The following is a 72,089-nucleotide window of genomic DNA, read 5'->3' as shown; positions in this document are numbered from 1 at the left end:
AAATTAGGGTTTTGGGGAGGTTATGGAGGCTTCTTCACCTACTTTTTCTAGGGTTTTTTCTTTGATACGAAAATAGGGTGTGGAGGCTCCTATTTATAAAGTTTTTAGAAGCATTAGGGTTTGATTAGGGTTACTTTTAGGGTTTCAATTAGGGTTTTGACTTAGTCTTTAGGGTTTTAGGGTTTTGACTTAGTCTTATGAGATTGACTTGATTAGTTTTAGATTAGGGTTTGGATTTAGGGTTTTGACCTTAGTCTTATGAGATTGACTTGATTAGTTTTAGATTAGGGTTTTGATTTAGGGTTTTGACCTTAGTCTTATGAGATTGACTCGATTAGTACCTTGACTTCAGTCTTGCTTGATTGACTTTAATTTTGACTTCAGTCTCACTTGATTGACTTTAATACCTTGACTTCAGTCTTGCTTGATTTACTTTTAATTTTGACTTCAGTCTCACTTGATTGACTTTAATACCTTGACTTCAGTCTTGCTTGATTACTTTTATTTTTGGAGACCCCCTTCTATTATATCTTTAATTCTTTGAACCCCCAAATGGAGGGGTCCTTAAAAAAATATCCCACGAACCCTCAACAATTTTGCCTGAGAGTCCAATTAATCGATTTTTTAGGTTCAACTTTTTAAATTAATTTCATTAATGTTTCACTTTAATTATTTAATGATTTATTATTAATTTCGAATTTTTTAATTATGAAAATTATGAAATTACCGTTTTGCCCTCGGAGAGGATTTTTTACGTTTTAAGTCATTTTTCAATGTTCCAGGATGTTTTGGAATCAGTTTTTCGTAAGGAATTCAATGGGAATGTTGGTTTTTGTAATTTATGAAGTTTTTTATATGAAATGATCGTGAACTTTATGAGGGGTATTTTCGTAATTTTGTCAAATTTTGTGAAAATTGGCGAAGTGGTTTACTTGGTTTCGATTTATTATTTTATGTGTTTGAGTGGGTTTTCCTAAGCGTAATGCAGGCTCTAGAGTTGTTTTGATGTTAGGGGTATTTTGGTAATTTAGTGATTTTTATCGTGAAGCTTCTTTTTTATTTGCAAGATGATGATTTCTATGTTTCTGGGGTCGTATTTTCCTAGCGTAGCGTGGTTTCTAAGTTTTGTTAGTTCGAGATACCTCATCTGGATTTCTGAAACATATCTGGTAACAAAATAAAGTATTGGAATAGACATCCATCATTGGGAACCTTTGCGATCGGGTCGACGACTTGATTAATCAGGCGGATACAAAAATGGGGTGTCTACAGGACTTTTGTTAGAGTGAGGAGTTTTGTATAATCTTGTATATTAATTACTTCTTTTGTACTCTGATCTATCGTACGTTATTAAATGTATATAGGCTTCCGTTAGTTATTATATTTTATATGTATATACAGGATAATGTATGTCGTTTATCAGGTGTCGGTGGAACGCCTTGGAATGCTAACATAAACAGAGGAGACCATGTTGAAATTTCGAGGCACCACCTAATGTCTCAAGATCTGACTTGGGATTTTGTGTTAGCCTTTGGTGGGGCACCACAGTGATGTTGTTGTTTGATGTTTCTATTTGGTCATAGTTGTCGCTAATAGAAATATTGTTAAAATGGTTTTTGATATTTTTAATTTATTTATGGAACTTTGGATTTGTGGACGACATCTTCAAAGTTTTCACAAAATTATATTGATTTTTCGATGAAAATTATGTCAAATTCAAATTTGAAAGAAAACTTAGCAGTTGTAACTTGTATGTTCTTTCAATGAAGTTGTTTTGTTTGAAGAAATGGTTATTGAGTATTCTAATCGAATGTTATTGGGTATTTAATTATCTAATTTAGAAATTTATATATATATATATATATATATATATTATATATATATATATATATTATATATATATTATATATATATATAAATCGAATTGAATGTTATCGTTCAGATATCTTCTCGACATTTAGAATATTTTTTTTATATAAATTGAATTGAATGTAATTGGGTATTTGATTATCTAATTTATAAAAAAAATAAAATTACACACACACACATTAATTATTGTACTCTATACAGTAAAAAATTGAGATCACAGGACTTCCTTACCGTGGAACTGAGAACTATACTTTTTTCCAACTATCTATAAGATAACTTGACATTGCCTCCTAGTTTCTCTCTTTGATTATACACTGTGCAAAAGTCAAAATATATATGTGCTTTTCTTTAACTTACACACGCACACACACATACACATTAATTATTGTACTTTGTATAGTCAAAGATTGAGAACATAGGGCTCCCTCACCATGAGACTGAGAACTGTGCTATTTCTGATTATCTATAGGATAACTTGACATCGCCTTCTGATTTCTCTTTGTGATTATACACTGTGCAAAATTCAAAATATATATATGTGCTTTTCTATATTGTGTATTATAAATTAGGTATATATACCACTAATATGGATTCATAAACAGGTCATATGGATTCTGATGTTGATACCATAAATACTATCGATTCAGATGATGATACGACTAATACCATCGATTCAAATGGTGATACCATTAATACTGTTGAGTCAAGTGTTTAAAATATAATCACAAGAAAAGTCGACCTACATTCTTTATTTTATTTCGATAATTTCTTAGATAGGGAGGAACATAGTAATTGTCAGTATAAGGGGATTGAATTTGTGCGGAAAACATTGAATGATAATACAACGTGTCACACATTGTTTAGAATAGAAAGTCACGTATTTCTGAATCTGTATTCCATTTTGGAGGAGCGAGGTTTACTAAAAATGTAATGATATCTTACTATTCAAGAACAAGTAGTGATGTTTCTTTGGGGATTTGAAACGTGATCGAACGAACCTTTGTGATTTTGAAAGTAAAATGGTCAATCTTAAAGTTGATGCGTTCATATAATTTGGATAAAGAACGAAACATTATTGTTGCCTGTATGGCATTACCCAATTTTATTAGAAAATATGTGATTGTCGATAAAGAATTTGCTCTATTTGAGGAAAAAAAAAGTAATGAAAGAGGAAGAAAATGGCATTACTGATCAAGAGTATCCAATTCCTCCATTAGTAAGTCGTTTGAATCAACAAATAATGAAAATACATAGGAATTAAATAGTTGATGTCATTTTTACTAGCAATCATTGATACAGTTTCATATTATGTCTTTTACTTTGTATTGTACATGTAAATACTATTATTCGATATTGGGATAAAGATTATACTATTTTTAAGTATATTTCCAAGATTTCATGCTTATTTATTTATGTTTTTGTGTATGATGAATAACATTGATGACAAACTATACATATCCACCATGTTGTTCATGTGGTTGAGTGATGACATTATCACAGCTAAAACAAAAGAAAATTATGGGAGGATGTTTTATAGGTATCCATCTTGACATGTAATATCTCATTGATATTAATGCTGGGTGCGTATCTATATAATTAAATTGATATTAATTCAAGTGTTATTTTACTTTATAGAGACATGTATGGTCTTTTGTATGGGCAGATGAAGTTGACATTATCAATGATAATGTTACTCAAGATAAAATACCGGAGTCTAATAAGAAGAATGAAAAATATATCTTGTATGTATTTGTTAGATGTATATTTTTTATGTTTTTATTTATTTCAGTTTTACTTATTATATTAGCTATGATTATTATGTTTAAATGATATCATAGTATAAATGAAATGTTATGTGAATGTGTTATGTATATACGACGTTAGATTGCGTACTATGCATGTATTTTGTTTATTAAGAAAATTTCACATGTCCATTTTTAAAATGAGATGCTACCGAAATTTCTATAGAATTATAAATTTTTTATATTTATATATATTTAATGTAATTATATATATTTATAAGGGTATTCTAGTAATTTTTGTGCATTCTGAGTGCATTATGTTGGATTGCGTGTTATGCAGGCATTTTGTTTATCAAAAAAATTTCATATGTCCATTTTTAAGAGGAGATGTTGCCAAAATTTCCATAGAATTATAATTTTTTAAAGAATTATAAAAAATTTTAAATTAAAATAATTGTTTTTATAAAATTTTAATATAAATTTATTATATTAATGTAATTATGTATTTAAAAGAATATTCTGATAATTTTTGAAGCATTTTGGGTGCACTATCAACCTTAAAGGTATTATGACCATTTTACCCTAATACAGTATATTCTAGAAATTGTATCAAATAATAATTACCAGATTCTGGTAACAAAGTTCTACCAAACAAGTTTTTCAGTATTTCAACTTCTGACAGTAGATTCAGATAGTTGTATCAAACGGGGCCTAACAAATTTCTAGATTTTAACTTAAATGAATAATGTGAAACTTCTTTTATAACTTACATATAAAATTGAAGAGTTTCAAATAAAAAATGGTGAAGTTGATAAGGTGTGGAGTTTCAAACAAAAAATGATAAAGTTGACGAAGCTTTGAGAAGCTTCAATAAGTCTTCAAGAGGTTGTGCTATTAGCTTAATCAATCGAAGGAAGTGAAATCATTTTCAATAAATCGATTTTAATCGAGATAAAAGATCACTTTTTTCAATCGGTGGCTTTGAAGCAATATTAAAAAATAATTGGGTGGGTGAAAGTAGCAGATAATTGTTTGTTGCATACACCCACAAATACAATGGGTGTATGCAATAAGTGGTTGTAGATAACCCCACTTTTGGAAATAGGAATTTGAGAGTACTTTTGTTAGGATTTTTGGAGGCCATTTCTAGTAGAAAAGGTTTTTTTTTTTTTTTTTTCCTAAGGTGTATTTAATATATCTTGACGTGTGCCCTTAGGGCACATATTAACAAAACCCTATGGAGAAATAGCCAAGTAGGGTGAAGGAATTCTCAGTCTCGGTTCGTGAGCATCAGAACTGCAAATGGCATCAACTCGGATTCTGATGCTTGGGTCTTCCTATTACTCTTCTATTCTTGACAATCAAAGGGCGAGGACAATGGACCCCACCACCCAAAACCAAACCCTCCCAATCAGCTTTTCTACGAAGGAGAAGATGAGGACAACTAGGCTTCTCCTCGCTCGAGCCTCCAACCCCAAATCAGAAGGGCAAGAAGGAGACAAGAATAATAGCGAATTCTCTTCTTCTGTAAGTTATAATTTTTTTATTATTATTTAATAATTAGATTTCTGAGTTGATCTATCTCGTTTTGGTTTATTTATGACAAATACTGTGGTTAATTTGATATCTGAAAACCCTAGAAAATCTTCATCTGATATTTCTTGAATCTTTTAGAGTAATTTGTTTTGAATTGCTTTGTAACCCTCACCTCTTATACTGAGATGATTATGGAGCAAAAAGGGCATGGTTTTAAATCTCGTCGGAGACCAATATAACTCGCCCGAGTCATCTTCCATGAACTGGACGGATAGACAAAGCATATCACATGTTCAAAATCTCGCCTGACAAACGAAATGACTCGGACGATATTTCCAAAATCTTGGACGAGTCATTAAAACTCGTCTGAGTCAACTGGGATTTTGTATAATTTTAATTAAAATAATTAATTTTTTAAAATTTAAATATTTATTATCAAAATAAAATATGATTTAATGATTTAACATGTTCTAATCTACCTAATTTTATATAATAAAGAATTATGATTATTTTGATATAAGAGTCGTGATTTTCTAGTTCCACCTCTGACTTTCCTGATGCTGCATGTGCATAGAACCATATATTTTGCCTCGGGATACACAACTGCACATGCCACATCAGGAGAGTAGAGGGGGAATTAGTTTATCATTATTCGTTGTATAAATATAATTGAATAAATAAGTGTCAAACAAGTTAAATGGTTTATCTCGTTCAAGACAAGTTGATTCGTCTGACACAATTTGGTCTCATCCATGGACAAGACAAGACATCAAAACCAGTTTTGAAACCATGATCAAGAAACTTTGCTTACAAATATAGAAGCCAGGGGTGTCCTTCCATTTGACCACTCATCCCATGAACACCCCATTGTTGCAGTTAGAGGATTAAAATCCATACTGATTCTGCTCCTAGTATTTTATTTTTCCTAGTTTTACTTGTTTTTTTTTTTTTTTTTTTTTTTTTTTTTTTTTTAATTTGGAATTTTTTGTTTTTGTAATTACGCTTTTGATTTTTTGGATTTATGATGTATCATTGACTATAATGTAAGAAAGGAAGTATGGATTTTTATTTTGACCCAAATCAGATTTGGTTTTTTAGGTGTTGGCTTTTTGTACATAAGTCTTTGTGTCATATGGATTTGGAGATCGACATTAGTGTATTCTTACTTGGCAAGAAAACTAACCAATAGAGGAAAGGAAAATGAAGGATAGATAACCAGAGCAATGTTAACTCCTCAAATTAGCAGAGCAATGTTACAAATCATTTTATGGTTTTGTTCCAATGGACGCACACACACACACATGTAAACAACTGTGTCCAAGGACTCCTCCATGCACGATTAAATCACTATGTCGTACTTGAAAAAAAAATCAAATCCAATTGCCCCCAATAATGACTCTTCAAATTTATTTGTTACAGTCCCTTAATTATCAAGCCTAGCGGCATATCTATAGATGTTTGACGCCCACTCTATTGAGTTTTAAACAAATCTTTAAAGATCTGCCCTCTTTGTCTTCCGTTCGTCATTGAGATTTTATTTTATTTTATTTTTTTGCTTTTAAATTTTAGCTTTAAGGGTCGCTTTATAGATCATATCGATTAAGCGGACCCCGAGGTGTGGAAGAGGAGAGGAAGCAATAAGTAAAAACAACAAAAGAGAGGTCATTATTTTGTTTTCAAATAGGATCTCTAAAGAGATGCTGAGTATTCAAATGTTAGTTAGATTGGATAGAAGATGGGGGATAAGACTTTTGAAATCCTCGATCTTATTCAATATATTTTATTTAAAACCTTAAATATATGTTTTGAGAATGTTTATTTTGCACCTAAATAGGGAAGAAGAATAATGGAATCGTACATGACAAAGAGCATATATTTTTGGATATGCATTGTATGTGTAGAAATCTAGGTTAATGGAGAAGAGGAGAGAAGAAGAAAAATAGTGGAGAAGAGATTATGGAGAGAGGCCTCCTCTCTCCCTATTTATATTAAATTTGGTCAAAAGACCAATATGTCCATTTTACAATAATATAAATTCTAACACTCCCCTTCAAACTGGAGCGTACAAATCAAACATACCCATCTTATTACAAAATTTAGAAAATAACCCCTTAGATAAAGCCTTTGTGAAGATATCACCAATCTGACTATCCGACATTAAGTACGGAGTAGAAATTTGATTACTCATAACCAAGTCTCCAATGAAATGACAATTCACTTCAATATGCTTAGTACTCTCATGAAACATTGGATTACTAGAGATGAAGATAGTAATTTGGTTATCACATAACACATGCATAATTATAATGACAAAAACCTCATCTCAGTTGTAGTATGAGCCATAGCTCTATACTTGGTTTCAACACTAGAAAGAGCTACTACAGTCTGCTCCTTACTCCTCCAAGTAACCAAATTACCTCCTATAAAGGTACAGTACCCCGAGTTAGATCTCTTGTCAGTGTGACTACCAGCTCAATCTGCATCTAAAAAACCTGTAACTATCAATGCTTTAGATTGTTTGTATAACACCCCAGTACCTAGTGCATTCTTGAGATACTTAGAATCTTGATCACATCGTCCTAGTGTGGCTAGCATGTATCATGCATATTTTTTAGACTGGTCATTATAAGTTGTCTCTTCGTGCTGTGTCTTCTTGGGTTGTTCTTGGACTCAAAAGGGCTATTGTTGTTATGATCGCGTAAGGCATCAGTATTTTACTAGTGATGATGTCACCTTTTTTTAGTTGAAATCTTTTTTCTTCACTTTGGGTCGTCAATTCGATTTTGATCTAGTTCATTTTCGTTAAGGGGGAGTTAAAGGTTTGGATATAGGATCTCGTCTCTCTTCAAGAGAAAAACAATAAGTATGGCTAATCACGTCCTTAGTATATTGAGATTTACATGATGTATTCTTTCAAACAATAAATCCCATTTTACCTTAGAAATCGTATGCTTCTTGGGATTCAGACATCATTCCAACTCGTGGACAAAGCTCATTGATGTCATCTATAACTTTCATTCGTGTATCATCAATAGCATTATCATTTCACTTATCTTCTTTCTCGAAATCCCCGCTTGAATCTTTTTTTCATCCCTTTAAACAATATCATTGTTTCATTTACTTACTTCACCATGATCATGAAGGTAAAGTTGTCCATTGTCATCATTTTGTGTATATATATGTTTCTTTACCCACATCGTTTTTACATCTCATTTGGAAATTTACATGACTAAACATCAAAATATTTCAAATAAAATTATAAAATAGTAGATGTAAATGGGTCAGTCAAAGTTTTAACAAGTTTATAAAAATAAAATATTAAAATAACAATTTGAAATAAAAGTAGAAAACTTAATAACAAATCTTGTTTGTTACCAAATGTTAGAAACTTCTGTATATGATGTATAAGTTTTTCGTAGTATAATTGTATTGATTGGAAAAATCTAGCTTTAAACAATAATGTATCATCTTAGAAAATATTCTACACTTAAGTTTTGGGTACTACTTCATAACTTATGTGACTGTGGACTATTGGTTTACAAGCATTTATTATATCCTATCACAAGATAGTTATTAGAAGGCAAAGGCATGGCCTTGTATGACTTAGATAACCATGTAAATGCTCAAACTCCCTAGAAATGACCCCAATACCTGGATCCGCCTCAAACCAATTCTCAAGAGGCCCCCAAAATCACCTTTGAATGCCATTCCAATGGTTTAAATACCATGACAAACATCTCCAATAGTTGAATCTCTCTAATATTCCTTTATCTCATCCTTCACTTCTTATTTATAATGAAAGACTCAAACCCAAATGTACTACAAAATCTTTTCTAAAGGAAACTAAGCCAAAACTTGGTGTGATAAGTTGTCAAACACCAGGAGGCTATTAGACAACCAATCACCTAAAAGGGCATCTTCCTCTTTATTGAGATTTGAGACAAAATCTAACAAATTCATTTTTAAAACTCCATTTTACGTAGCGATTAAGTAGTAACTAAGCACCGCTCAATATAGTTGCAATCCAACAAATTGGTCCATAATCTAGTCATTAATAAACAAATAAAAAAACCTAAAAGATGGAAAAAGAAAAAAATTAAGTTCACTAAAACTTTTGAACTGCTAGAACTAATTGAAGACCACACAAAAATACAAGCTAAGGAATATAAACTAATGTGAATGACCATGCAATTGAACATGAGAAGAGCAATTTTTTGCATGTGGGTGAGGAGTACTTGTGACTTGCCACCACATAAGATCCCTTTGTAGAGCTATTTTATATTTTTCTTTATCACAATTTCTAGTTGAATGCATAGAAACATGACATATTATAAGTTATTTACTGATCATTCCACTATGTCTATATGGATTGCATTGCAACCAACATATGTTGCTAATATGTGGAATGAAGTTTTAAACAAACGACTTGGGACCGAGGTATATGAATTATTGGAAATAATCTAGTTGTTTTCTAGTAATAGCTTTTTTATTTATTTTTTACATGTAAGGGCAGTTTTGTCTTTTTACTCTTTCTATTATTATAAATTCCTGTCAAGATCTCAGATTGGGACTTGACCTCATTCTTCTCAAATTCTTCTTGGTATTCCCCCCCCCCTCCCTTCCTTGGTTCCTCTCCTTTTTCTTTTCTTTATTCATTAAACCCTAACCTAGAGCAGCCTCATTCGATCTTCTCCCTTTCGGAGGTCTTTTAATCTACTTTTTCTTTGATCACATGCTGCAATAACCTTTCTGTGCTGTGTTTCTACCCTATTTTAGGGTTTGTTCATTCGACTTTAATTTTTTTTTTCTGGGATAATAACAGCAGTTGTTGTTTTTTGGGGTGTGCGACAGCCACTAGGCCACAGCAGTGGCTGTTTTTTGGTGCTGCGACAACAACCTCTTCTTTGTTAATTGCCTTGTGACAGCACTGGGAGTGCTGTTGGGAAGATTTGTTACCTACTACAGCCCCTACTAGGAACTTTACAGCCCTGCGGCAGCACTGGGAGTGCTATTGGGAATGTCAGTGGCCTTGCAACAGACCTATTGGGAGCTTTATAGTCCTGCGACAGCAACCCCTAGCAGTTTTCTGCCTTGCAGCAGCACTTGGAGTGCTGTTAGGAGGATCAACAGCCCTGCGACAGCCCCTATTAGGAGTTTTTTTCAGCCTGCTACAGTTATGTGAAGTGTTGGGAAGACCTGTGGCAACATCTTCAGTCTTGGGAGGCTTGCTATAGCACGTAGGGTGCCTGTAAAGTTTTTTTCCTTCTTTGGCCCTCCAAATTTCTTTTTCAAACCTCCGTTCAAACCAAAATAATGTCTTCGGAACAAGGAATCACGACTTCCGCTACGGTCCTTAAGTCTAACTCTTCTACTCAACATATCACCTCTTCTCGATGGCCGGAACTTTTAGTTATGGTCCCGATCTGTGCGACTCTATCTAGGTAGTAGAGGGAAATCTGGATGGCTCTCTAGGACTGTTACTAAACCACTACTTACTGATCCTAAATTCGAATCATAGGAGATCGACAACTGCACTATCCTTGAGTAACTATTTAACTCCGTCGAGCAGTGCATCTATATCATGTTCATGTTCCATAAGATTGTCCCATCTTTATGGTCAGCACTTACTCAAACATATGCATATGCCAAGAATGACTTGAAGATTTATGAGCTTTATCGAGACATTGCCCAGGCTACCCAAGGGACTCAGAGTGTAGCGGATTAGTTTGGATTACTTCAGTCACGTTGGGAGGAACTTTTTCATTTTGAGTCTGTGGTTGAGTTGTCTTCAGAGACATTCGGTTTTGTGGTTAAGAGGATTGCTCGTCATCAAACCTATCAATTTCTTATGGGGCAACGTCCTGAGTTTGAGGCACCTCAGACACAAATCCTCAACACCACTCCTTTACCTTCTTTATTTGAGATATTTGCAACCATTGACAGTGATGAGCACCGTCGCTGTATTGCTCCTTCTCAGACTCAGGTCCCTGACATTTTTTCTGCCCTAGTTATAGATTAGATGGACGTAGCTGCCAATTCGAGTTTCTCCGACTCTCGTACCCCTGCATTAGGGAATCATGGCCGTGGTCGTGATAAAGGGAGTGGCCTTACTTGCAATTATTGTGGGTAGACTGGCCATGAGAAGGCCCGTGATTTTCATTTCTATCCTCATCTGATAACACGATCTCCCTTCACTTTGTCTTTGGGACAGACTGTTCCTTGTGCCGTTATAATGGAGTCATCATCTATTATTCACTAATCCTCCTTTTTCACTTGGCACGATTCATTTGCAACAGCTCAGGCTCAGATTGCTACTATTTTCCAGGATTAGATTCATGCTCACACTCGCTCCTCTTCGAATGTGGCCTTTGTTACTACGCTTTCAGGTACATTCTCTACTTTTCACCTCCTTTTTCACTTGGCACGATTCATTTGCAACAGCTCAGGCTTAGATTGCTACTATTTTCCAGGATTAGATTCATGCTCACACTTACTCCTCTTCGAATGTGGCCTCTGTTACTACGCTTTCAGGTACATTCTCTACTTTTCACGTCACTCAGTTTGACTCTTCTCTTTTGACATGGGTTATTGATTCTAGTGCCCCTTATCACATGACCAGTAAGTCTAGCCATTTTACTTTTATTTTTCCTACCACTCATAAAGAGGTTCATCTTGCTGACCGATCCCTTACACCTATCCACAACAAGGGTATCATCCCCTTATCCTTTGAGATTTCACTATACTTTGTGCTTCATGTCTTTTACCTATCTTTCAATCTTTTGTCTGTGAGTAGTATTACTAAATCTTCAAATTGCTCAGTTACCTTTTTTCTTGCTCACTGTATTTTTAGGACCTGACTTTGAGGATAATTTTTGGCAAGGGGTATGAGAGGGATGAGCTATACTTGTTTAGATCTCAGTTTAATGATGCTTCGGCTTCTGTGCTTCCTTCCTCTGGGAGTCACACTTTTCATCTCAGACTCTAGACTTATGGCATACTCACTTGGGACATTCCAATTTTCAACACTTACTACATTTTTTAGGACCTAACTTTGAAAAGAATTTTTGGTAAGGGGTATGAGAGGGATGGGCTATACTTGTTTGGATCTTAGCCTACTGCTGCTCTGACTTCTGTGCTTCATTTTTCTGGGAGTCATACTTTTTTATCTTAGACTCTAGACTTATGGTATGCTCGTTTAGGACATGCCAATTTTCAACACTTATGTTCTTTGTTTTCTATTTTAAAAACTGCTAGTGGCCATAAATTTCAGTACTCTGTGTGTGAACTTTCTAAACATACACATACTTATATTTCTCGTATGCATCGATTAATGCAATGTTTGATTTAGTTCATTTTGATGTTTGGGGGCCTTCCCCCGTTACTGTTTTTAATGGTCATAGATATTATGTTATGTTTATTGATGGCAATTCTTGCTGTACTTGAGTTTATTTGATGCATTCTGACTCTGAGGTGCTCCTTATCTTTGTCAATTTTCTTAAAATGATTCAGACTCAATACAATATTACCGTTAAATCTCTTAGGTATAATAATTTGGGGGGGGGGTATATATGTTTGATGGGGTTCGCTCCCATCTTCATGAGCATGGAATGCTTCATCAGTTGACTTTTCTTTATACTCCTGAGTAGAACGAGGTGGCAGAACGTAAGGATCACCATCTCATGAATATTGTTCGACGTCTTCTTCAAAAGATGCATGTTCCTAAGACATATTGGAATATGGCAGTCTTCACTATGACTTTTCTTATTAACCGCTTTCCAAGACACATCTTAAAGGGATAAGTGCCCCTCCATGTCCTTCAACCTGATAGTATATTTTTTCCCATTACACCTCGAGTCTTTAGGTGCACATGCTTTGTTCATGACAAAAACCCTAATCGTACAAAATCGGATGACAAAGTTATTCAGTGCGTTTTCTTGGGTTACTCTTCTATGCCAAAAGGGTATCGGTGTTATGATCCAGTTTCTCATCGTGTTATACTCTCTTAAGGTTACTTTCTTTGAAAATGTTTCATACTTTCGTGCCACATTTACTTTGCAAGACCCGTCTCTTATAGTGTTGTCCTCTCTAGTCTTTTTATCTATCATTGTCAAAACTCAAGGTCTACCCTCGTCGCACTCGCATTCGCACTCACCCTCGCCCTCTTCCACCCTTGCCAACCTCCTCATTGGATTCAAATATATCCCCTCCTACTTCTACACATATATTTGTCCTTACCCCTTCTATTTTTGAGTCTCACTTGCCTATTGCCATTCAACAAAGGTAAGTGGAGGTATGTGACTGATCACCCTATTGCACAGTTTGTTTCCTATGAAGGTTTTTCTTTCTCTTATCAGGCCTACATTACAAGTACTGATTCTATCTGCATTCCTTGGTCCATATCAGAGGCTTTGTGAAACCCTCAGTGGACTAGAGCTATGACTGTTGAGATGGATACTTTGTAGAAAAATAATACCTGGGAGCTTGTCACCCTTTCATTTAGGCAGTCGATTGTTGGTTGTAAATGGATCTTCATTGTGAAATATCTTGCCGATGGGCCTGTCGATCGATATAAGGTACGTCTCACTGCTAAAGAGTTTACACAGACTCCTGGAAAAAATTTAGTGCCACATTTACTCAGGTTGTCAAACTTTCCACTGTTCGACTTATCTTTTTAGTTGCATGTTACTCTTGGTGATGTGAAGAACGGCTTTCTGAATGGTGATTTGACTGGGGTTATTTATATGGACCCCCTTCTTGGGTTTCGTCTTCAGGGAGAGTATTGTAAAAAGGTATGCCGCCTTTTTAAATCTCTATATGGCCTGAAGCAGTCCACGCGAGTCTGATTTCAGTATTTTTCTGAAGTTATTTTATCTATGGAGTTTTCTGGATGTCATTCACATCATACTTGCTTTATTCATCAAGGAGTGGATGGTCGTTGTACCATTGTCTTGGTTTATGTGGATAATATTATTGTGACTGGTGATGATGCACAGTGGATTGACAAAGTTAACACTGTGTTTGGATAGAGCTTCTTGACGACTTCTACTCCTGGGGGAGCTAGCAAACATTTGGATAAATTTTTCCTTTAACGCGGAGATGTTTTTGCTCTTGAGGGGAGAGGTTTTTGCTTTTTGTGGAGAAGCTCCAAGGACCTGCTCTTGCGTGGAGAGGTTTTTTGCTTTTGCGGAGAGTGATTGAGCTTTCGCTCTTGCGCGGAGAGGTGTATCCACACAGCCCTAAGATGCTGTTGGGTCGTATTTTTGAAGTTAAAGTACTTGGGTCCACTAAAGTACTTCTTGGGGATGGAAGTGGCCCGCTCTCGCCATGGTATTTCGCAATCTCAGCGTAAATACACATTGGATCTTATTCACCATGATGCTTGATTATCGTCCTGCTTCGTCCCCTATGGATCAGAATCATCGCCTTCAAACTAACTCTGGTGATCTTTTATCGGATTCTTCTTCTATCATAGACTTGTAGGTCATCTGATTTATTTGACTAACACTAGACCGGACTTGTCCTTCGCGGTTAGTGTGGTCAGTCAATTCATGCATACTCCGTGTACTTGTCTTGATATCGTTTATCGTATTCTTCGCTACTTGAAGTCGTGTCCTTATCTTGGGTTTTTATACTCTTGCACTACTCAGCCGTATTTGTCGTAGGCCTCAAACAGTGGTCCAGTGGCTGTCACGTGCCCCAGAACTTCCCAAACAGCAACTTCTTGTTGTTGTGCCCTACTAACAATGGACTGACAGCCAGAAAAAAAAAAAAAAAAAAATAGCAACTTTTGTTGCTACAGCCTCCTAAACAGCACTTGCTGTTGCCTGGCAGCCAAAAAAGAAAAAAAAAAAGCACTATTGTTGCTACAGAACTTCCCAAACAACACTTGCTGTTGCCTGACAGTCAGAAAAAAATAGCAACTGTTGTTGCTACAGCCTCCTAAACAGCACCTGCTGTTGCCTGGCAGCCAGAAAAAAGTAGCACTGTTGTTGCTACAGCCTCCTAAACAGCATCTACTGTTGTCACAACCCAATAACCAATCAATAGCTTTTGCTACAGCCCACCAGACATTCACCTACTGTTGCTGCAGCCCACTAAACAGCACCTGCTGTTGCTGTAGCTCAATAATCAGCCAATTGTTGTTGCTGCAAGGAGGAAAGGATGGGAGAGAGGGAGCAGATGATGGAACCTAGCTCTGATACCAAGTGAAAAAAAACGATGGAGAGAAAAAAAAATTTATTTCATTAACCCTAATTAGGCTTTAAAGTGAAATTACAAAGACTAATAAATGGAAAAAACAAAAAAGGACAAAAGATTAAAAGATTAAAAAATCTAATAAAACAGAATTATTCAACAACTTCCAATAATGTTATTGTCAAGAAATTTGTGTTTTCATTCCAAACTTTGTATCCAAAGCAGATGAGAGAGAGGTTGAGAGAGAGAGAGCACTTCTATTTTTGCTAGCAGGAGCTTCACTGTCCAGGTTGATTTCCGTTCATCGGAGTTTGATTGCTGGTCATCCCATTGGAGAGGATTAGGGCTGCTGCATGGTTTTGGGAGAGGCAAACACAAAATCAATTTGTTTTTGTTTGAAGTGATATGCGAAGGAAGTCTGTTGTGGAAATAAATCTCAAGATACGTGTTGAAATCAAATGGCTAAAAGGGTTGTTCATATACTTATCTATGATGAACGAGTGTGGGAGAGCCAGACTCATTTTTAGATTAGAGCGGTAATAATATAACTCTCCCACATGGCATACTCAATCGACTCCCTAATGTGGGGTGTGCCAGAACTATAGACTTTATGCCTCGGGATACATAACCACACATCCCCATACACACTTCACAAATTTATGGGGATGTGCGGTTGTGTATCCCGAGGCATAAAGGCTATGGTTCTAGCACACCCCACGTCAGGGAGTCGATTGAGTATGCCACGTGGGGGAGTGTCATATTATCACAACTCTTTAAATTAATATCATTTTTTGGGTACCTTCCAATTGCGCCAAAACAACAAATTTCTTGGATCTAAGATTATCAATTGTAGGTTTTATTTAGAGATGATGTAATTTTGGTGGACCTCCAGAAAAAAGGTTGTTTGAAATTCACTCTGATGATCTCTCCTCAATGATTCATAAAAGGTTCATACATTGAATTCACCTAATCTAGAATTTCTTTTCTGACCTCGAAGAATTATGAAAGATACTAGATAGATATGTAAAAAGCACATAAACATAATTCAAATTCCCAAACATATAGGCCTATCCTAAATCCAAACTCCCAAGAGGAATCCTTGCCATTCCAAATTGTGAAATCCCGAATTAAGGCTTCTTTCTTGCATGACGGGGTATAGAGAGAAGGGTTAACATCTTTTAGTGGTCTTTAACTACACCATCTTCGCAGAATTTTATCTTATCCCCCTTCCCCACTCAAAGTCTAATCCCCTTTGAATTCCTGTTGCTCATGCCTTTCCATAACATATCCCAGGGAAACCACTGAGTTTTATTTATTATTGATGGTGATTAGCTTGTCTAGGTACTTTTTGATTTTGTAAGAGATTTGTTACTCTCACCAGTCATATTTTTGGGAAGATTCGGTATTTCGAGGATGTTGGGATCTGTTTTTTCTCATCTGCTCATGGATTTTGTGCTGTTTTTTTTCTTTGTGTTTTGGTTGAGAGGGGTGGGAGGAGTGTTTCAGGTTTTAGGTATGGGTGTCAATGATATGTTGAACTCATATCCAATGTGACAGCAAATCTCTCATATCCAACGGTCCACACCTTGACTACAATTCAGTATCTGCATCCCAACTACCTGTTGTGGTGCCTCAGTTTCAAGGTTTGTCAACATGAGGGGGGTAAGTTTTTCTGTTCCAGTCTAGAATGAATTAGTTTTCTTGTGACATACTCACAACAATCCTCATTTTTAGAAAAATAAACATTTTCATTCAACATTGTTGCAGCAATGTGTCAAATGGGGAGTTACTTGAGATCAAATATTGATCTAATGTGTAAGGGAAAAGTTTCTCCCTTGAATTATAGTGATCTTCATAAATGTGGTAAATGCTCGGACCAGTCAAGAACATAGTTACATTGGTTTGGTGTTGGCTGCACTTAGGACAAGTCTTCAATTGGCTAGCTACACTCTGCCACATTTCTAACACCCATTTGGAAGTTTGAAACCACTTCTGAAACTCGAATTCCTACTTGTAGAATAAAGTACAGGCTTCCCAGCAGAATTTTGTTTGATATTAATCACTTTAGAGTATTAGTACAAATTATTGTTTTTAGAGGTGTGTGAGGTTTACACCTCGAGACACGTCTTGGAGTAAGGCTCATTAAAAACTCCTTGAGGCATAAGATTGAAACTCAAAAGGGGTTTGAGGTTGAAACTCAAAAGGAGTTAAGGCTTACGCCTCAATGTGAGGCGTACTCCTTTTGGCTGAAGCTTACGCCTCACGTTATTTTTTTTTAAATATTTGGTTTTTTCATCTCTTCTTGTTTTTCTTTTATTTCTTCTTGACTTCTTTGTTTTACTAACTAAGCAAGATTTTATAACTTTATTCTTTACTTCCATTTCTTTGTTATTAAAAGCATGCAACCTAGTGTGATACTTAAAATTAAATTTGAATACAAAATAGCTATATATGTTGTTTGATTTAGATTTATAAAAAAATTTGGCAGTATTTAGTATTATATATAGAGGAAGGTATTGAAAAATAATATTTAGTTATATTTTTGCAATAAAAATGAAATCGTTATTCATTGTAAGAAATTTCATCTTTTGTTAAATATAAAATAATATTATCAATATTTTTCATTGTTATTTAGTGTAAAGGATTAAAACTTAGAATTTGATTATGTGGATTCGAAATTTGGAATATGTTGAGGTTAATCCAAAATTTTCAATTGTTTAATATTAGTTATTTTATATATTGTATTATTTATTTAAAATATCATGCATATGAGGCTTATGCTTTATGCCTTGAGGCACTGGTCAGCTGATGCCTTGCCTCGTGGCTCAGCATATGAAAACTTTGTATAAGAATTCCTTTTCTCCATTAATTTGACTACTTGTAGTTCTGTGGCTAAAGCAGGAGGATTTGAACTACTTGTGGAAGCTTGGGGTTGGGTCTTTTGGGGGTGCTGCTGTGATAAAGTATGGGAGCATTCTGTTTCCCCAGATTACGAAACCCAACATAACCGAGGCTTTGATTATGATATTGATACCAGTTCTCGTGGCTGTCTTTCTTTTGATCAAGCAAAGTCGTGCTGAGGGACAAAGCTAGGATCCCTTCTAACCTCTATTCTCTGCAATTGTACCATTGGTAAGACTATTACTATGACTGCAATAACAAATGTAGCTAGTTCTGAGTGAAATATCTATTCAACAAAGTGCCTTCCACACAAAGTTAAGAAAAAAACATCTACTATTTAGTTGGCAACAAGGTTTAGAGCCAGTTTGGATAGAAAGTAACTTTTAGAAAGTAGAAATTAGTTTCCTTATGCATTTAAAAAGTAAGGATTTTTACTTTTTAAAAGTTGTTTTCTAAAATGAATCCAAACAGACTTTATAACTTTTTAACTTTCAAAAGTCCAAAAGTTACTTTTTTGTGTGTAACCAAATGGGCTCTTAGGGCCTCTCTTAGGAGTGGCATTTTTTGACCTATAAAACATAAGTTCTTTCTTGCAATCAAATAATTAATATATATTTTTTTTCAGTCTTTCTTTTCCAACAATGGTTGTTCCAAGAGGCACCTATTTCTCTTTTTGGTAACAAATATGAAGCAATGTTTTAAGAACCAAACTGAAGATTTGACTGAAAATTTGTCAAATTGGTTGGACTGCCATTGGACCCTAGTTCGATTTGGTTTGAGCAATTTGCATTTTATCAAATAATTTTAAAAAATATACCATTATTTTTCTTAAATTATATTCTTATTTTCATAGAAGGAGTATTATATAATTTGATTACTAAATAACTTATCCATAATAGAATTTATATATTCTTTCCCCAGAAATTTTACAATAATCAAGGTTATAGTTGAATCAAACTAACTTTATTATGAAATTTACTCAGAGACCCAAGTTGGACACTGATAATTAAGATTTTATTCATGGGTAGGCTGTAATGGTAGTGTGTACAGAGGCATTTGAGGAACATCAGGACATGGTTGGACAAGCTACATCCTTCAAGTGTTAACTAAATGTGGCTTCCTAGAGAATTGGTACTTATAGAGACCAATTAAATACTGGCTTGATCACATTTGAATCATCCATTTATTTCAGCATAGACCCAATGTGGATGGGCCATAATTAGTAAATTCTCGAATAAATTATAAATATATCCTATTCACTCATTCAAGTTAACAGTTTTTGAAAATTCATGAACTCTTAAACCTCTACAAATGATGCACTATCAATTGTCATGCAACTTTCTATCATTAATCACTTCATCTATCATCATTCTCCAGTCATCCATTGTTCTCTATCATCTTTCCATTATCAACAAGTTTGTCACTTTTTGTCCTCCTCTTGATCATCAATGGAGAATGTTAATTGTGTAGGAAATGTGAACATGTAAGGATCTTCAGATAAAATACCTACAGATTGTCAACAAAATGTTCGAGTAACAGGAGGTTTCATTAGCCTGGTTGTAAAAACAAGATTGTCATCATTTTTTAGTCAAGGACTCCGTTGCAAAGGAGTGAACATCCATTTCCATGTAATATCAGAAATGGGATATTTTTCACTAGGAAGACCCATTTTGTTGTATTGCATTTTAGTAGTGTGGGACTTTCTCTATAAAATTTCTTTTAGTCGGTTAGCTCGACTGCTTTAGTGAAATGATATTTTACCTAACAAAAAAAGAATGGGACCTAAAGGTAGAAGATTTGAAATCTTGTGTGCACTCATAATCGATGGAGAGGTTCACACCAATGTTGATCATCATCACTGAGAATCCAAGAAAGAAAATGAATAATTAGTTACGTAAAGGATGTGGATGGGTAACAATGATCATTTTCCAATAGGCACCTATAACATGACTAAATTCAAGAAGATAGGTCCACTACTTATGGAGTTTCTTTATCTGTGCCGAACTCGGAGACAACTTCTTTTCAAGAATGGGGGCCTGATGTAGGACATCTACAGTTCTAGTTAGAATCTTAAGTAGTTTTCTAATTCTAATAGGATTTGTTTTTATTTTCTAGTTTTAGTAGAATTTATATTTTCTAGTTCTAGTAAGATTTCTTTTTCATAGTTATTTCAGGATTACAATTCATTGTTAGTTTATAATTTGTTTTAAATTTTGTTTTTATACCGTAGTCTATTATTAGAAGTGCCCAAATTGAATTATAATAGGTTTAAAAAGTTAGTATTATATTATAGATAGATTAGAAAGTTACTTTTTTAGTGTTTTAGAATGTTTCCAAGTTTATTGATATAAGGAGCTTCAAAAATGACATTCAATACATCAATTCAATTCAAACATAATAATTTATTTCTCTTTTATCCCTTAGTTACTTTCTAGTTCTTACTTTTCTTCTTCAAGCTATTGTTTGTTTATCAATTGAATCTATTGATTCAATTTGATTTTGTGTATTCCATTGAACACAATATCTTAATTCCTTTCAAATCTATTGATTCACACGCTTATGCTATCGAGGTAAAGCCAACACCTACCGAGGTAAAGTCAACACCTATTCTTTCATGCATAATGGTGTCAAAGTGATTTTACATTCTTCCTATGACAAGTCCAAGGTTGTCCAAGGTTGTCCAACCAATCAAGGAGAAGGGAACATGTTTTATTTCTACCAACACCGAGGACTTAAAAAAAACAAACCAAGAGTTAGTGGTGGTAGTGCAACCTTCCAACCGAGACCCTCCTATTCAAGTTCCTACTCAAGTGCAACCCCTCTTTAAGGAATTTTCATGTAATCTTCCTTCAGAATTATCAGATTCATTATCTCTCATAAAAAATATATTCAACACCAGATCGATTTTGTACCTAGTGCAAGTTTCCCAAGTCTGCCCCATTATAGGATGAGTCTGAAAGAGCATGACACATTAAAGGAACAAATGAAGAACCTTAAAGCTTCTATTGACAACTACAAAGTTGATGTCGATAAACGTTGAAGATTCAAGAACTATGAAGAAAGAAACTTGGTCATGATTTATCTTAGTAAAGATCGTTTCCCCGCTAGGACTTACAACACGACCAAGTTGAAGAAAATTATATCTCTTTGTATCTTGAAGAAGATAAGCAATAATGCTTATGTGATGGATTTACCTGATGATATGCTATGGTTAATTAAATTCTCTAAACAAAATCTGAAGAATGGATATCACTGGAAATGAATGAAAAACAAGAAGAAGAAAAAAAAAGGCCTTTGAAGAAACTTGATGATGAGTTTTTTCAAAGGGGGCTTGATGTAGGATATCTACAATTCTAAGTAGTTTCCTAATTTTATTAGGACTTATTTTTATTTTTTAATTTTATTTGGATTTTTATTTTTAGTTAATTTGGTAGTACTATTCCTTATTAATTTCTAATTTGTTTTAAATTCATTTTTATTATTTAGAGCATAACTAGTGCGGCTTAGAAGTGTCCAATTTGAGTTCTTATAAGATTAGAAAGTTAGTATTATATTATACATAGGTTAGGAATGTTAATTTTTAATATTTTAGTAGGATTATAAATTGTTATGATGGAGTTATCTATATAAAGAGCTCCAAATCCGAAAATCAATTAAAAAAATAAAATAAAATAATCATCAATTCAAAAATAAATAAATGATCATCAATTCAATTATCTTTTCTCTTAATTACTTTTTTAGTTGTTTTATTTTCTTTCAAGTTATTGTCAGTTTATCAATTGAATCTATTGTTTCAAATTGATTTTGAGTGTTTTATTGGACACAACCTATTGAATCTATTGATTCATACACTTCTGCTACATCAAGTAGAACAATAAATTTGATAGTGGAAGCGTTTGAATCAATAGATTTGATAGGTTCTGTTCAATGGAACATTCAAAATCAATTTGAATCAATAGATTCAATTGATAAACAAGAAATAGCTTAGAAGAAAATAAAGCAAGAAGTTAAAAAAAAGTAATTAACAAAGAAAAGATAATTGATTGATGATTGATAATTATTAATTTTCGGATTTGGAGCTCCTTATATAGATAATTCCATCATAACAACTTAGAAACATTATAAAATATTAAAAAGTAACTTTCTTAACCTATCTATAATATAATATTAACTTTTTAATCCTATCAGAACTCAAATTAAATACTTCTAATTATAGACTAAATAATAAAAACAGAAATAGAAACTAACAAGGAATAGTACTACTAAAGTAACTAAAAAATGGAAATCCTAATAGAACTAGAAAATATAAATCCTACTAAAACTAGAAACAAATCTTAATAGAATTAGAAAACTACTTAGAATTATAGATGTCTTACATCACATGTGAGGGAGTCTCATTCCGGATTTAAAGCAACCCCATCTGGGTTACGCGTGAGATTTGGTCTGTTTTGGGTTTGTATCCTGAGGCACCTAGTTTCATTGTCTAAGAACCCTAAGTAACTTTGTTTCATGGATTAGGGTTAGTTTGAATCTCCATAGACTAATAATTCTGGACTTTGTGGAATTTTACATTTTCAGACCGCCTAAATTTTTTTGAATAAATCAGAAAATACATAATGTTTGCTGATTTGACTCAACTTGCTGAATTTGCTAAACTTGTTGGACTGTCAACATATTATTGTGTTCTTAGAAAAATTATTATTAGCCATATAACAATGGAGACCACATTTTCTCCAATATGCTTCTTGAAGCTGTGCTTTTGAAAGCAATGCTTCAAAGAACAATTTTTCTTGCCAAATATTTTTCGAGATTCGTGCCAACATGAAGATCAATTTGAAGGGTAATGGGGAGCAAAAGAACTGATGAAATCTCTGTAAGATGAGGAATTCAAGAAAAATCTCAACATTCCTTCTAAGAAGCTGAAGTTTATGATCTGCCTGGAATTTCACATTTTTGGATAATCTGAAAATTCCCAGCCTGTTTGAAAATTGAAACAGTTCCTTCAAATAGCCAAAAAAAACTGTTTTTTTTTTTTGTTTTTTTAAACTTTTGCCAACCAAACTTGATTTTGGACTGGTAGGGGTGCAACTTGGTCCGGTTCAAACCGAGAACCAAACCAAATCGGTAACTTTGTCGTGGTTTGGAATAAGTTGCGGTTCAATTCCGGGTTACAAAAATGGAGAACCGATCAATTTGGTTCAGTTCTCGGATCAAGTTTGTATATAATCGAACCAAACTCTTATGCAATAAATATATATATATATATAATAATTATTATGAATTATTTTAGTAGTTAAGAAATAGATTGACTATCTTTTATGGTTAAACTAACGATATTTTATGGATAGATTAGTGATTATTTGTATGAATTTTATGTTCATTACATATTTGTTTTTTCAATAAAAAATGGTACTTACAATTTATAGAATATTGGCAACCCATAGAACCGAACCGAACTAAATTGACTTTAGTTCGGTTTGATTCTCGTTCTTATTTAATGGAACCAACTTATGTTGGCTCAGTTCCAATTTGACCTCAAACCGAATCAAGTTGTACCCCCTGTTAGTGGGTACTCTTTGTCAAACTCCATTACCTCCAAATCATTTGCAAAAGCTATTGGACCCCATGCTACACTAACACTACTAATCATTTGCATTTGTAAATTATTTGCGCTGCAGATGCTTTGTGATGACGAAAAATTTACTATTACTTGGTAGCTACTAGGAAATTGATTATGAAACCATATTTTGTGTTTGGTTAATATTTGCAATATAAAGACTATGCAGCAATTTCGTTAGCCGTAACTCTTGGTTGCATTTGTGACCCTTTAGTCGCATTGGTGACCATGTGGTCCTCAATGGTGAAACACCTAAAAATATCAAATGAAATATTTTAATCCAGTAATTTATTTTGTTAAGTTGTATGAATATGCAATAAAGAAAAAAAGTCGAGAAAAACTGACGCTCTTGATGTTGCAGAGCACAAAACTATAGATCTTTTTATTGGGGATACACAAGGAAAAAATGCACTCTCACATCAAGTGTGTCAGTTTTTGCAACTCAGTTTATCATTAGTCTAAAACAATCTATTTATATGTTAAAAGTATCAACGATATCTTTTTTTTTTTTAATAAAATTGGGATCTGTATATTGAAAGTTACACCAATTTTATAAAAATAGTGTGGAAAAGTATGAAGGATGTAATTGGTATCAAATTATATATATATATATATAAGCGGATCCCCTTGATCTTAATCTTTTGTTATAGATTATTTAATTTAAGATGACTTAAATGCTCTTATAATTTATTTTTGCACCATCTACAATGGATAAGAAGAGAGAGGATTTGATTGATTTTGGTGGAGAGATCTAGCAATGAAGACACATAAGAAATTGTTCTCAACTGAGTAGAAGATGATGAAACCGAAATGAAGAATCTTATTTCGTCGTCTTCATAGTTAGAAAGCGTGAACTAGCAGAGATGGGTGAGAAAAATTTAGAGGAAGTGAAGATCAAGTGTGGGACAAAGAAAATAGAAAGGGTTACAGAGAAGTGCATTTGGATTGTGGTGATTGACCAATGGAAGGGATGGGAATATAAATCAGATCTGTATTTTTTTTTATTTTGTTTAAAGTTCCTGAATCAAGAAACATTATAACAGGATATCAAATTTTTGGAAAGTGAACATGGAGATGATTTGTTTTTATAAAATGCTCTATAAGATTGGAGGATCTGGCAAGAGACAAATGAATGAGTAAACATTTTTTTTTTTTTTTAAATGTTCGGACGATGACGACCAAACTGAAGCTGGACAGAAGCATTGGCTAGATCAAAGTTATTCTCATAAGGGGTTTGCTAGGTGTAGTAGGATCATGGTTGGCCAGATCGCAAGATTGAAACTAGCCACGACCCTGTTATCATGATAGACTTTCAAAACTACTGAACAAGTTAGAGATTTTGAAATAATGATCTCTGGTGAGCATTCTATTCTATTAATAGTCAATAATTACATAATTCGATTAACATAACTGAATAACTACTGCAACTACAACACTAATATGATTCAGTGTATCTCACTCAACACACCTTAGTAAATTATTACATACTATTACTCTAATATTCTCTAATAGTGTTAAAAGTACAATCTCTATTATAGAGACTCCAAATGGAAAATAATTGAAACACAATTTTATTAGGCAAGTCTATTTTGAGGATTTTGGCAAAATTGGGCTATGTTGTATCATGAAGATAAATTCACCAATAACCCATATGTATCTTCGATTTCAACAGGAGTGGGGGCACCCATTGTCCATAAGACAACGTACATTATTACGTTCTTCGCGGCAATTTTTGTTCTTCTATTTTCTCTCCCCTTTTCCTCCACTTAATTTCAACGGTAACTTGATTCTTGAACTAGATCTTTGACTCAAATTAACCTGAATCCATATTCAAGGTCATCTCATGATTCTTAAACGTAAACTATGTGATAACTCCTCCCCTAAAAAAAGGACTCGATTCGAAACCCCTGCAAGGAAAAATTGATGAAGAGGGCACCTCCCATTTTATTAATTTTGAATGAGGGCTACAAAAACACACATATTAAACCCTTCGCAAGCAATACATTTAATTCATGAATTAAATTCGTTTGGTCTGAAATAATCTCCAACACCGTTGTGGATACCACACTCTGCCAAGAAGTCTGCGAACTCGATTTGTTTCCCTCCAAGTAAAATCGATTCTCACCGAAGTGAATGTTACTTTGAAGAAATACATGGTTCCATGAAGCCTTGGTTGTCTTGTTTAAGCTATATTAACAACATAAAACGAGTCTTGAGGAAATACTTTCAACAACCCTCTTTGGAAGGCACAAGATAATGCCTCAAAAAGTGCTTCCAAATCGATAGTAGCAACATCTTTCTCCTTTGAAGGATGCAAATTGACATTTTTTTACTTCTTTCTGCACTCAACTAAATGGGTATTTGAAAAAAAAAATATAGTCCAATTAATAATGGAAAGAAAAGCAATACAAGGGGCAGGCCGAGATGGCCAACCAAGGAAAAATAACAAGAAGGAAAAGAAAGAAAAAAAAAATGAGTCACGAGTTTGAAAGGTTACAAACATCCTAGCAAACTAGAAAATCTTCAAAAAATATCCCTTTAAACATTTTGAAGATCTTATATATAAAAAGAACAATAATCCCATAATTTTCAAAAAAAAATATCTTCAATAGATCTCGAATTTTCTTCAAAAGTTCTTGTGTTCCTTTCCCTTCCAAATGCCCCAAGAGATCGTGAAAGGAGTAAGAGTCCACATCAATCTCTTCGAAGGCTAATCCTTAATTGGGACCATTCAACCAACATGCCTTGCAGCGAACCTTGAGAGCAATACTCCATGCCAAAATGAATGAGAAAATTAGCCCACGCCTCCTTAGCCACTTCGCAGTGAACTAACAAATAGTTCAATGTCTCCTCGTCACTCATGCACATGCAACAAGCATTCGGGCCACAAAAACACCTCTTCCTCAGTTTTGATTTAATGTAAGAATCTTATCTTAGATAGATGTCCACACAAAATAGGCCACCTTCGAAGGCACCCTTGGTCCCCACACTACGATGTGAGAGAAGGTAGTATCCCCACTCTTATTTAGACCATTGTAAAAGTCTTTAACAGAGAAAATGCTCTAATACCTCAAGTCCTCCCTGTTAGAAGCTCTTGGAATCTTGTCTAGGCACCCCAATGGTTTTGTCATCTCCAGCACCTCCCAATTATTCAACAGTCTTCTAAAGCCCAACTCCCAACTTGTGCTACCTTCGCCAACAGCCGTGAAGCTAGCAATTGAGGAACTCTTTTTAGTCGACAAGGAAAACACCATCTGGAATCTTTCATTTAAAGTGTCCTCTCCACACCACGAGTCCTCCCAAAACCTTACCTTATCTCCCCTTCCCATTTTAAATTTTACTCTTTTAGAATTGGGGTAGAATTTTGAGAATGCCTTTCCAAACACTACACCCATACGAGTTCTTCACCTCCCTGTTTTCCCAACCAAAGAATTTTTCCCCATATTTGGCCGCAATTACCTTTCTCCATAGACTTTCCCATTCCACCCTAAACCTCCATAGCCATTTTCCTAATAAAACCCCATTCAAAGATGCTAAATTCTTAAAACCTAAACCCCCCAAGCTCTTAATCGTGCATACGTTTTTCCAATTTACTAAATGTAGTTGCTTCTACCACCTTTGCCATGCCACAAGAAATCTTTGGATAACTTATCAAGTTTCAACTCCACGCTTTTAGGGACCAAGAAAAGAGAGAAGAAATAGATTGGTATATACTATAAAGCACGCTCTTGATCAAAGTAAGCTCCCTTCCCTTAAACAAATCATTTGCTTGCCAAGTACCTAATCTTCTAGAAACCTTCTCGATCACCGGCTCCCATATGCTCGTACTCTTATATGAAGCCCCTAAAGGAAGATCCAAGTATGAAGAAAGAAGAGAATCTACTTGACAACCCAAGTAGGCCGCTAAAATGTCCACATCTAAAACTTGCCCCACAAGAAAAACTCTACTCTTCAAAACAACATAACAAACCTTTGAAGAATCTTACTTGATTAAGATCCGCATCCAAGAAACCAAGGTATCGTTTGCAAACTGTAACTGAGTAACTAACGGACCCCAATGCTTGGACAAAAACACCCAAATCCCCATTTTCCATTGCTCTTCCAATCATCATTCCCAAGTTCCACCACTACTATGAACAAGAAGGGGGAAAGAGAATCCTTTTGGCGAAGTCCTCTAGAACTTTTGAAGAAGCCCTAAGAAGAACCATTAATAAGAATAGGAAAAAAAGTTAACAAGACACAACATAACCCAATAGATCCACTTGAACCCAAACCCCATACGTTTTAAAATGTACTTCAAACAACTCTAACCAACGTGATTATAGGCTTTCTCCAAATCTACTTTGCAAACCACACCCGGATCTCGACGTCTAGTCCTCAAGTCAATACATTCGTTAGCAACTACAATTCAATCCAAGATTTGTGCAAAGGCACCTTGACTAAAGCCTATGATTACCCCCATCACCTCTTTCATTCTCAAAGCGAACATTTTTTAAATGATTTGGTACGTGGCCCCCACCAAGCTAATTGATCTAAGATAGGCTATGTCTTTCACCCTTGCTTTCTTTGGAATCAAGGCAATGAATGTGCATTTCAAACCTCGATCCATAATTCCATGATCATAGAAATCTTTCACCACGACCATCAAGTCTAATTTTATCATATCCCAACAAACCTTAAAGTAGCCCATGGTGAAACCGTCCACCCCAGGTGCCTTGTCCGAGCATAAGCTAGACAAAGAAGCCAGAACTTCTTCCTCTTCAAACGGTTTTTCCAATCTAATCCTTTGCGAGTCGGAAAAGCAATCAAAGTGTAGCCCATCTAGCTTTGGCCTAACTTGGTGCCTCTCCAAATACAAATCCGTGTAAAAGTCTACCACCTTCGTTCGAACTACCTATTCCCCTTCTACCCATATTCTGCCAATTTTTATCTTGGAAATAAAATTGGATCTCCTATGAGCACTGGCCATATGATGAAATAATTTGTGTTTCCATAGCTTTGGCCTAACTTGGTGTCTCTCCAAATACAAATCCGTGTAAAAGCCTACCACCTTCATTCGAACTACCTATTCCCCTTCTACCCATCTTCTGCCAATTTTTATCTTGGAAATAAAATTGGATCTCCTATGAGCACTGGCCATATGATGAAATAATTTGTGTTTCCATCTTTTAACCACTTGATTCTAGATTTTTGTGGTTCAGGGGGATCTACATGTATAATCTATTGTAAATTTGACATAACTTTATCATACGGACTCAGAATTCGATGATTCCAAAGGCGTTGGAAATAGAACTTAGAGAGCTATACAACAGAATCATAGTCAAAGTTGAACTTTCTATTTATAGAATCTTTGACTGCGAATAACTCTAATTCGATCATAATTTTGAAGTTATGGCAAAAGAGAGTTCTAACATACTTAGGAATCTTAATCCAATTAGGAATTAATTAGAATTTTACTATTTTTAGACTTACTATAAATAGTATTTACTATTTATAGTAATTACTCAATTAAAATAGAACTAGGTTTTATTTGTTCTTTCTTCTTTTATAAATATCATTGTATCTCCATTTTGGAGAGAGAGAAAGAGAAAAGTGCTTACTTTCTTCTTCTTCTTCAATTATTTTGATCATGTTTTTCATTACCGAGGATTGTTTGGATTATTGTCTCCAACAAACCTCTTCTACATTAACCTTTTGATTAAACTCATCCTAAATAGAACCCCTTTCCTCCTTTGTATCCAACTCATCAATCTCCAATAGTAGCTCTTTCTTTTTTACTTCCACTCTTCCAAAGATCTCCTTATTCCACACCAACAATTTTTCCTTGATGAATCTTAACTTCAATCTAAAGACTATACCCGATCTACCTTTTGAAAACTATCTTGGCCACCAACTATCAATAAGCTCTTTGAAGTTGCTATGCAAAAGCCACATATTCTCGAATCTGAAAGGGGAGAGGCAATAAACAAATAGACCAACTTGCAAGAATATAGGGCAATGATTTGAAGTCGGATTAGGCATCGACTCTTGTCTAATGTTAGAAAAGTGTTCCTCCCAGGTCGTCAAAATCAAGAATCTGTCTATCTAAGTCAAAACTGAGAAATTCTGATTATTAGACCAAGTAAACTGCCTCCCACACAATGATAAATCCACTAGTTCGCAAGCTTGAACAAACTCCCTAAATCTCCTCGTCTTGTTAGAAACTCTAGTACCCCCAAACTTTTCAAAGGAAAATCTAATGACATTAAAGTTCCCTCCTAGACACCACAATTTTGGCCAGAAAGCATGTACATCCCTTAGCTCCTTTCAAAACTGAGATCTTTCCCAATCTTTATTAGGACCGTAGATTTCCAAAAATACCCACTTAAAATCGTTATCCACTAATCCACATAGGATGGAAGCTGAGAAGGCATCAATCAAAGAATCTTTGACCATGATACTAGCTTTGTTCCACAATATGATAATTCCCCCTGAAGTGCTGATTGCTGATTGCTGGAACAAAACACCAGCCCAACTCTTTACACCCCAAAGTTCACGCACTACCTTATCATCGACCAGCTCCAGTATAGATTCTTGCAAAGAGACTATATATCAGGCTTCGAACTTTGAATCATAGCCTTAATAATCACTCTTTTCCTCCTATCATTCAGACCACGAACGGTCCAAGACAAGATCTTAAGCATCATTAAAAAACCAATTTTCTTTTCCCTGTTCCCTTATCAAGGGATGACTTCATCTGAACCTTCAGGTGATTCCTATCCAATTCAATCACCTCTCGTGAGATTCTCAACTTCCTCTTCCTGACAACTACTAGATCTAACACCAATTCCTCCAAGCATTATGGGTCCTCTGCAAAATCTTCCCAGAGAACTAATGCTGCCTGTTTGTGGGCCTCTAATAGTTTATCTACTAAAGCATCCCTTGATTCTGCGACTGACCTCAATACTTCCACTTCCTGAGCTGAACCAAGCTTAGTGATTCCTACTGAACATCCCACTTCCAAAACATTTTCTGAATTCCAAACATACTTGACAAGAGAGATTGTATGTTGCTCCTCCCTTAATGGTACTACTGCACAACGATCCAAGTATAGAGATTGCAAGTCCACCTCTGCCAACCTATAAGAGAAGTCCCCACCCTTTCCAACATAGGACGACAAACAGATGGAAGAACCTACTGAAAGGATTCCTGCGCCAAGCGAAGGGGAAAGAATAGATCTGAGAGGTCGTAATGACCAGAGAATACCAAAACCAGGGTAGCCATTAGGAAAATCGAAAGAAAAGAGGCAATCTCCATTCACCCAGCAACAGTACAAGGAAGTGAGCTCCCTAACGGTTTGCACGGTAAAGTTTCCGCTGGAAACCCATGCCCAAAAATCAGATGGTTACCCTCCTTGGAACCTCCACCTTTGACTGATGGTGAAAAACAATCCTCCTTCAGCCCCCTCTCTCCATCAACAAGAAGTTTGAAGCCATCAGTGGGTATCTGCTTTTTACAAAAGCCAACGTGGATCCTTGCTGATCTTAAATCACGAAATTTCAGCGACATGGAATCAATTTCAAAAAGGCCTCCCGAAACACTTGAGGAGGATCTGATTCACACCTTTAGATTCTGCATCCCTGACCTTGGTATCAAGATTAGAGGTAGAAAAGTGTACTGCTATCTTTCTTAGATCCACTTCCTTGAATGGAGCCTGAAAAATCCAGCAGGTCTCGAAAGTCGGAGGCCAACTGCAACCAACCTACCTAACAAATCTGCCAGCATCATTCTTGTCAACCAATGCTAAGAGTACCCGACCATCCACTTCGGATTTCGACCAAAGGGGAACCTTACAAAATCATAACGCCTCCTCCTTCCCTAAAAGCATGGAAGAGATGCCACATTTTCCTCTTTCAATAATCTCAAAGCCCTTCCTACCCTTCAGCCATTGCGATTTCATTTCAAAAAGCTTAGATTCAATCTGGATCAACTTCATAGTTACAATCAACTCACAAAAGCACCATTTGCTTCTGTCTTTATAACACAAAACACATCTTTACACAATAAAAATCCCCTTTTTTGAAGATTCTCTATAGCATCCAAGCTAGCTATAAATAAAAGAGTGTCTAGAAACTTGGGGCCTGTTTGGATACCAGGAGCAGAACTACTCTTCCAAAGAATAGGAGTTGAAGTACTCTATGGAGGAGCTGGAAAAGTAATTCTGTGTGGAAAGAGCGTTTGGCGATCAACTCTGTGAAGTACTGGCAAAAGTACTTTTGTGCTGGAAATCTGTTTGGGAACCATACTGACTTCTCATGACTTCTAGAAAAAAGACCAGAATACCCTTATATTATACCAGTTACTGTTTTTTATCTTTTAGTATCATAATATGCCTTCAAACTATACTGTTTTTGACATTTTAACTATAAATATTAATATAATATAATATAATAAATATTAATATAATATAATATAATATTTTAAATATTAAATATTAATATAATATGTTTAAATCCATTATACTCAAAATTTTAAAAAAAATTGACAGACTGTTTTTAACATAATATGACATAATATTAAAAAAAATTTGACAGACTGTCTTTTAGTGTCATAATATGCCTTCAAACTATACTGTTTTTGACATTTTAACTATAAATATTAATATAATATAATATAATATTTTAAATATTAAATATTAATATAATGTGTTTAAATCCATTATACTCAAAATAAAAAATAAATAAAATTGACAGACTATCTTTTAATGTCATGATATGCCTTCAAACTATATTGTTTTTGACATTTTAACTATAAAATTAATATAATATAATATAATATAATAAATATTAATATAATATAATATAATATTTTAAATATTAAATATTAATATAATGTGTTTAACTATAAATATTAATATAATATAATATAATAAATACTAATATAATATAATATTTGAAATATTAAATATTAATATAATGTATTTAAATCCATTATACTCAAAATTTTAAAAAAAAAAATTGACAGACTGTCTTTTAGTGTCATAATATGCCTTCAAACTATATTGTTTTTGACATTTTAACTATAAATATTAATATAATATAATATAATAAATATTAATATAATATTTTAAATATTAAATATTAATACAATGTGTTTAACTATAAATATTAATATAATATAATATAATAAATACTAATATAATATAATATAATATTTTAAATATTAAATATTAATATAATGTGTTTAAATTCATTATACTCAAAATTAAAATTTTTTTTTTAATATTAATAAATATTTCTTTCATTTGATTTAAGGGCAAATGAATTAGGAATATTTCATAGAAAATTAATAAAGTTAAGGGTATTTTGGTAAAACGAACCGTTAGATTTTGACTCCCCGCAAGATGAGTTTTGAGAAATAGGTTTTCTCGACTTCTTCACAAAGAGTAATTTCTTGCTCTTGCGCGGAGTAACTCTTCGAAGGAGTTGTTCATCAAAACGCATCCAAACGACTTCTAACTTCCCGCAAGAGTCAGAAGTAGCCAAAGAGTCCTATCCAAACGCCTACTTGCTTTTTATTCCAAATTACTTTTTGCCAACTGATTTTCAGATCCACTCTAATAGCATTCCCATGCACTTTTGAAACAAAATTTACCGGTCCAAGTAAGAGTCCATATCAATATGTCTTTTTCATTTAGCCAAGGGGGAAATATCCATTCTCTTCCATTTGGTTGACTCCCCTCTTGAAATATAAATCTCCTTCCATAGCTTTTAAATCCATTCTCTTCCATTTGGTTGACTCCCCTCTTGAAATATAAATCTCCTTCCATAGCTTTTAATAATAGATCGATCCTTCATCCAAGGATCCTTCCAAAAAGTAATTGATGTGCGATCAACAACTATAAATCTTATATGTAAAGCAGCCAACTCTTTTACTCGCACAATCCCCTCCAAGCCCAAGACGCATCTTCGGGGGCATTGGCAAGATGAAACATCACCATTCCCAATATAGTATGCTTGGGTCCATATACTCCATACTGAGTCATTTTTTTCACAATTCTCCAAAAAAAACTTCATTAGCCCAATCAAATTCCAATCCCCCATTCTCCTAATAATTCCACACTTTTCAGAATCACAAAGCAAGAAGACAATTAGATCTAGAAACTACTCAGGAACAGGTTTTATTAAATATTCTTGATCTGAATGCAAAAGATATTCCACGCTTTTCAGAATTTTATCAATAAGAGGATGGCATAAACTAACAGTTATAACTTTGAGATAAAAAGAGGAAGGCCAATATAATAAATAAGAAGAGAACCCTCCAGGAAAGAAAGAAGCATGAATAATCCATTTTTTATTGGAACAAGCAGCAGTAAAGAAAAATGGCAATCTTAGCATCGTTTGCTCCAAGCTTAGAAAAGAGAAATATCTAGGATTTTCTTAGACATTTGAAGCTGACTCCTTTGAATTTTTAAAAAGATTAGAAAATTATCAACAAACTTCAATTGAGAAATTGGAGGCACACCCCTTCTGGAAGGAATAGAAATAAACCCTCTACTAATAAATATGAAGAGACTTTAATAACATGGGTGAACAAAATTAGAGATAAGAAATCCCCCTGCCTTTTAACTCACAATGATTTCAAAAAGTAGCCATGGGAGGCTCCATTAATCACTGCAGAAAATTTGAGTACCAATCATATACTTGTACAAAGTCACAGTCATGCATGCATCACATGCATGGAGATGATGCGCCCATCCACTCGGCATAAAGACATGGTGGAAACTTGATGGATGGATCACCACCAAGTTCAGTTGGGGTTCAACGTCGTGTACAAATGAGGAATACACCGTCCAGAGAAAAACTTCATGATATGATCATCCAATAGTACACGGACTGAATCATATATCATGCACAGAACACCCACCCACACACACAAACTAGCATTACATGGAGAACTAAATCACAAGAAATCCATGTGAATTTTGTCTGTGGTACTTTGAGTTGTACATGTAATTTTTATGCCACGTGAGCAACAAAACAAAAAAATGAACTCTTGTCCCCAGTAAACACGAATCCAACAGCTATTATTAAGCATAATGTTGAGCTACCCTCCAGTTTTGGTGAAAATTAGATAAGTAGAAAAGGAGAGATCTCTAATTTTTGCTGTATCTCAAAATAACCCTTAAATTTAAGCTTACTCTTCTCACACTAGGGTGAATTAACCCCTATAATACCATGTTATACCTTCATAAGTGAAATAGGAGTCCGGGTATTTTGTTCGCACAGCATAGACAACCAGCTTTACAAAGACAAGAAGAAAAAATGAAATCAACTGAAGTGAGGGAATGAGTGAGTAACTTTCCCATTATCAAAGCTGCTAATTTGTAGAAATCTCATCCTTCCTTTAATCAGAAGATATCAGGATGGAAACGCCCTGGGATCGAACTACATTGCTGAGCCTGCCGCAGATGCATACTCAGTGCATAATTGTTCACCTGCCAGTGCCACACCACAACAGCATAAATAAACAGAAACCCATTAGTTTTTTTTTTTCCTTTTAGTCTCACATCAGATGTTACGACTTCTTTCCTCGGCCCGTTTGGCCGGTCCACCAAACACTAAAAGAGAAATTGCATACCTCAAGTGTTCTCAACTGCTCTTGATACTGAGACACCAGCTGCTTCAAACGCTGCAACTCGTGGTTCCTATCATCATATTCTTTCGATTTCGTATGCTGGGCAACCACAGTTCGCTTGAAAATGGCGTTTTCACAAATCAGCTCTTCTACTCGTTTCTTCAGTATAATATTTTCCTACCAATAGCATACAAGTACAAGAGGCTTCACATACAAAATCTACCATAATTGCAAGTATCAGCAATAGGGGTAGCTGTTGGCATAAAATGCTCACCATTTGAAAGCTTTGTGCTGCCTCGGCGCCAGCACTGACACGAATTGACTTCTCAAGAACCTCCAGTACTCTTGACGCACGGGCTTTGGCATCATCCATGTTAGAGGAATTCACCATCTCTCTCACAAGCAGCTCCACCCACTCTGACCCACCTGTTGGTAGGTTGTCTGAAGCCAATAGATTGTTGGATGGTGCAGGATCTCCACTTGTGGTAGCTATACCTGCTGAATCTGCACGTGTTACCTTTCAAAATGTTAGGAAACCGAGCTCTCATAGTTAAACCACGTAATCTGAAATCTATACCAGGCTAAAGATACAAACATCTAGATGGCAAGTTAATAGGTCTCATGGTAACTAGTTTGACAAATTTCCTCAAAATGAACCGAAATATTGTGTTTCCACGATGCTTGACATCAAGTCTAACCAGTAGTTTCTTTTTTAATATATTTCCATGTAAATCACTCTTCATTTTCCAAAATATTTTGATGAACAGTGAATTTTGATAGAAATAATCAAATTTTAGCACAAAAGTTCATGATTATGGTGAAAATATTTCGGACGAACAATCAAATTTGACCAAAATATTCTTTACAGAAATTTTTTCTTGCCAAAAGGGCTAGAAAATTACAAAATAAAATTTTCACTATTAAAACCTAAAATTGTGGGGGACCGACCTAGAGAAAAGGCTAGTGGACCTTGAGGAGAGAGGGTTGATAACAGAGGGAGAGAACCAACCGGTGGCAAAGTGCTATGTTGTTATTATGCCCTTCCATGGCCTTTTTATAAGAGCCAAGAAGGACCTTCCCTCCAAGCCATAGGATCCAAGTCACATTACCTAGAGGTAAGTGGGTGAGGTCATTGTCCTTGAATTGCAATGTAGAATACCTCATGTTATATAGGGGTATTCTGGGTAATAGTGGTATTCTTGTAATTACAATAGTAGAAGGGAAATAAACTCCTCAAACTCATTTTTCTCAATTCTTCTTCACCTAAGGATCTATTGTTTGGGGCAGGAAATTGAGATCCAACGAATTCCACCCCAATATCTTCTCTCATCTCTTTCTTTTTCCCCACCATCTCCCCCAAAATGGGGCCTCCAACAAACTCCAAATCCACCTTTGCCCCCCTCCTCTTTTTTTCTCCTCCAATAAAAGGCCTCTACCCATATCCTTTTTTTATAGGTAAAACGAAGTTATTAAGCCAAAGAAAGAAAGAAAAAAAAAAAAAAGCGATTGAGATCGGGTGCAATACAAAGGAAAGCAAAGCTTACAACACTACTCTAAATACAGATTCCAATCTAAAGACAAACTCTTTAAAAAACACCCCTTTAAACTATGGGTCTAATTTACTCCAAAAGAACAAACACCCTAGAACCTCCATAACCAATTCTTGACAACTAATATCCACCCCTTGTAAAATCCTTCGATTTCTCTCACCAAATGACCTAGCAAATGGCAAAAGGGGAGTGGGCCAAAACGGTTCTTTTTGTACCCCGAGAACACATTATGGCTCCAAGCTTGGAAAAGAGATAAAACTAAATTAGGGAGCACCCAAGAGCATTTGAAAAGCCACAAGAAACGTATCCAAAGCTTTGCCACAAAAGGGCAATGAAGTAGAATGTGGGCGATCGACTTGCCATTCCCCTTACATAGCAAACAGAATTTTGACCCAACAATGCCTCTAGTAATAAGGTTGTCAAGAGTAAGGATTTTGCAAGAGGTGGGAAAACCAAATGAAGAAAGCCACTTTCGAAGGAACTTTGTGGCCCAAGATGGGCCCCACAAGAAAAGAAGACAAACTTTGTGGTGCCAAAGAACTAACCGAGAAAGTTTTATCCTTAGTATAGGTCCAATCTCTCTTATCAACCCCCGAAGGCTCAAAAGGAACCTGATTGAGTTTGAAAGTCAAATCTGCCAGCTCATGAATCTCCCAATCATTAAAATTCCTTCTAAAGCCCAAGTCCCATGAAAGACCACTATCAATGCAATTCGGGAAGGCAGCAATGGGAAGATCATTTTTCAATGATAGAATGTAGAGCACCGGGAACGCATAGATGGCAGAGAACTACCACACCACCTATCGACTCAGAAGCGAATCCTATAACCACACCCAACTCTAAAGGTGGTCTCTACCCAATATCTACCTCCATCCAACCCCCCCCCCCCCCAATCTTTTTTTTCTTCTAATCTTCCATTTTTTCCCCGATTATTTTTCCAAGTGCAATCAACCAATGTAATCCATGGTTCCCACTTTCCACCCACCATTTTCCCAATCAATGGAAATCCATGGAATTTGATTTTTCCTTGTAATCAGACAGACCCTAAGTGTTCTTGTGGCTTTCAAAATGTTGTTTGGGGTTGGAATCGATATAGAAATGGAAGTGAGATCACTCCAAGTGATGTGAAGAGCCTATTTTAAAGTTTCAATACCTTACCAAGCAAATCCCTCGGGCTCTCTTAATCCAAGTGTTTTTCCTACTTTCTCCAATGGTGGCGGTTGATGATTATGACCTTCCAATTGTTGTTATGTTAGGAAAGACATCCATTTTGGCTCGTGTTGTGCATTATCGCTTTCATATTGTAGTTTTCTCTTTCCCTTGTCTTCTGTTTCAATTCCTCGCAATCTCTCTCTCTCTCTCTCTCTCTCTCATTGAATGGAGAAAGACAATGGAAATGCAAGCTCTTGATTAGAACAATTATTGATATATGATTGACCCACCAGAGAAGAAACCAGTAGGATGGATGTGTGTACTTACGTTAGAGATAACCAAAAGAAATACTCAAAACCTATGTCCATTGACTAATAAGAGACACTCTGACAACCAAGATGAGCTATGTTAAAGTTCCTTTACCCTTGCAACCAACTAGGATTGGCTTTATAGTTTGATGTGAAAAATATATATATTTGAAAACATGGTAAAAAACGATGAACAGGAACCGTTAGATCTAATGCATGCGACGATGGAGATCGCATTTTGCAATGAAAAATGACTTTATAGCTATCTAATTTGATGAGACATTAGATTTTAAAAATCACTCATTAACAACGAGACAAAACTCTCCTCTTTTCTTCTCTTTTCTCCATCTCTTTGTCTTCTACAGGAGGAACTGAGACCTCTCTCTCTCTCTCTCTCATAATAACATCTCTTCTTACTCGGCCCCTTCAGACTACGACTACGAAGCACTAATCTTCTTCAAACTAAGGGTGAATGGTTTTTGGATTGTAATCTGTCTATGAAATTGCCCATCTTCCCATAGTTAGCAACTCAGTATTTGTCAAGAATATGGAATGGGTAATAATTATTGGTAAAATTTGATTCCATTATCTTAATCCACATTTAGATTCTTGTTCAAAGACCACATTGTAGCTTCTCCTCAGAGACCCTATGTAAACTGAAGAGCTTACTAGAAAACAATTGAGAACATTTAATGTAAATAAGATTAAATTACTGAGATCCTCTCATGGATGTTAATGCAGAACACAAATCAAATCAATGGTCAAGGGTTTAGACGAAAAATTTGTAATTATTTATGTTTTTACTTAATTAGGTCTAGATTTATCGTTCGAGATTATTTTAGATTAGTTATTTTTTATTAGTTTTGAGTAGTATTAGGACTTTATTTATATGTTTTTTAGACTTATTTTCATGTTTTATTGGCCCATAGTCTTAGTATAATATTTAGGGATAGTTTAATAATTTTAGTTTATCTGTTATTTAAGTTTATTAGGGTTGAAAATTAGGAGAGAGAAAATTACGAAAATTAGATTATTTTATTTGGTATTTTAATTTTAGTAGGATCTTAGTTGATTTTCCTTATTTATAGATTGTATTAGGGTTTATTAAGAGGGTGAATGGAATAAACAAACATACAGAAGTCGTCTGTTTTTTTTTTTAAATGTTAGTGCATTCAACATGGTTGATGTCATGGAAATCATTGGAGTGATTCCAAATTAAATACCATTTTTTTTTCTTTAATCTTCTTCTTATCCTCTATCTTCTTTTGTTTATTTATGAGAGATAAGAAACCATCAAGAACCCAACCGATAAACTTTGTTTTCTTGATTTTTCAAGTAATCTTGAATTCTTGATTCTTGATTTCTTGAAGTATTAGATTCTTGAATCTTGAAACCCTTTCTTGATTCTTGACACCCCTTTCTTGATTCTTGATTCTTGATTCCTGAAACCTAAAACCCTATTTTATTTTACCCGTAATCCTTCCCCACTTTTTTTAACCCTTATTCATTAATCTCTTTTCCAAATCTAATATAAATACCCTAAACCTTCCCCTAATTGTAATTTCAAAATGTTGTAATTGGAAAACTTTGTGTTTTACATTTCAACATATAACCAATTGGTATTTTGAAAATCATTTTCCTATTGTCTCCCAAATCCTTAACCCAAATCAAATTCCCTAAAACCCCCAAAATTTCCTCTTCTTCTCTCACCGTCCTGCATCAGATGTGTTTTGTTAGGGACTACTTTTGTTCATTAAAACTAAAGTAAAGATGCCTTTGTGATGTATGGCATGTGTTACAATCGTTTCTAGGAACTTTGAGGCCATTCTGTTTTGCTACTCAAACTTTTAGATAAATCTTCTTTTGTTTAGGTTCGATAGATCTAAATGACAGTCTACTAGGTCCCACCATTCAATGAATGAATGCACTGAGGAGATCCAGAATCAAAATTAGTGTTGCCAATGGGTCAGATCAAAGACCGAAACACAATCCCTTTGGATCCAATTTGACAACTCAATGGGTTTTGGATCGACCATATATTGATCGAATAGAGAACCCATTTCATTAATTTGTGAGAAAAAATAGAAATTATAATTTACACTTTATAGGATATGATTTGATTATGTCCAATCCAAAATATTGATTTAAAAAAAAAAATTGTAGATCCAATCTGGTCTGGATCTAATAAAGTTTGAATTGTATTGGTAACAATCCGAATATCCAACCCGAACCTAATCCATTGATGGGCCTACTCAAAATTCTCAGACCACTTGATGGGTCCCAACAGTGAAGATCACTAGTGTAAAAAGCTGAACTGATTTGATATGGCAGCTGGTTTAGTGTATATGCCTTTTATAAATCAACATATGTATGTTTTTCGAGATAAGGCTTTGATGATGATGGGGATACCTTTGGTGATGCTGTAACAGTTTTTCAATTTTCATGTAGTTTTTTATAGGTACATTGAATAAGACAAGTGCTTCGCAGCCTTAATCTGAAGAAGCCAAGTGAGAGAAGAGAAGTTAATGAGAGAGGGAGAGAGGAGAGGAGAAGAGAGAAGTGATAGAGAGTAGAGAGTTTTGTCTCGTTAATGAGTGGTCTTTTTAAAAAAATAAAAATAAAGAGGGATGTATTCGCAATTATCTGAAATCTTATGTCTCATCAAACGAGACAGTTGTAAAGTCGTTTTTCATTGCAAAACAAGATCACCATCACATGTGTTAGATCTACCAGTTCCTCTTCATTGTTTTTTACCATGTTTTCAAATGTCTATTGAATTACCCTCATATATATATATAGATATTGAATAGAGACTTGGAGGAAGAAGTTTCTATAGTACCACATCTATCTTCATTTTTAGTAGACATTTCTCCACTAAACTTCACCAACTTCACAAATCTAAATTTGTTTTCCAAGCAAAGCAAACAATGGAGGTAAGTCGTGATTTTTTTTTTCTATTTTTATTTTTGGTTTAAACTAAATCTTTAGTGTGGATTCTACCAAATGTATATAATATTTGTTTCAATCAAGGTTTGTGTAAGATTTTGTGTAACTGGGGCTTAAAATGAAACGGATTTTATTTTTTTTTTAAGTGTAATATATTGAATGAAAGAAAACAAAGTACAAAGAGGCCGAGAAAGCCTCTAAACAATCTACAAATCAAAAAGAAATTAAAGCATCAAAGACTACATAAAGAGTTCCATCTAAAAACGAAGTCATCAAAAGTAATCCCCTTGAACTCAATGAAACGGATTTTATTTGAAATCCAAGTGCACCAAATCCGAATTTACCGGGTTTGGTTTTGTCAAGTATATCTAAATTAAAATGTGGTTCAGATATGAGTTGATGTCCCTTGAACCGAATTGAATCTGGGTTAGATACGGATTCATCCCTATATCCGCCAAGATGTGAATAATATATTACCTTGCAAGTTTTATTTTGATATTTTTCAAGTTATCTTCCATCAACCAACAACAATTGGGTGAGTGCAGTGGAGAGGTCTTGGGTTCAAATCATCATTTGATCATATTTTAGCAATTTTATTTGGAATAACCTTGAACGAGTTGACATTATCAGACCCGAATCAATAAATTCGGTCAGATCAGATCCAGATATGGATTTTATGAAATTAAAATGGTTCGGATAAGGTTTTAGCTATTAGCATTTGAGTCAAACTCGAATACGAATATGAATCCAAATAAAAATTTTGGATATAGATATGGACATACTCATATCCAGTCCAAAACTGAACCGTTTTAAGCCCTATGTGTAACCACTTATTTGTACAATTTTTTATAATTATATGTGAACTTTTGTTTAGTTTATTAGTATATTATAAACACAATAATTGTTTGATACATCATATATCAATTCTATGTTTTTTGCATAATTATATATTGAATGGTCACTGATGCCTTATTTGCCAACAACACATTGCAAAACAATTGATGTGTTATTTGCTGACAACATATATTCAATGAACTCATTCTATTTTTGTTTGTTTTCTTTTTTTAATTTAGGAAAACAATACATATGGCATAGCTAACAACAGCCTCCAAAAATTAGTTCTATTTATCAGTCACAAGGCTTAATAAATTTGGACTTGTTGGGTCATTTCAGAACTGAAAAGCTTCTGTATTTATTTATTATGAAAGCATTTTCTAACAATGTCCTTATTTATAATTTAAATAAGGAGCTAAATTATTTACATATTTTTTATATTTGAATTGTAGATTTTCGACACTCATGCAAAATTGTAACAAGGAAACTTAAAATAACCACATCATGTTTTCTACAGCTTTGTTAGTCTGTCATAATAAATCAAACTAATAAGGATATCCACAGATTTTTTTTATCTACAATAAATATATATTTTATGGTTACACAGTATCATTGGAATAATCTTTGGACAGATGTTACTAATAGATGCATTTTCACTAAAACTGACATATGGACTAAATGTTAACGATCTTCCGTAAAATATATGTAATGTCCCAAAAAAATAAATAAATAAATAAATTATTAACCAAGTCAATCACTGTTGACTCAAGTCAAGTCAACTTTGGTCAAACAACTTTGACTAAGTCAAGTTGACTAAAGTCCATTTTTTAGGAAATTCTAAAAGAATTAGAAATTTTTTAGTATTATCTAACTATTTAAAATATCTAGATATTATTTAAAATATCTAAATATTATATATTACTTGAAAATATTTAGATATTATTTAAAATATCTAGATACTATTTGGAAATATCTAAATATTATATATTATTTGAAAATATTTAGATATTATTTAAAATATCTAGATACTATTTGGAAATATCTAAATATTATATATTATTTGAAAATATCTAGAAAATATCTAGATATTATATTAGTTGATTTTTTCTATATAAAGAAGAAAAAAGAAAGAAGAAAGAGAAAAATAAGAAGAAAAAAGGAAGAGAAAGAAAAGAAGGAAAGAAAAAGAAAGAAAAACAAGGAGGTAGGCCCTTTTAATTTTTTGATAGCCTTAGGAATATTTTAAGAAAAGAATTTCTAAATTTTGTAGTTTAAAACATAATTTGTTTTATATTTCTGTTGTAATAGTTTAAAAAAAAAAAAAAAAACAACAAAAAAAATTGGTTTGTAATTATTCTCAATAGCATGTACACATTTTATAGATATTTATATTAGTGTTTTTATGAGTTTAAAGAATATTAATAAGTACTACTTTGCTTAGAAATAATTTATTACATGTTTGTAGTTACTTTATACGTATTTATACATGTTAAAAATAAAATACAACAACTATGAAAGTTGTTTTTGTATAAAATTTACACTATGCATATTAAATTGAATGCTCCAAACATTTATTACTTATACGAACTTTAGACGTATTTTGTACTAGTCAAAAAGAAAAATACACCAACTATATGAGTTATTGTTTTTACACACAATTCATATATTTTGTTCACATTTTTTATAGACATGCATGATTTTGAATAAGCTAAACTAGTGGAGGACAGTATACTTTAATCATTTTAGTGATGGATTTTCAAAAAATGTTGTTAATTAAAAAGTTGGGTAAGAAAAGTAATTTATTAAAATAAATATGAGAACGAGTTCTCAATTGATTGTCGTGCTTTTAAAATACCCAGTTGGTGAGATGCTTCGACATATGCCGTATAAAACACGAAAGAGAGAAAAGATGAGATGATGCTTCAGTCATAGACTGTGTAAGACACGAATGAGAGAAATGCTTCGATTAATGGTCGTGTAAGACACGAAAGAAAGAAAAAGAAAAGAGAGATGAGACTGTACATTTAAGAGTGGACTGGGTATTTAAAACAAGTGTATGTTTTACTTTCAATATGCTTTAAAAAGAAAATAATATTTATATGTAGTATTTTAGTGATTTATTAAAGAGATTATAAAAACCTATAAAGAATAACATGTTGTGACATTTCCGAAATGATGTGTTATTTTAGGATAACAGTTGCGTTGTTTGAGTTCTTATGTATTATGGGATGCATAAAAACACAACATCACAACAGGAATTCGGAAATTTCTTTTCTATCTTTAATAGAGAACAAGATTTAGATAGTTGTATGATTGATAGAGAATATCGAGGATCACATGCACGCCAGATTGGCATAAATGAAAATGGTTAGTTAATGATCATTAATAGTCTAGAGTAGTCAAGAAAGAATGACCTACTTGATTTGGCCCGTTTCTTAAAACCTTGGTCAACGGCCAACTTGAGCCGGAAAACAGTTACCCAAATTGTGGCAAAGGCTAGCCATAGAATCAGGAACTAACGGTGGGATTCTACACTGGTGAAGTATTGGAATAATCGTATTTTGACTGAGATGTTTACATCAATTGTGACCCTCAACTCTCTATTATAAGTACTCTATTATTTGATGTCATATTATGAAAAATTATTTATTCAGATGTTTAATTGATTTTCAATTTCCTGCTAGATTTCATGATATCGGTATTCAATTATTTTCAGTTATGTGTTAAATATCAAATATGCACGATTTACGAATTCCTAGAATGTTTAAACTGCATATAGGGTGCTATTATTTAGAATTGTAAGATTCCCCTACTGGGTAACTCCCCTATTACTCACCCCTACGACATCACAAATTTCAGGCGCACCTGATTTAGGTGATCCTTCTAAGGAGACTCACTATCATGGCTTTATAGATGATCAGTCCAAACTTCCAGGAGAAGAGCATGGGTACTACTGATGAGTGTTGAACTAAAATTAGGTTTGAGTCTTTTGTTGTCATTTTCTTATATAGCTACGAACACGGTATTATGTCGTTACTGTTTTATGTATATGTCAAGTGTACTAATGTTTGAGGTTACAAATCTGTTTTGTTGGCAATGATCAGATATGACATATAGTTATTTATTTGTTGTTTACGTTTATATATTGACTATCATGATATGGGTTATATATCATGCCTCTGGATTCAACTTGGGATTCATGGGGATTCGGGTTAAGTTTTTGGGGCGTGATAATATCAGCCAACAAAAGGAGAAAACCTACTTAAAGATACCAACACAGTTATTATAATAGAAGATATAGGAAGTACCACACATTCTCTCTTATTTTTCAGATAACAATAAAAGACTACCATACCATTTAGACATAGTCTAGGAAAAAAGAATAGGGATCTATTTCGCTTTATATATTAATATAGTTGCTGTGCAGTTAGTGTTTAATTTACAACTTCACATCTAAGCTAATCTCGGAACAAAGGAGTGAAGTCCAAGTACAAGACTCTGGACCCTAATTTGATTTGTTGCATATATTTTAAAGAAATATTTCTTTTTAAATATAACAATTATAAGGGAATTGAGAATCTTCCCCACGCCTCATGCTGAAACTCAAGTTACTGATGATAAATATGACTCTCACATCTATCTAAGAGTCATTTTTTTAGCAATCTCCTCTATTTTTGTTTCTTATTTTGACAAATGTTTATATCTATTTATAAAAAAAAGGCCACCAGAATTTAAACGGATCACTTCAAAAACATAACATTAAGTCAACTGAATAGGTGTTTTGTTCATTCTGGGGGTAGTTATCTTCACATAGTAAACCAGATACTGTAGTATGGGTTAGGCTAATACACCCTCACAGCTGCTATAGAACTTAAACTTCAAAAAAAGAAAAAGATAATCAAGAAAATATATCCATGCATACAAGAAAGGTAAAGAAAGAGGAAACTCACAACCAAATACATAAGACGAAACAAAAGTATGCTGAGACCAATTTAATCGTACCTTGTGAAGACTGCTCATATTTCTTTGCATCAGAAACTAAGGTTCGTTCCACAGACTCTAAGCGAAGTTCATTCAAACTCTTGATGGCAGAATCCAAATCGTTGCCACACTCTTCGAGTGCTCTCTCAAGAAGCTGAAAATGCTCAACATCATGAATTATTAGCAAATCATCATCACTAAAGCCTCATCCATAATGTATGAGTTAGGCTAAACAAATCATGGTCCTCCATCCAACTTTTCTAAAGCCACGTCTCTGCAGCCGTGGGTCGTCTATGGGAAACATCCTAGCATGAATTGAATGGAATGTATGATCAAGATTCATGCCAGGAAGTAAACCTCCTTTATCCGGACTTGGGACTAGAAAAGTAGAATACAAAATATATATTAGCTTACAATACTTATTAAACAAATCAAGTACATCAGATATCCTTTAAAATATCAGCAAAATAAATATATATTATATCTTTTCGAAAGATAACCAATTCTTGCATCAAATTACAAAAATCACATCATGTTAACTGATAAAAATAAATCCATCTATAATAGATCCTTAAATTGTTACTGAAACCCTAGATCACATCAAGTGGTCTCAATACCAAGCCATTATTAAGGACTATTGTTACAGACCAAAAGAGATAAGTGCTTAACTTTCTACACCATCATCACTTAGGTGCTTTTGGTGGTTTCTCTAGGTTCAGGTGAAGACCTCTGAACTTGGTAAAGCCATCTCAAAAAACCTTAGGAAAAGGTTACATGGGGTCCTTAAAAAATTGACACTTAGGGCGAAAGCCGCCACGGAATGGCCATCACGGCCATAAGTGCCAGTTGCGAAGCGCGTGGTGTTATCACATTATTACAACCATAGTTTTAAATCTCATCCAAGTCGTCGCTCAAGTTATCACGCCCATGAACGAGATGGATAGACATGGCATCTCACATCTACAAAATCTCCTAAGATTAACAAGTTGACTTGGATAAAATTTTGAAAACCCCAACTGAGTCAGTAAAACTCATCCCAATCAACCGGGATTTGGTATTAATAATTAATTTTTTAGAATTTAAACATTTATTATCTAAATAAAATATGATTTTATAATAAAACATCTTCTAATCTATCTTATTTTATAAGAAAAATTCTTATATATATATATATATATATATATATATATATATATATATATATATAGGAAAATGTTCGGCACCCTACTATTTGCCCTACGTGTTTTGTCCTACATGGGGTTAGAAGTTTTGGAATGGGCTGATTTTTGCTGATGATATCTATGGTGAGGAGATCATCCTCACCGAAAATCAGCCCATTCTGAAACTCCTAGCCCCATGTTTGCAAGTTGAAGAATCGTGGACCGTCCATTTTTTGTAGACCATTTTTTATGGGGTTAGAAGTTTCGGAATGGGCTGATTTTTGGTGAGGATGATCTCCTCGCCATAGAGATCATCCTCACCAAAAATCAGCCCATTCCAAAAATTCTAACCCATGTAGGACAAAACACGTAGGGCAAAACGTAAGGTAAATAGTAGGGTGCCGAAAATGCCCCATAGATATATATAAACCGAGCTAAATGATGACCCGTCGAAGACCCATGGATGAGACGATAAGTCAAACCCAGATTTGAAACCACGATTACAACATTAGATCTTAGTTTTCGAAAAAATTGTCAAAGAAAAAAAAAACCCTAAAGAGTCTGAATTAATTAAATCCAATGTCCATTCCAAACTCAACTTTTGTTTCGATCCCAAATGCTCAACTTTCCAGGGTTCGTATACATACCTCCTTATCCATATCAGGGAAGATAGATCTGAGATGATCAATTGCAGCAGAATCGATAGAGTGGTGGTCTTGATCAGAAGGTGATAGTGATGAAGAAAAAGGAGGAGAGAAACGAATTGGAGAAGAAGAAGAACAACGAATCCTCTTAGAAGAGATTGGAGTGGAAGTCGTTGGGATGTCTTCGAAGAAGGATCTCTTGCTACCGCACACTACAATTGCAGACATCATGGGTTCGAACTGCTCTCCCTCTTCAGTTGATCTCTTCTTCGTTTTTCTTTTTTTCTTCGATTGATCTATTATTATTGCTTATTCTCTTCCACTCACCCCCTTTACGGGTTAGGTTTTCGTGACGAAGGTAGGGTTTTGTTCTTTCGTTTATCTTTTATTATTTCTTCTTCTTTGGGATCTCTTGTTAAACTTGAGAGACAGAGAAGCGACTCGTGTGTGTGTGTGTGTGTGTGTGTCTCTCTCTCTCTCTGACACTCGTCACTATATAAGCGATGGAGAGTCAGTGGAGACCGATACGAATATACGATACGCATTATGGAAACAAATTTGCTGTGTGACTGAACACATAAGACCATGATGTTAATATCTTTTATTAATTCTTTTTAGGTCAACCAACCTAAAAATGGATCTTTGGTGAACCTATATATCAACATTCAACCAGATTAGTTGCTTCTAGTGATCCATTTGCTAATTTTTCATGATCAATTTGTAAATTACTAATTTGAGATTTAGGTATAAAGGAATTGGTGGCCTGATTAACTGCGCAACAATGTCTACGTTCACATAATTTTATTTTTTTTAAAGAACTTGCATTAATGGATGGTTGATTCTTATTTATCAGATAATTAGCTCATCATTCAAGTGTATTATATGAAGATGGCTACGGCTTGGTTATGTATCAAGATAGCTTTTGTCTAACCCGTGTTTCTTATATAATCCCTCATTGTGAAAGTGAAGAGAATAATGCAACTACCTAAGTATTGAACATTCTCTACTATATTTCCTATTTAAAATATATGATTTATTTACTTGCCCAAGTAATTAAGATTTAATCATAAAATAGAACTATGGGTCTATTTAATAGTAGGAAATTTCATTTTCTAGGGAATTCGAATTTCTTTAGAAAAATGATCATTGAAAAATAGATATTGTCGAAAAATAAATTCCAAAATTTAATAACACTTCAGAAAAAAAAAATTAAAAGAATGAATAAATTAAAAAAAGCAATAGATAACAAGGAGAGAGAGGTGAGGTCCTATATTTTTAGAAAGATAGGCCAAAATGAAGAAGAAAAGGAGAAGAAGAAAGTGAGGGGGGAGGGGGGAGGGGGGGTGAGCCCTTGTTTTTTAGAGATAAAGACCAAAAAAATAGAAAGAGAAATGAGAACAAGAGAAAGGAATAAAGATAAATATGGCATTGCTCATATAGAAGCGGAAACATAAGATAGAGAGAGAGAGAGAGAAATGTAAAGGGGGAAAAATAATACTATGCTCTTTTAAATCTTGCATGGTGGGTATTCCTTTTCATTGGGGTTTGGGTGTAAAAAACATGTTCCCGCTTGTGCAAAAATTTGGTTTGAGTGAAACATTTTCAAAATTAGTTTTCATAGAAAATGGTAATTGAACAATAAAAAATTTTGATTTTCCATTAAAAATTATTTTCCATCTACAATCAATCAAACTCTTAATTTCCTTTTTATCAATTGACTTTGAAGAGGATTTTCATGATTTTATCAATACGTTGACTAAACCATCTAAATAGATTACATGGTGGAGTTAGCTTTTGTCTAACTCATGTTTCTTATATAATCCCTTATTGTGAAGGTGAAGGTGAAGAGAATAGTACAACTACCCAAGTAGGGAACATTCTCTATATTTAAAATATATGAGTTATATACATTCCCCCAATACTTAAGATTTAATCATAAAATTTAAACAAGAGTATATTTAACAATAGGGAATTTCATTTTTTGTGAAATTCAATTTTTTTAGAAAAATGATCATGGGAAAATAGATATTGTGGGAAAATGAATTCCATCATTTGATTACATCTAAGGGAAAAAAAATTAAAAGAATAAATAAATTAAAAAAGAAATAGATAACAAGGAGAGAGAGAATGAGGGAGGAGAGAGAGAGAAAGGGGGGAAGCCCCTATTTTCTGGAAATAGGGACCAAAATGAAGAAAAAGAAAAGGATGAGGAGGAGAAAGTAAAGGGGGATGGGATAGGGGTGAGTCTTTGTTTTTGAAAAATAAAGATAAAAAAAAAAATAGAAAGAGGAACGAGAATAAGATAAAGGAGGAGAGAGACTGAGAAATGTGGCATAGCTTCTTAAGAAGTAGAAACAAGAGAGAGAGAGAGAGAGAATACCTCGCTCTCTTCTCGCATGGCGGGAATTCCTTTTCATTGGAGTCTGGGTGAAAAAAAATTCTCCCACTTATGTAGGAATTTGGTTTGAGTGAAAAAATTTTAAAATTATTTTTCCTAGAAAATGGTAATCAAACACTAAAAAAGTTTGATTTTCCTTTAAAATTTATTTTCTATCTACAATCAAACAGACCATTAATTTTCTTTCCATCAATTGCCTTTGAAGATGATTTTCATGATCTTGTATGATGTTGACTCGATCATCTAATTATAATACATAGTGTAGATACCCCAATTTGAACGGGCCACTACTCGAAAAGATCCAAAAATACATATTTTCCAAATAAATGGGCCAACGGGCCTTAAGGGCCCAAGTCGTTGAAAAGTGACATTTTGACCAAACCGAGGCCCCTAAGACCTCTCAATGGTTTAGGAGGCCACCAAAAGGACTCGGCCTACCTTACGTTTTCCCAATATTCACCGCTCCGCTTCCAAAATCAAAAACGTCAAATTTTCGATAAAGTTCACCAACGGGCCTAAAAAGCCCGATTCGCCAACACGTGGCATCTCGATCAAACCAATGATTTCAAAATTTTCAAAAAAATAAATAAAATTAAAAAATGAGACTTGGGACGCCTACCACCTCCTATACCTTCCACCGCTCCATCTCCGAATCCAAAAAAATCTAAACCCACTTAAAGCCCATAAATCCTTAATTCTTCAAAATCCATTTTTCTCACCCCCCCTAACCTAAACTCAATCCCACATCACCTAAAAATCTAAAACCAACTTACACCCTCAAATCCATTCCAAAATAACCCCCAACCAATTCCTAAATCCAAAACCATTTCATAACCCAAGCCCAAAACACTCCAAAGCCCCTAAGCCCAAATCCATATCCAACCCACAACCCTAACCCATCAACCACTACCCACATCAACCAATCACCATCTTGATAATCAAAGATGACACATGTCATCACCCCATCTCACCTCCCTCACCCAACTACCTACCCCATTAATTTGCTTTAAATCCCATCTATCCACACATCAACACATCACCTTTTCTCTCAAATCAAACACATCTACCCACACCCCTAACCTATACCTCCCCTAATCTACCCTCATCATTCCCTACAAAACCCACATCTACAACCTAAACCTACACCATCCTCTCAAGTCAAACACTCAACATCTCCCATCAACCTATTCCAACCCTTCATTTCCACCCACTTTAACATATGGCATCATCTCCCTCACCCTCCCAAAATATCATCAACCACCTCTTTAAATCCTCCATTCTCTTAAATCAAATACCATTTAATCACAACCACCATCTTAAACTCACCTCACCAAATACTCTACCCAAATGGGTTAGGTAGGATCCAAACCATTTGGGTCAAAACTCACCCATTTAACCCCCCTTCCCTAAATACCCTCCAATCTCCTCTAAATTACACCCACTTCTTTCTCAAACTCATAACCATTCTATCCTTTTTCTTCACTTCACCCCATTTTATCCCTAAAATAACTCCTCAACATCTATAAATACCCTCCTCCTCTTCCCAAAAATGGCCCCCCAACTTTCATTACAAAATTATCTCCAACTCTCACTACTAACAACCATCACCAATCCTCCTCAAGTCTCATATACAAAAAAAAATATTATACTCCACTCATCTCTCTCATCATCTCTTCTCTACTCCTTCAACCATACAAGAATTGTATTTTCATAAAATACTAAGAACTCAAGAAGAAGAAAAGAAGAAAGAAGATACAAGGTGGGTTTAAGGCAATCCCCCCCTCTCTCTTCTATACCCTCTCCTCCTCCCTCTTCTATCACCCTCTCCCCTTCATTTTATTTTTTAGGATGAATGGACCCCAAGGCTAAAGGTCTATAAGGGTCATTTCCATCAATGGAATGACCCTATGATCAAGTCAAAAATGAACCCCTATCTAGGGTACAAATGCACAACACGTGGCACATCGTTTTTCGTATTTTTTTAAATCAAAATGACCAAGTTGAGTTGAGGTTACTACTATCTAGTGGGGAAAAAAATGGTGCCTAACACCTTCCCTTTTCTCCAACCGAGCCGTTTACCCGAATCTCAAGGGTTGATTCATTTTTATCCATCGAGAATCACCAAATACCAAAAATGTCACATTTTCTAAAAAAAATGCACATCGGGTGACCATTCACACCCACTTACAAAAATGAATGGTGGCGACTCCAAACCATTGTAGATGTGGTCATCGTACTGGCGAAATCACGTGTCTACACATAGTATGGTTAGTTTTTTTATTAAATAGCCTTCTTTTATTTTTATATAAGGATAACATTGAATATTTACTCTCTTCAGATCATATTATTTAAGAGTCTTACTATTGCTCATCTCAAAATCTTATCGTAATTTTTTTTTCTTAAATGTGTACCATAAAATAGTTCTAAAAAAATTGTTGTTTTCATAAGCCGTAAGATATATATATATATATATATGGGAAATGTTTAGCAACAAACATTTTGACAAACATTTTGGCAAAACATTTTTCAAAACATGGGTTAGAGGTTTTGGAATGGGCTGATTTTTGGTGAGGATGATCTCTACGGTGAAGAGATCATCATCACCAAAAATCAGCCCATTCCAAAACTTCTAACCCCATCAAAAATGGTTTACAAAAAATGGACGGTCCACGATTTTTCAACTTGTAAATTGGGGCTAGAAGTTTTGGAATGGGCTGATTTTTGGTAAGGATGATCTCCTCACCGTAGAGATCATCCTCACCAAAAATCAGCCCATTCCAAAACCTCTAACCCATGTTTTGAAAAATGTTTTGCCAAAATGTTTGTTGCTAAACGGGACCCTATATATATATATATATATATATAACTTTCAACCCTATTTGTTTGCTCCGCTTTTACACTTACTTGATTATCCTGCAAATGCAAAAAAATATAATTTATATATATTTTTTAAAATCTATTTTTTCATTAAAATCTTGTTTAAAGTTAAAATAATAAATTGACATATCACTCCATGGGTTTTGATTCTCGTGGTAGTTGCAACATGCAACAACAAACAAACTAAAATAAAGCTTTTCAAAGTTAATTTAAGAAATTTAGAATTTCTCATTAGTCATTACAACACTACTTGATGGGAGTAGACCAATCTCACTCAAAGTTAATTTGAGAAATTGAAACTATTAAGATTTCTCATTTTACTATCTCTAATGGGTACCATTATTTATCTTCAATAAAGAGTTCTACAACCAATATCACCACCAACCTTAACAATACTAAGGGCGAATCATAACATACATAGTGACTTTCCGTTCCAAACAGGTAGGTAAAAACTTTTCCATACTAGAGGTAAGAGAGACCATCCCTCCTTCCAGGCAGGTAAGAATCTCTATTTTCCTTTTTAATTCCAGTCTTTTATGTCACTCACAATTGATGTACTAAGAGAGAGATATTAGAATGAAAACAAGAAATATTTAGTCATTCTATTACCATAAAACTTACAATGAAATGTACGACTAAAAAAACTTCTTCAAATTATTTATCCTTCTAAATTTAATAATAAAAAATGATTTACGATGTGCAAGCAATCTACCAATGAGTAGGGGTGGCAATGGGCCAAGTTGAATCATGTTGAGTTAAAGGTATTCTGAAAATTTACCAAACCCAAACCCGACTCATTTAATAATCGTGTTAAAAACTTAAACCCAAACTTAACACATTTATTAAATAGGCAACACCCATGTAACATATTTAATAAAATTCTAATCTTAATTGAAAAAAATAAATTCCCTTTCCACTACCAAAAATAAAATACCATTGTGAAAAATAAAGTCACACAATCATAAACTAATATCTACTAACAAAAATTAAGTATCACAAAATATAAACTAAGTTTCACCCCAAAAAATCTATCACAACCAATTATAGGGGCTAGAAAAGAAGAAAAAGAAAATGGGTAATTATTTGAAAAGTATCTTAAAACACCCTTTTATATTTTATAAACTTAAAAAAGAAATATTATGAAAAGCTTCTACCAAATTCTATTAAAAAAAGGTATTTAAAAAAAATCCTTAAATAATTGTTATTTTGAGATACCTCCTATGTTTCATTATTTAAAATGACTTGTTAATGACAGAATAACTAAATTTATCAAAATGGGTTAAGTGAGTTGACATCTCTAACCTATACCTGGCCTATTTAATAATCGCATTAGACATTATAACCCAAATCCACTAATTTCGTATCGTTTTCAAGTCATGATGTTGGTCATGATAGGAAGCCCATCCTTACAAGTGAGGATTGGTCCATAGTTTGTTGAACTTTCATTATATAAAGGTAAAATGCACAAATAAAAAAAATATTATCAAATTACTTTTTCCTTTTAATATATATATATATATATATTTTAAATGATTTACAATATTATATTTACTCTACTAGTAAGGATTTCTCCATAACTTGTTGGACTTTCACATCAAATAAAAAAGAGAATTAACACGAAAAATGGGTTTCTAACTATAATTGTTTATTTCCCTGATGAATTAACATGAGAAAATTAATCAAAATAATAAAGATTGAGATTTTATAAATAATAAACCCTAAAAACATTTCTTAAAATCCTGGAGAGGATAAGATAGAGAGTACCCAAAATTTCATATTTGATAAAAAAAAATTAGGGATTCGACTCGTGTGTGGGATTTCTAGTTTGTGATTCAAATCATGGTTGGGAAAGAAAATTCATATGTTGTTCGCAAGCAATGATAGGATTCGATTGTAGCCACGTCATTACTGCAATCTTCAAAAGAGAAATTTAAAAATCTGATGAGAGAGAAAGAGAGAGAGCTTACTGTTATTCTCAATTCATGTTGAAGGAAGAAGCTAACATGTTTACGTAAAGTTTTGTGGAGGTATTTGCTCCACAAAATTTTATGGAGTTTTCAACCATATTTTAGCGATGTTTTGCGAGTATATACAGTGGAACCTACAAAATTCTTTGCACCCAAGCAATTGTATTTCTCAAGGGATTGAAAATGTTTGCACCGGTTTATGGTCAAACAAGCAAGCTTTCTTGTTTGAGATCTTGCTTTTCTTCAAAAAGGGGATTGTTATTTCTTTCTTACCTATCTACTATAATTTATAAGTAATAGGGTTGTGCCTTGCCAACCTTTTAGAGTCCGAGTTTGATGTGAACTCCAATAAGAAGAAGTATTGCGAGGCGATTGGAAATCAACACGTCATTAGGGTACAAATTTGCTAAATTGATTCAAACTTCTATAACTTTTACTTGAAATATTAAAATTAAGATATATATAGTATCATTGTTATTAGTAGTATTGTAGTACATAATTTTTACGAAAATGGAACATATTTTAAATATTGATATTGGTTCTTCCATGTCAATTCGCTTACCAAAGTAAAATACAATTAACTAACCTATAGTTGACACTTGCATCTTGATCTATAATCAAATAGGCTCTTACTTTCTTCTCATCGAGTAATTTCAGTATGTATAAGAAGAATACATCAAATAAACTGTAAGTGCTTGGCAAATAAGACTTGAGTCCACAAGTACGGTAGGGAACACTTTAAAGATCGAAAGTAGCTAAGCTTTAAGTTTCAAAATAATTTAAAATCGAGTTTGGAAGAGTTATTTGATTATAAAATTACAAAAACAGAAATTAAATTTGGTTAAATTACAATTGAAAACAAATTATTAGAGAAGGTGAATCCACCAAGAACAATAGAGCCTAAGTTACAATTTCAATATGTTTCAAGGCTTCTCTTATCTCAATCCATCTTAGCAACCAGATGAACTTAGATCAGAAAATAAGTCATTGAGGATCTCCATTAAATAACATAAGTCATGTTTACAATAGATTGCTTAGTTTTCAATAATTAGATCAAAGTTAAGTATGAATAACTTGAACTTATATAAGATTAATCCATCTAGGTTAAGCATAATTGGTATTGATGAACATAAGCAAAGTAAGATGGAAAGCAATTAAACATTAAAATCATTTGAGAAAAACTTGACATAAAAAAAATTAAACTAAAACATTCTTACTCTTGTCTTCATCAACCTCGTTAATGGAGGGATCGAAATACTTTTCATTGCAAGATAAAGAAGGAAAGAAAATAAAAGATAAATAAAAAAAACAATCATTCATTAATTCCAACTTCAAGTACATTATATCTTTCTCAAAATAATATAAAATTACTAAGATTTGGGGAAGAAGAAGTTTTAAACTTGCCTAATCTATTTACAAAGGTTGAAGCTCTACCGTCTCCAAAAATCCTCTAAAATTATGGCCCAAGGGGTTTATTTATAGCCCAATTGGCACATTCAAATATTTATACATGTGTAAAATCAACGGTTACATCAACCAATGCATGATAGCCAATTAGGAGGAGTCCCAAAGTAATTCATGATTCACCAGTCGCATCACAGCCTTATTGGCTTGGTTCTCCTTACCACTTTGGTGGTTGGTATCTCTTTACACCTTGAGAGTAAATGAGCTATCAATTTTGGACAGTAGGTTCTTGATTGCACTGAATTGTCTTCGAGACACCTACAAAATAATTAGTCAAAATTAAGCTCATTTACGTATACATAATATTGCCTAAAGTATGAAATTGATTTCTAACATGATTTCCTATATAAACCTTATATATTGCCAATAAAAAGTAAATAAGTACCTTCAAAATATAAGAAATAATTTGAACATTTAAATAATCATCACTTTCTTCCCATCTCTCCATTTTGATGAGGATTTTTATAATTTTTTCAATATGTTGATTAAGCCATCTAATTAGATCACATGATAAAATTAGTATTTCATTTAAATTATCTTCTTTTCTCTTTATAGAAAGGTACTATTAATTATTAATTAGGCAAATTTACAAAATTATGCATGACATATCTATTATTTATCAAATCGGTAAATTGTAAATCTTATTTCTAAAAATGGTAATTTACCATTTTTGAAAATATTTTATTTTAACAAGATGGTAAAAATAATAATTTTTATATTTTTGCTATCGAAAATATCTCTTTTGTCAAAAGGACATTCTAACATGAGATCATAATGTATTTTATACAATCTCAAAAGGAGCCTTTTGACATAAGATTGGAATGTATTTTATATAGTGTCAAAAGGATCCTTCCAACAAAAAAGGTATTTTCAATAGCAAAAAGATGAAAATTATTATTTTTACCGTTTTGATAAAATAAAATATTTTTAAAAAAATGGTAAATTATCATTTCTAGAAATAAGATGTACAATTTACCATTGTGGTAAGTAAGTTTGAAAAGTTCTCTGTTTTGGTAAATTATTCTATTAAATATTTATTCTATGAAAGTTTGACGATTAAAAAATCTTCCTTCATGAAACCCTATTATTTTTCCCATAATTTTATTCTAAAAACTATTTTTTTTCTTCAAAATTTGTATTGTAAAATGGTTAACAAAAGTTGATGATTTTTTACGAGATTATAGTTTGTTTTCTTTTACTTTCTTTCGAAATCTTGACTTTCTTCAGAGAGGAGACAATTACTTTTGTCTTACAAACTCATAATTATTTAAAAGGGGTGGGACGTATCTTGCAAGTATTTCATAGTTCAAGTTCTATGTGAACTCCTTAGATAATAAACTTTGTGAGACAATTCAATATCAACACTTCATTACGGACACAAATTTACTACATTAATTCAAACTTCTTATGAATTTATTCTAAATGTTGAAATTAAGACTATTGTTAATGTAATCCCTTTTAACATGTTCTACTTTTGTTGCTTTCCACTTTAATATTTTTAATGTGAAAACATAGTTTGATGTACTAAATTGATTAAGTTAAGACCAACCCCTGGAGCAATTATACATCATTTCATCTTTTTATCCAAAATCCAAATCATTCCAATTAGGATAAATTAGCTACCTAATTGAAATGAAACACATGGGTAGTAAGACACTAACAGGGCATACGAGATTCTAGAACACAAGATATATGACAATTGGATTTGAAAATGTGTAAAACAATTGGAGTCTTAGCTTTGATATTCTTTAAAGCCACTCAATTGCTATGATGGGATTTTACCAGGTTTGATTGACTAGGAAACATTCTACTAAGAGTAATGTTTAGTATTTGTGTCTTGTTAATTTATACTTTGAGGTAGGCATTCCAATCTTATTATTTTTTTACCGAATTTTGATGAGTTAATCATCTAGTTTTTAATGCAAGACACCATCCTGACCTTCACATTGTAAGATAGAACAATGTGAATATCGAAATATAGATACATTCAATAGGTAAGCAATACTTATTAGGCTATTATTGAATCATCTTTTCAGCATCTCGATTTAATTTATAAGCTACAGTTTTAACATTATTTTTATTAACAAAATCAATATGTTTTTGTTATTTCAATCAACATGTTTTAGCCTTCTAATTTCAATATGGTCCATAGGGGGGGGGTAGGGGTACAAAGTACTTGTTATTACTAAGTTGCAAGTCGATTTTAGTAAAATCACAAAATCAGTTGCAACCTGAGTTCACTTTGGCCTTCAATAACGTTGGATTTCAGTCAAGCCTAAGGTTGACTTAGGAATAAAGTTCATCTTTTTAAAAACAAGCACACATGCAGATGGCGAGTCTTCCTTTACTCACTAAACCCCATTTGAACAAGAAATCTTCAAATACTCCCTTTGATAGATAAATTGTCTTGAAAACTGAAACCCAACTTAGAGAATTCATAATTAAAATCTAAACTTTTATTTATTTATTATTATACAGAGACTAGGAAATTTAGCTCAAAAGAAATATACATAAGTTTTAATATCTCTATTTTTTTATTATTATTGAAAATAGTAATAATATATTTCAAAGAAAAGCTTGACACCTTGTTTTCTATTATACTTTGTTCTATTTGAATTGTAAGAAATTCTTAATTTTTGACATTGCACATGCAGTCTGCTAACACTGAAAATAGTTGTGGATGGGACTTTTTACGTGACCGCCACAAAGGTACAAAGTGACGATATTTTCATGATTGTTACTGCTATATGACTCTTCTTAAAGCTAATTATTGTGCATCATATAGGAATTGGAAATGGTAATAGATCTTATGGGGGTTTTGTAGCTTATATAAATGGTTTGTGTGGTAGCGTGAATTGCAAATGCAGCCGTCACAATGATTTCACCCAAGCTTCAAGCGGTTAGTTAGCTCATTTTTTTTATCTTTTCTTTAAAAAATATACCTTATTTGTCCGGAGTTCCAATAATGAATGATATTACACTTCTTGCATAATATTTAAAATTATAAATTTATATTAAAAATTTCCTATGAAAGGGATATAGCGACAACCTATGGTCATCACTATGGAGACATTTAAATATATATATATTGCATACAGGGACGACCAGTCTTGACCGTCACTACAACCACAAGTACGAATTTTGACCATTGCTATAAACTATCGTTTTCCCACGTTATTTTAGTGGGAAGTATTAGACATACAACGATGTACAAGAATCGTCATTATAAACTTAATGGCCATTCATCATGCTATTTTCCTTAGATATTAGTAAGCACTTAGGCAAGCTATTCTACCTGGGATGCTAAGGAGGAAGAGAGATGCAATTGTTAATATTGGATCAGGTGCTACCAATATTATACATTCAGATCCTTTTTATGTTGTTTACGCTGGCACGGAGACATAAGTATTCTTCTTTTAATTTATTCTTGTGCAACTACTCTGTTTTGTATCATTCTCTTTGTAGAAATGAAGAGTAAGCATGTTGTTTGATTTGTTATTTTCTTTAAGAACTTATATCTAATGTGGGTTGTCATGTGGTTCAAATTGTATATAAAAATCATAAACTGCTTATCTCATACTTCAATTGTTTATTAAATTTTTATGGATTTGAGTATTTTTTCTTTCTTTCTTTCTTTTCACCCTTTTAAAATAAAAATACACTATTACACTAGTAGCTCAAAGGTACTGTAAAAGCTTTTCCTAAAGATATTGCCTTTCCCAAATAGACTCGATAATACTTTAGCTTATCCATGTTAGAAGTTACTCATGAAAGTGACATAGAACTAGAAGGTAAGAACCAAGTCATTTTATTTTGTATTTTGTGCCCATAGTGCCATTTGTTTCTCATTACAGTCTTTTAAGTTTTAACAATATAGATTAATTGCCATATGTTTGTGATCTTTTCGGTTGACTTTTTGTTTAAATTTTTGACTCCCCAAAAGAATAAGATGGGGTTGAATGGCTGTGGAATTATGTTTGTATAGCAATTATATCTTTCAATTTATTTGTAGCCCATTGAAAGTTTAGATGTTTTGCTTTGCTTTTGATTCTTTTGCCACAACAATTACATAATTAAAAAAAAAAATCAATTGAAATAGTTTGGGCATGTTAAAAAAGATAGGTTATAACCTAACTTTTGATTTTTGTGGGTGGTAAATCCTCTCAACAGGTAGAGCTTAGTGGGTAAAATATCAATATCACATATAAACCAGATGGGACACACACAACTTCTAAAGCCTATCATCATCAAACAATAGGTTAGATCTTACTCCTTAGAGACTGACTTGTACTATTTGCATAGGTATTAGCATACCCATCTCTTCGAGTGTTTCACACTCTTATGGCTCATACAACAAGTTGTTATCGCATTACGATTGATCCATTAGAAAGGTATTTAAAAGTTCATAACTGTTGATCATATTGGGTATTTTTTTTTACATTTTTTATTGTATATATAAATATAACATAAAAACTATGGAAATGAGCTCATAGCTCTTGGAGCTCACTAAATCATAACAATGGAAATCATGAGCATAAGCCTTCCAAAATTTCAGATTTGTTTGCAATATGCCAGTCAAGTATGCGTATTGGAAATTTTAAATTTGTTTCCCTTGGACTTTACTTCTATGCATGTTGCCTATTCATTTGTTGGTGTAGAAATTTGAATATCTATGTATTATTTCTGTATGAATGTGCATATATGTATACTTATGACAATTGTCTAATAGAGAGACCATATTCAAGATGATAGTAAATTATTTTTTTCCTTCTCTTACGACAACAAATACTTCACAGTTGGTTGCGCTGATTATTAAATCAAGCTTTGGGATATGTCAGAGATGTTATGTGTCCTAACTTTCATAAAACTCGAGTAAGTTACATGAGATTCCTTATCCTCAAAAGATATCTACCATGTCTTTTGACGATTTGGATTATATTGGCCTACTGGTGGGCTTAACTAGGGATGAGCCTATATTATTGTTTTTGTTCCTTGTGAAGTCGCTTATCAATTTTTCTGAGAAAGGAATAATAAAAGTCAGGATGACATGATTGGAGGAAACATTTAGTGTCCGTGATATAAGTGACATGCACTCATGAGTCACGATCACTGATCGTTGAGAGGATTATTCATGTCCTTTTAGCATGGCTTGAATATTGCTCGAGAAAAATTCTTATCTTATTTACATTTCGCTACTATTTCAAACATTCCAATGTATAGACGAGACGAGCAAGCCATCAAATTCCTTGTTGAGCTACAATGAATAGTGTAGAATGGAATTGCAGGACTTCATAAATGAATTTAGGCATCAAGAGTCTTCATGCTTTCCAGTATGTAAAGTGCAATGAATTCACCATTATGTGTAACCATTTAGATTACCAAACAATATGAGATTTTGATTGATATATTTTACAAATGTATGAGTTAGGAATCCATAATTTCTTTCCTGCATCAGTTTTACTATTAATTAAATGTGTTGTGCTTATTGTTAATGTATTTATTTTTAGGTTCATCCACATTAACATCTGAAGATTCCATTTTCAAATTAAGGATTGTCACCACATGTTGCTTCAAATGGTATATTTCGTAAGTGAAAGCATTTACCCTTAGAATCCCTTATTTCTTCTCTTTTACAAAAGGACTGAACTCATACATAGCCATTCAATGGGATTTTTTAAGTGTGTATTTTCTATTATGTTTCTTATAAAAAAGAAAAATAGGAAATACCCAAAAGAAAAAAAAATATAGTATGAATAACGTCTTTGATAATAAAGCATCTGGTCACCATGTATTATCAAAGAAAGGTGTGGTATAGTCAAACTTTAAATTTCTTTTCTCGATATATATATTTTCTATTTTCATAATTTTAACATCTATAACAGTTTATAACCGTTCCTGAATTATTAACATTTTGCCTCCTACATATCTAGAACAATTTTTAGTCATTCCACAACAATAAAATTTGAAATGACTTTCAACCATTTCAATTCTTTTACGACGCCTAGATAAGAAATGTAACTTCAACCGTCTTAGACATTTTTAGGAATGGTGCAAAACTGTTCCTCATTTCCATTTTTGTTGTAGTGCGAAATCAATCATCTTCAAACTATTGGGTAAAAACCTTTACCCTACCTTCAAATTTGAGATTAATCTACTTTGACCTTCAAACTTAAATAATAAGATAGACTTTTTAAAGTAAATGATGATGAAATTTTTTTATGAAAAATTCTGGAATTTTCTATAACGGATTAAAACAAAGTTCAAAACAATAAATTGAAGATGAGGTTAAAAGTAGTGTAACATAGGAGTTGAAAAGTTTGAAGATGTTTAATTTTAAGAAGAAAAATGAAGGGTTTGTGTTACAAAATGAAAACTACGGTATTTATATTGTTTTTGTTAGTCTAGAAAACAATAATGTGGTCAAATGGGGGCATGTAAGGGTATCTCAAATATTCACCAAATGGAGAGGGATATTTAAATCAAATAAATATTCAGGGGAGAAGGGGCAACAACATAGTTAAAGCATAGTAATTCTCCAACTTTTTTCTAAAAATTCATAAAATTATCCTAATAATAGATTGATCGACTAAATAGACAAATCAACAAATTAATCGATGATTTATATATTAATCATGAAATATGTTAATAATTTTAGCATTCAGCCTAAAAGTTAAATTGTTTTTTTCAATATTAAAATCTCAAGAATAAAAGATTTTTATGGATATTGAAGATATAGTTTTTATGAAGAAACCCAAAAGCATTAATTGTATACTTATAAAATTTTTCTCATTTTTATATGAAACTTTTTGTAATTTATTTGAATTAATCGAGTTAAGACCTAGTGAAAAATTACTGATCTAATCCTATTGAGCATGTCATTAATTTGAAAACATTAAGGGTATCTCACATATTTAAAACTTATAGGTACATCTAAAATTGAGAAAGATAGACAATTGAAAACATCGGGATAGCTCAAATATTCACTAATGTCTAATTCATTAAAAAATGACCAGAGTGGTGGGAGATAAAAAGGCCAAAGTGGCATGTCATCAGTTTGGAGATACTGATGGTATCTTAAATATTCAAATAAATCAAAAAGAGACTTTTTGACTCTTCCAATGAAAACTTCTCTTCATTCTACTCTAAATTATCCAAACTTGAGGGAAGTGGGGGGCAACTACCCTTTGGCTCTGGCCTTGCCTTTAGGTATCTGATGGTTATCTCATTAATAATTGAAACTCCCCAACTTGTTTAGAAAAAAAAAAAAAAAAAATTTTGCGACAAGTTAAAAGAGACAATGATGATTTTTAAGGATGTAAAATTTTACGAGTCCTTTTTTTTAGTGAAAAATGTCACAATGCTTCTCTACCAAGCGTAGGATCATAATAAGGTGGTGGTGGTGATAAGGAAGTTTGCGATGAAGATCCCAAAGCTTATTTTTCTCATTCCAACGATAAACTCCATTCTCTCGTATCTCTATGACACTCTTTTCTTTGCAATCGTCAGCATAAGATGCGAAAAGTGTGATTCGTGTGTTCTCCCATTTTGCCATGCACACCGACGGCATAAATCCATTTGGTAAACTCAAATCACATGGAATATCAAATTCAGTTTCTTTACCTGCCTCGACCCAACGCCAAACCTCCCAATCCCCCAATGCTCGACCATTGACCCATATGGACTTGTCATCTTCAAGTCGATTTCGTATCAGAAATGTGGATGAGACACTTGATTTAATGGATGCAATTAGTAGGATCATCACAATGGTGATAATGGATGATTGAACTATCCACATGGTTTTAATATTATCTATTAGTATGTAAGTATATGTCTATCTATTTATAGGTAAAACCAAGAACGAGAGAAAGAGAGAGGAGAGAAACGTAAGTAATAACTATTAAATTAAATTCTAGAAGACCAAACTAGTGGATATATTGGGTTTAACCAAATTTTGTGATCAAACTGGTTTAATTAATGAACTTTTAGTCAATTGAATATTAACTACTTCTTGTAAAAAATAAATGAAGGCATTATTAAGATAAAAAGTAAGCATATTTTATAAATTTAATGAATGTAAATGGAACAAACCAAATTGAACTAGTATCCAACCCAACCCGTGGTGCAAACAATTTAATACATTTACTTTAGTTTTTAAAATACTATTAATACATTCGGCAGTTTCAAGTACAATATTGCATTAAAGCTATATTTCAGGAAAATACTTTTATAGCATTCAAACAACATTTGATGAAGAGCGTAAAAAATCGATTGAGATGCAAGGAAAAAAAAGATCTCCTAGAGAATATTACAAATTTGTAGGAATTATTTTTTAAGAAATCCTAAAAAGATTTTCCACTAGAGTTTTAAAAAACGATCAAACATAAATCCAACAAGATTTGTAACATAATATATTCAAATATTGAATAATCGGTTTTTATAAGTGTTATCTTTATATTAAAATAAATGAAGGTAATTAAAAATAAAAGTATACATAGTTATAAAAACAAATAGGATAAATTACACTTTGACTCCTATGGTTTGGCATAATTTCATTTTGACCCACTAACATTTTAATAATTGCACTTACCTCCCATTTCACTAATGAGGTTAAAATTTAGATGTTATTTTACTATTTTACCCTCTTATTTTATGTTATTTTTTATTAGAAAAAACAAATTTTAAAATAATAATTAAAATGCCGTACCTAAGTATTCATTGAGCTCATTTTTTCAATGCCATGTTTTTTTATTTATATAAGTGTAATATTTTAAAAAAGGTGAAATGATCTTTATAAAAAGAATTTAACTATTAAGTTGATGGAAATTTGATGGAATGGGGTAAGTTGACCCCTTAAATAACTATAAGAGAGGTAAGTGCTATCATCACAACGTTAAGGAGTCAAAATGGAATTATGCCAAATTATAGGGGGTCAAAGTATAATTTAACCAAAAATTTATGAAGTTATTTAGAAAAATTCTTAAATTTTTAATAAAAATGTAATGGATGGGATTTAATACATCTGATTTAGTTTTTAAAATACTATTAATACAGGAGTTAAGCATCGACATTTGACAGTTTCAAGTGCAATATTGACATTAAAGTTATATTTTAAGAAGACTCTTTGATAACCTCTAATAACATTTGATGAATAGCATTAAACATCGGTTGGGATGCAAGAAAAAAAAAAGGGTCTCCTAGAGAACATTATATATTTCTAGAGATTCATTTTTACAAAGGTCTCCTAAGAGTAACTTCTCACAAAAGTTTTAAAAATGGATCAAACATAAACCCAACAAGATTTGTAACATAATCGATTCAATTAATGAATCATTGATTTTTATAAGTGTTATTTTTATATTAAAACAAATGAAAGAAATTAAAAATAAAAGTATACATAATTATAAAAAAAATTATAAAGTTATTTACGAAAATAGTAAAAGAATTATTAAAATTTTCTAATAAAAATGTTATGGATGGTACAAAAATGAAATATTGTCCGACCATATGCTAATCATACTAGAACAAATCATGTCTTTTTTAACAAAATTTTTAGTCATGAACTTAGTTTTATATTAAAACATGGACTTTTTAAGATGAAAATTACAATTCATCATTAAATATGTATTTATATTAGTTTGCCACAATTTTTAATCGTCGCAAAAAGTAATGGTTAAATCCTTGGCGTCAAAATTTAACAAGTATCAATGACAAACATTTAGTCACAAACCTATTTTCGTCACAAAAATATGTATTTTTCCATAAATATTTTATGTCGTCTCTAAAAATCCATTATTGGTCACATACCTTATTTCGTCGCTAAATAAGTAGAACATCATTCCCATTAAGAACACTTTTAGCTATGAACATTGGTTTGTCACAAAATGTTACTTTGGACTATATATTTTATACTTCACCACTAAATATATATGATAAGTTATTTGTCACAAAACTCATTTCATCCCTAAATATGTAAAATGGAATAGTAAATAACAAATTTTAGCCACAAACATTGGTTTGACACAAAAAAGTTATATTTTGCCATAAAATTTACATTTCCTCCCTAAATATATATTGTAGGTTTTTTTTCACAAACCTTACTTCATCGTTAACTATGCAGTATCACATTGTCAATGAAAACTTTTAAGCCACACAAATTATTTCGTCAGAAAAAATATTTTTTTTCACAAATTTCATATCTCGTTGTTAAATGCGTATTATAGGTACATCACAATCTCTAAAAATAATCTCTGTAGCCATGAATATTGGTTTGTCACAAAAGATTACTTTTTGTTATGAAATTTACACGTTGATAGTAAATATGTATTATGCATTTTTTTAGGATAATTTAGTCTTACCCCTATAAAATTGAAGAAATTAATGATACTCCCTTCCCACGAAATGTAAGATGAGGACTGCCCCCCTTGACTTTCGTTGACTTAGTCAAAATTTTAATGACATTTGTTTAATTGAGGGCCTAAAGTTTGAATGCCGAAATTACCCTTATAGAATTTAAATTATCAAAATGCCCTTCATTTACTTGACAAATCTTCATCTTCTTATCTAATTTACACCGTTGAATTGAATGCATTTACATCATTTGATTGAAAGGTAAAATCCTTACTTCATCTTATTTAAGAAAATAAAAAATGAAGTTTGGGTCTTAAAGAAGATGAAATTAGGATTTTTCCAGTATCGCACCAATTGAAGCTACGATTATTGTTGGATTGTTGTCGTGATTGTTATTGTTCTATTTGTTAGAGCCATTATTTCGAAAAACTATCGATAATGCTTTGATTTCGATTTTGGATTAGATCAAGTTAAAGATTCCATATTTCGTGCAATGAGTGGAGATTTGGACTCTCTGGTGAGTTCTTTTGATTATTTTGACATCAAGACTTAAGTTTTTGCAGAAGAAATTAAGCAAAAAAACTATTTTTGTTCTTTAATGCGTAAGGGGTAGAAGTAACATTCATATTTATAGGAGGGGAGTATTACTAAGTTCATTTACTTCATTTTTTTATCTTTTTCTCTCGGATTTTTTTGTTTCCATATTTTCTATGTGGAGATTTTAAGCATTGGGGGAGATTGCGATGAACATGATAAAATTTGGTTGATAATCATGAAAATGAGTTGAAAATGATGAGATTTAACTTTAAAATAACAATATTTAGGTTTAGATATATGAGAAATATGATTGAGAATGATTAGGGTTGAGGCTATCGTGTTTAGATCGATTAGATGGAATACATTTAGGTTGTTTAAATCGAAGGACATTTTTATAATTTCAACACATGATGATATCTTTGATATTTTACTATCTATGTTAAGAGATTGATGTATTTATTGACGGTTTGACCATTAAGGGGGGTAGACTTCATCTTGCAATTCACATGGAGGGGGTATCACTAATTTTACCAATTATAGGAGGGTAAGACTAAATTACCCTTTTTTTTTATCACAAACCTTATTTCATCATTAATTATGCGGTATAAAATTGTCAATGTCAATTTTTTAGTCACAAACATTAATTTATTGCAAAAGATTGCCTTTTGCTAAGAAATTTACATTTCGTCATTAGATACGTATTAGAAGTTTTTGTCATGAACCTTATTTCGCTACTGACTATGTTGTATAACATTGTCAATGAAGCTTTTTAGCTACGCACATTATTTCTTCACAAAAAGTTATTTTTTACTACAAATTTTATGTTTCGTTGTTAAATATGTATTATAGAGCTTTTATAAAGTTTTTAGAAGATACTTTACACCCAAAAAAGTATTAGAAACCATCTACACAAGGCTTTCAATATATTTAGAAAAATACTTTTCTTTAAAACAAAACATAAAATCCCATTTTTGACTCAAAATACCCTAAAAATAAAACATTAATTTTTATCAATAAATTTTACAAACAATGATCCTAGAAGACTAGAAAAAAATACAATGTGCATGCTTGTGCCTATAACAATGCCATGGTAATGTCGATGCAATGATTGAGCTAGCCCAGGGTATCCACTTCATTTTAACTGAAAATGCGTGAAATATCCTATCGACTCCAATTGTAGCCCATTGATTTTATTCAATTTAACCCAGTTGAAAACTTCAAAATCAACTTACTCCTCTGGGATTTCTTGGTTGATTTTTGATAACCAAATTTAATTTTGGTCATGTTGCCCCTGAATTTTACTAAATCTACTCTAAACCCCTTTCCTAAAATATAAAACCCCCTCCCAAACAAGCATTTTCAAATAATAGGTCGAAGAGGGGACTCCTTGGCAAACACAATCAACTCAATTTGACTTTGGTCAAACCAAGACAAAGCTCAACAGACCTTCAAAGAAAATAATATAAAATATATTTATTAACAATTTAAATATTTTGGGATCCTCTTTTGGCCAAAACACCCATGTAAGTGTAGACACCCCATTTTTGCATCCGCCTGATTAATCAACTCGTCAACCCGATCGCAAGGATTCCCAATGATGGATGTGTATTCCATTGCTTTACTTTATTACCAGATTTGTTTCAGAAATCCAGATGAGGTATCTCGAATTGACAAAACCTTAGAAACCACGCTACGCTAGGAAAATACGACCCCAGAAACATAGAAATCATCATATTGCAGACCCAAAAGAAGCTTCACGATAAAAATCACTAAAAATGATTAAATTACCAAAATACCCCTAATCTCAAAACAACCCTAGAGCCTACGTTACGCTTAGGAAAACTCTCTCGAACACATAAAATAACAAATCGGAACCAAATAAATCATTTCACCAATTTTAACAGAATTTAACAAAATTACGAAAATGCCCCTCACAAAGTTCACGACCATTTCACACAAAAAAATTTTCATAAATAACAAAAACTAATATTTCCATTGAATTCCTTACGAAAAATCGATTCTAAAACATCCTAGAACATTAAAAACCGACTTGAAACGTGAAAAGTCCTCTTCGGGGGTAAAACGGTAATTTCACAATTTTCATGATAAAAAATTCTGAAATTAATAAATAAAATATTAAACAATTAAATTTAAACATTAATGAAATTAATTTAAAATTTTGAACCTAAAAAATCGATTAATCGGACTCTCAGGCAAAATTGTTGAGGGTTCGTGGGATATTTCTTTAAGGACCCCTCCATTTGGGGGTCCGAAGAATTAAAGATATTTTAGAGGAGGGTTCTCCAAAATTAAAAGTAAATCAAGCAAGACTGAAGTCAAGGTATTAAAGTCAATCAAGTGAGACTGAAGTCAAAATTAAAGTCAATCAAGTGAGACTGAAGTCAAGGTATTAAAGTCAATCAAGTGAGACTGAAGTCAAAATAAAGTCAATTAAGCAAGACTGAAGTCAAAATATTAAAAGTCAATCAATTAAGACTAAAGTCAAAACATTAAAAGTCAATCAAATAAGACCAAAAGTCATAATAGAATTATAATTGATTAATAACTCTATCTAATAGAGTTCTAACTTAAAAATAATTCTACCTAAAACAATTCTAATTAAAACACAATTATACCTAAAACAAGTCAAATTAAAACACAACTCTAATTAAAAGATCTCTAATTAAATACTAATTCTATCCAAATCAACCCCTAAAAATATCTATAAATAGAGGTGCTCACACCCTATTTTCGTATAAGATAAAAAACCCTAAGAAAAGTAGGTCTAGAAGCTCCCCTAGCCCCCCATAAACCCTAGTTTTGGAGCCCCAACTCCTTACCTAACATCCCCCCTTCAATTTTAGTCTAGAAAACGCTTAAAAGCCCTCCAAAAACACCCCCAAATCCGCAACAAACTTGAAGAGTTAAAATCCAAAAGTAAGGAGATACCTCGGTCTAGGAGATCCGAAGTCAAATCCGGAGACAGAACGAAGCAAGGGAGCACGGTACAAGGAGCTCTTTTTGTCAAATCTGAGGGAACAAAGTCCTTGCTATCGGAAAGGTAAATTTTTATTTTTATTTATTTTCTTATCTAGGTTTTAGCAATGTAATTTACTTGGGAATTTAGTAGAGACCGGCTTTGGCCGGGCGGGGTTGGTGCCTAACACCTTCCAACCCCGTAACATGATCCCCGAATTCAGTTTTTTTGGTTTTAGATTAGTTTTTATCCGTTTAGGTCATTGATCGGTTCCTAGACCGTAATAACTAGGTGGCGACTCCCAAACCTCAAGGGTCAAAAGCGGATCCGCGCACCCCGCGGATCGAGGGCGCTTTCAGTGGCGACTCCACTGGGGACCTTGAGGATCAGACTTGAAAAACCCCAAGTTTGGGAATATTGCCATTGACCTAGATTTTATTTGTTTTTGCTCTCTTTCTATTCCATTTGATTTTTAGGTAGTTTCTTATTATTGTCTGGTTACCGTTTTTTGTTCGTTTATTTACTGACCCAACCAATAATTTCTATCTAATTCCGGGTACGGTAACGTGGCACATGTTTGGTATTTCGATTGAGAGTCACTTAGGGTAACTCAAAATAATACTAAATTTCAAAGAATAACGTGATTGAGGGTAATGATGATGGAATAATGAAACAAAAAAAAGGGGTTGTTTTCTTTATTTTTAAAGGTATGTCGATCTGTGTCTATTTAGATAATTATAGATTTTTCTTAGAAATACGGTTTTATGTTATTTGATAAGGTATAAAAAAAATTAGATTTATTTGTTTTTTTTTCTTTCTTTGTTTTTTTATTATTTAGGTGTTTAGTTTTTTTTTAGGGCAAGACATGCTGCCCATAAGACAGCCAAACAAAAGAAGTTAAAAAAAAAAAAAAAAAATAAATAAATTTTGAAGTTTCTGCCAACAGCAGCCCCCATTGGTGCGCCCCAAGTAAAGCGATGTGGGCTTTTTCAATGATTTGCATTGGGGTGCCACGAAGGAAAACGGGTTTTTGGTTTGTACGCACGCTTTGCTAACAGCAACACAGTTCTGATGTGGTTGGTGTGTAACGAGCAAAAGTTATTTTTTATTTTTCCACATCATCTTCACATTTAGTTCAGCGTTCTTTAATGGAGATCGACTTTTATCTCTCAGTTCAATCGGCCGAAACTTCAGCCCGATTAGTGTAGAACCCTAAACGAAATCATCATTTTCTCCTGATTAGAGTTCATAACTGTTAGCCCATGTTGAAACCCAATCGTTCTTCTTGCCAAAAATCAGTCTCTTTCATCTATCGAAGAAGATTTTAGAGGTGGTGGGTCAGATCAGAAAAAGAAGACCTTTGATTCAAATATGAGTCTCGTTTGAAATTGGTTTTTTTTAATTCTGTTAGTTCTTTCGAAATCTGCTGAATCTTCGACTGAAAATTGTGTCTTTAGTCGGTTTGAAACTTG

The 72,089-nt window shown here is 33.2% G+C and overlaps 1 protein-coding gene across 1 annotated transcript; it reads right to left on the bottom strand.

The window, feature by feature from the left end:
- Positions 1-34,903: 34,903 nt before the first annotated feature.
- On the bottom strand, positions 34,904-48,514 carry LOC147410777 (uncharacterized). Its single transcript, XM_086440012.1, has 5 exons — positions 48,054-48,514; positions 46,268-46,400; positions 35,750-35,979; positions 35,479-35,652; positions 34,904-35,335 (listed from the first exon to the last, which is right to left on the bottom strand). Exons 1-5 carry the CDS (start codon positions 48,279-48,281, stop codon positions 35,249-35,251), a joined length of 852 nt encoding a protein of 283 aa, XP_086296138.1. The 5' UTR covers positions 48,282-48,514; the 3' UTR covers positions 34,904-35,248.
- Between the last annotated feature and the right edge of the window lie 23,575 nt (positions 48,515-72,089).

This window comes from Akebia trifoliata, chromosome 1 (genome assembly GCF_017979445.1).
Source record: "Akebia trifoliata isolate Shusen 1 chromosome 1, ASM1797944v1, whole genome shotgun sequence".
NCBI lineage: Eukaryota > Viridiplantae > Streptophyta > Magnoliopsida > Ranunculales > Lardizabalaceae > Akebia > Akebia trifoliata.
Note: the sequence above shows the minus strand (reverse complement) of the source record. Positions and strands in the feature narration are given on the sequence as shown.

Coding starts and splice junctions, on each gene's coding strand:
- LOC147410777 (XM_086440012.1), bottom strand. CDS start 48,281: ATGATGTCTGCAATTGTAGTGTGCGGTAGCAAGAGATCCTTCTTCGAA. Junction 35,653..35,749: donor CAGCACAAAGCTTTCAAATG/GTGAGCATTTTA, acceptor TGCTATTGGTAG/GAAAATATTATACTGAAGAA. Junction 35,336..35,478: donor AGCAGTTGAGAACACTTGAG/GTATGCAATTTC, acceptor TGGCACTGGCAG/GTGAACAATTATGCACTGAG.